Source organism: Octopus bimaculoides, chromosome 28 (genome assembly GCF_046866305.1).
Source record: "Octopus bimaculoides isolate indiv1 chromosome 28, ASM4686630v1, whole genome shotgun sequence".
Taxonomy (NCBI): Eukaryota; Metazoa; Mollusca; class Cephalopoda; order Octopoda; family Octopodidae; genus Octopus; species Octopus bimaculoides.
In genome coordinates this window covers 13,027,653-13,099,741 of record NC_142955.1, presented here as the reverse complement: position 1 = coordinate 13,099,741, position 72,089 = coordinate 13,027,653, and the positions used below count along the sequence as shown (strand labels likewise).

General features: G+C 38.8%; 3 protein-coding genes across 5 annotated transcripts in view; 1 reads left to right on the top strand and 2 right to left on the bottom strand.

The window, feature by feature from the left end:
- The window catches only part of LOC128251050 (uncharacterized), a 21,473-nt gene extending 6,185 nt beyond the window's left edge, over nt 1-15,288 (bottom strand). The window contains exons 1-2 of one of the 2 annotated variants that reach the window (XM_089343838.1): nt 14,083-15,097; nt 2,413-2,457 (exon numbers count right to left, since the gene is read on the bottom strand). The gene's annotated coding sequence lies outside the window, so the exon portion shown is untranslated. Of the gene's footprint in view, nt 1-2,412; nt 2,458-14,082 lie in introns of both variants that reach the window. The other variant, XM_089343839.1, reaches the window with a different exon arrangement.
- A 10,820-nt stretch (nt 15,289-26,108) lies between these two features.
- Nucleotides 26,109-53,419, top strand: LOC149130591 (uncharacterized). The gene is made up of 6 exons (XM_089343887.1): nt 26,109-26,636; nt 32,880-33,224; nt 34,284-34,462; nt 38,511-38,671; nt 47,217-47,377; nt 52,324-53,419. The coding sequence occupies exons 2-6, from the start codon at nt 32,897-32,899 to the stop codon at nt 52,371-52,373; spliced, it is 879 nt and encodes a 292-aa protein (XP_089200013.1). The 5' UTR covers nt 26,109-26,636; nt 32,880-32,896; the 3' UTR covers nt 52,374-53,419.
- Nucleotides 53,420-59,773: 6,354 nt separating this feature from the next.
- Nucleotides 59,774-72,089, bottom strand: part of LOC106881038 (uncharacterized) — a 150,510-nt gene continuing 138,194 nt past the window's right edge. For both annotated transcript variants that reach the window (XM_089344667.1, XM_089344666.1), the window contains exons 2-6: nt 72,038-72,089; nt 69,328-69,506; nt 65,769-65,929; nt 64,279-64,439; nt 59,774-62,065 (exon numbers count right to left, since the gene is read on the bottom strand). The exon at nt 72,038-72,089 is cut by the window's right edge and continues 287 nt beyond it. In XM_089344667.1, coding sequence (XP_089200793.1) covers nt 62,016-62,065; nt 64,279-64,439; nt 65,769-65,929; nt 69,328-69,506; nt 72,038-72,089 — 603 coding nt within the window. In that variant the 3' untranslated portion in view covers nt 59,774-62,015. The remainder of the gene's footprint in view (nt 62,066-64,278; nt 64,440-65,768; nt 65,930-69,327; nt 69,507-72,037) is intronic.

The following is a 72,089-nucleotide window of genomic DNA, read 5'->3' as shown; positions in this document are numbered from 1 at the left end:
TGATAAACTCGGAAAGCTTATCAAAAGATTGGGTTTAATGTAATCCCACTGTCACACAGCACATTGAGAAGACCGTTATTATTTGTTCCTGCTTGAGATAATAAAGATTGGTACCAATGAGAAATATGTTTATGTGAAACATATTTACGGTGGGTGAAGTGTGTTTTATTTTGTGTTAGGCAAGGAGATATAGCTGAGGTAGTGAGAGATCTGGGGTAATAAATATAATGAAAGGAGCTGAGTGCTGGGGAGAGACAAGCTGGTCTGCTGCTCCTGTCACTCGAAGGTGGTAGTGGTTCACTCCCTTGCTTGCAATATATCGAATGCAGGTTGCATTGCTAACCAGCTAGAGGAGATGTCCCCTTGGGGTTAAAAATCACAGTAATGTCTGTTCCTACAGAACAACCACGTTGAAGTGGCAACAAACATTACTTATGTGTGTGTGTGTGTGTGTGTGCATGCATTTATGCACATAGGTATATGCATAAAATAGACATACAAACACATATTCACTCACCCATATATATGCATATACATACATATTTTTATATGTTGTTGGCACTCCGTCGCTTACGACGCCGAGTGTTCCAGTTGATCCGATCAACGGAACAGCCTGCTCGTGAAATTAACGTGCAAGTGGCTGAGCACTCCACAGACGCGTGTACCCTTCACGTAGTCCTCGGGGATATTCAGCGTGACACAGTGTGACAAGGCTGACCCTTTGAATTAAAGGCACAACAGAAACAGGAAGTAACAGTGAGAGAAAGTTGTGGTGGAAGAGTACAGCAGGGTTCGCCACCATCCCCTGCCGGAGCCTCATGGAGCTTTAGGTGTTTTCGCTCAACAAACACTCACAACACCCGGTCTGGGAATTGAAACTGCGATCCTATGACCGCGAGTCCGCTGCCCTAACTACTGGGCCATTGTGCCTCCACACATATTTTTATATATGCATTTATAAATGGCGACTTGTATACGTACTCACTTGGTCTTGATATATATTTATAAATTGATTAATTTAACCTTAAATGGTTGATTGCATGCTAACTTAATTTTTAAAATATATATGCATATAGACATAAACACAGTTATACACACATGAATATACACACACACACATATACCATAGGCTTAATCAGTTCCATTTATGAAATCCACTCACAAGGCTTGAGTCAACCAGAAATATTAGAGGAATTTACCTCTTTAAGGTGCTGTAAAGTCAGGACCCTTCTCTCATTGACAAAGCTTTTAAAAAATGCAGTTTATAAAAAACAACCAGTTAATTTAACAGCCATAAAATTGATTTAGAAATTCTAAATTTCACTTGAGAATTAGAAATCCACTGTAAACTATCTAAAATACTGTATCATTAGAAGAATATTTCCATTCCTATAATTTCCATCAAATAATCTTTACATATTGTAAAATATATTTGCCAACTAAATGTGTTGGTTCGATAGAGGATGATGTTACTGCTGTTTTTAGCCCCAGGAAGACATCTCCAGTTGGCTAACAGCACACTGCCTGTGTCTGATTAGTATTTGTGAGGGGAGGTCATTGCTCCCATCTCTAACTTTACGTTATGTTGGCACTCCGTCGCTTACGAGGTCGAGGGTTCTAGTTGATCCGATCAACGGAACAGCCTGCTCGTGAAATTAACGTGCAAGTGGCTGAGCACTCCACAGACACGTGTACCCTTAACGTAGTTCTCGGGGATATTCAGCGTGACGCAGAGTGTGACAAGGCTGACCCTTTGAATTACAGGCACAACAGAAACAGGCAGAAAGAGTGAGAGAAAGTTGTGGTGAAAGAGTACAGCAGGGTTCGTCACCATCCCCTGGCGGAGCCTCGGGGAGCTTTAGGTGTTTTCGCTCAATAAACACTCAACGAAACCGCGATCCTATGACCGTGAGTCTGCTGCTCTAACCACTGGGCCATTGCGCCTCCACAACCTTACGTTATACACAGAACAGATTTTGTATGTATCACATAAGGCGAGAGATGGGAGAAATGACCTGCCCACACAAATACTAATCAGACACAGACAGCGTTTTGTTAGCCAACTGGAGATGTCTTCCTGGGGCTAAAAACAGCAGTAACATCATCCTCTATGGGACCACCACATTGAGTTGGCAAATATATTCTATGATTCTGTACTGTTAATGTTTACCTCTTGCTCAAAGATTTAATATAGATTTTGCATAATTATAACCAAACTATACTTTATACTATATTCTGGAAATGAAATGTTTTACTTGTAATGTAACACTGTAAAATGATATAACAGTATCTAGTTTATAAAATACTGCCGGAAAATTAAACAATTTTCAATATAACAGTATGTCTATGTCTGAAATAATTATAATGTGTTACTATATTGCTAATTAAAATAATTACCAGAATAATACTTACTAGAGTCAATAATTGTGTTTGAATTTCAGCCTGAAGTCTTTCTCTCTGTGAATTGATTTTAAAAAATGACAAAATGTGATAATTGCAAGTCTTTTTATAAGTAACAGGAAGAAGTGGGCGTTAATATCTTGTATGTGTGTGTGTGTGTGTGTGTGTGTGTGTGTGTGAAATTCGCTCACAATCTATCATGTATTTTATCTCGTAGATAAATAATAAACTCTAGGCGTTATACATGTATGTCTGTATGTTATGTATGCATATATATATAGATGTGTGTGTGTGTATATATATATATATATATCTGTATATATATACACACACACATATATATATATATATATATATATATATATATATATATATATATATATATATATATACCCATATACATGTATATGTGTCCCATATGAATATTTGTATTTGTCAGTGTGCTGGGTTCCCACGGCAGGTAAAAAGAGAAAAATACTTGGAAATCCGCATACACATTCTCATATTTAAATCATCATCATCATCCAGTGTTCTAAATCCGGGTTTCGTCCCCGTTAACGGGGGTGGCTGGATCTACCTCAATGCCATAGCAACCGAGATAGGCAGGTGCAGCCCACCCCAACCTTTGGGCTGGTTGGGGCCCATTCTCCCTTGCTATCTTGAGGCTTTTTTGGAGCTGGATTTTCTACGGGGAGCATGCCCTTACTTACCCCTAACCTCAGTTTCTAGACATGAGTGGTGCCGAGACCAAGGTTTCTATCACGATTTTTAAGAAATGTGGTGGAAAACTAGCACAAGAAGGCAGGGACACCACTCCCTGAGACCCCTTTCAGAGCCCCTCCTCCTACCTAAATGTACATGCATATGTTCATGTGTGTAGATGCATATGTATATCAATACACATATAACATTTACACATATCTATAATATATTCAATGTGAGTGTGTGTCTGTGTGTATTGTATCTGCCTCCAGTCTAATTAAGCAACTGCTATAATTAACAGTAATTAACATCCACATTCCAAGCTGGCATAGGTTGGATGGTTTGATTGAGGGTGCACCAGGCTCCAATCCGATCTGGCAGAGTTTCTACAGCTGAATGCCCTTCCTAACGCAAATTATATATATATATATATATATATATATATATAAAACAATGACCACTAAGTGGACATTTAATGTGCTAGAAGAAGATCACAAGTTGTCTCTACTAAGACCTAATAATTCTCTGAGATCTCAGATATTTTTTCTGAATCCGTCTGATTCTTTCAATGTGCTAGCTTCCTGGTAATAAATCGATATTAATTAATATCTGATTTTTTACCCTATGTTTTAATTTGATTATATATATATATATATATTTGGAGTGGTGTTTTTCAAGTTGTGTGTGTGTAATATGGTGAAATATCTAATACATATATGAACGAAAACTGTATGTGTATGTATGTATATCTATGTGGGTCTGTTTCTATGTATTTATGTATGTTTGTATGCATGCGAATGCATATATATATATATATATATATATATATATATATATATATATATATGGGTATGTCTATGTACAAATGTGTGTACTCATATTTACACTCAAGTATGTCCCAGCCAGTGGAATGTATATGATAAATTTGAATCTACTAAATGAATTTAGTCCTTTCAACAGTAAATATTTGTAGATGTCTATAATTTAATGACACACCAACATTAGCTATTTTTGTATCATACTCTCTCTCTCTCTCTTTCTCTCTATACAAGTATACCTCACCCTATGGCAGTAATTGTTTCCAGGAGACAGGAATTAAGTTGAATTAACTTGTCTCTAGGCTAGGCTAGGCCGAATTTATTTGTTTTTAGGTTAAACTAATAACTACTCCCAGTTCTGTACTTTATGAATGCATTTTCAATAATACAAGTTTAATAAAACCAAGCAAATAGTTCTTATTTTTTTAATACAGTACAGTAAAAAAAAAGTAATCTAAATATATGAATACAATTTAGCAATATTTACCTTACATCGTGGACGCTTTATTTATGAATGTGGTTTGCAATAAGACATGGTAAAATAAAAACCATTTTTTAAGCTTGAAAAACAAATTCAGTAATCACTATTATTTTGCAATTGTAAAGAAAACTAAATTATTTTAAATTTACCAATACGTACATACAAAGCAAAATCGTGAAGGCACCTGTGCCCAGCATTGCCTTTCTGGCACTTGTGCCCGCGGCATGTGTAAGGACTTTCGAGCGAGATCGTTGCCAGTGCCCTTAGACTGGCTCTTGTGCAGGTGGCACGTAAAATACACCATTTTTAGCATGGCCATTGCCAGTACCGCTTGACTGGCCTTCGTGCCGGTGGCACGTAAAAGCACCCACTACACTCTCGGAGTGGTTGGCGTTAGGAAGGGCATCCAGCTGTAGAAACTCTGCCAAATTTAGATTGGAGCCTGGTGTTGCCATCCGGTTTCACCAGTCCTCAGTCAAATCGTCCAACCCATGCTAGCATGGAAAGCGGACATTAAACGATGATGATGATGATGAATTTGGTGGTTTACATCACAGATGTAAATGACTGTGGATCTTGAACATCAATAACTGACTATGGCTGTTCTTGTTGTTCAGTGCACTTAAAAAACTGGTTGAGAGTTCCTTGAGCTGTCTTCTTTTCCTCAAGGATTACATTATAAGAAACAAAAGCTACGTGACAAGCGCCCATAATCTTGGGAAAGCATTGAGCATTTGGATCTGTATCCTCGAACATAGAAAGACCTTTGTTGATATATGCAAATGCTTGCTGCATTTTCTTAATAGTAAAGTGACGTGGCTCAGGTTCAACTTCCCCTTCTTTATGTTACTGCTTGTGAAGCTCTATCAAATCCTCATTCATGAGGAGTTGCTTGTCTTTTTCAAATAAATCTATAAAATCCTCCTCCTCCAAATCCATTTCCAGTTCTTTGCTTGTAGTCACCAACGTTTTGTTGATGGTAACATTATGAAACCTCTTAAAATCTTTCACAAATTGTGGGCATACCTTCTTCCATACACCATTCATAGCCATGTTCTCTACATCATTCCATGCCTGCTCCTATGTTCTGTACAGCCTTGTAGATATCGTATCTCTTCCATAAGTCACAAAGTGTGATGGACACATCAAGATCAGTTGCAGTTATTGCTTGTCACAGCGTACGCTTCATATAGTAGCGCTTGAAGGTAGCAATTATTCCCTTATCCATTGGCTGCAGAAGAGACGTGGAGTTCAGAGGGAGGTATACGAAAGTAATGTTAGGGTCACTACACTACTTTATGGTGTGTATCTTAACATTTGCTGTACATATTTTAATATGATTTTATATGCTTTTATTCTTATTGTACAGTAACATATGTTTTTAATGGTTTTCTAGTGATTTTACGACTCAAATATTTGTGGCGGACAGACATAAAGTCAAGTAAAATGACTTAACTCAATTTTTATTTTTCCATATATCATTTTTGAAAACTGACATATAATCAAGATCGACTTATATATATTTGGGTGTGTCTCCAGTAGGGGCGACATCATATCACACCACATCTTTAAATAGAGCATTGGGCTCATTTCAGATGACTGTGAAACTGCTGGAGACTGTGGTCAAACGATGGCTCAAGAGGGATACTGCTGGAAGGCCATATGTATGGCAGCAGGATTCAACTCTTTGCCATAGTTCCTGAAAGAGTCAGCACCAATGTCTGACCTCTTAATTCCCCCAGTTGTAATTCCATGGTTTAGAAAGATACCAACTGCTCTGTCTGCCACACCAAGGCCGAGATGGTGGCAACTGTTAAGGACATGTTTGAAGATCTTCCCAGGCAGACAAATGAGGAATGCATGCATCGAGTTCCAGTGCCATCTTTATGCCGTGGTGGAAGCTAAATAAACTATTGTCTCCCAGCCTTAAGCTAGGTGATATTTTGGATCAAAAAACATATTTTTATTTTTGGATGGAATATTGCCTTGTTTCTTATTTTCCTTTTATTGTCCCTCACAAGGTCACTTTTTCTCACCCACCTCCATCTCACCGATTTTCTCCACATTTGCTGGCTTGAGGTTCAATATCTTTGTTTTCTAGACTGGCTTGTCTCTAAGTCTGAAGTCAGTAACCCCTAACCTTTGTTGCATATTCTTCACAAAGGAAACACTATGCATTCTCAAGGATCTATCTATCCCATTTTCAAATGAGAATGTCGTCAGCCTAGCTTGTGAGTCCACCAGAATTATAGGTGACCAGTTGGCTGGTTAATTGGTTTCTTGAAATTAGCTTTGCAGATAATTGTTTTGCATCATAAAACTCAAGCAGCCAGCTTCCATTTCCATTTCTCTACCTAAAGCCATAATCTTCATGTACATCCTAGTATCCATCTGAGAGCTGCCTAACATAAGCCTTTAAACCACCAACACATCCAATGGCTTTGAGCCTTTCATGTTGTGTGAAATAAGAGATGCCTTACTTAAAAAACGTGTGAAAGGACATCCAGCTGTAAAAGAATGTCATAATAATATGTTCAATTTACTCGTGAGAGCATATAAGAACAGCAACACGAAAACAAGCATTCAGACACATACAAACACAGAAACGTTATTTATATATCTGCTAAAAGACATGGACACACGCACATTACTTTCAAATTTTATATGATGCTACATGGGTTAGACCAGGGATTTTGAAACTTTTTGACTTGCGGACCCCTTTATATTTCAGGCTTTACCTTAGGGACCCCCTTATAAACGCTTATGAAATTTATACATAAATATTTGCTTAAAATAACATATTTTTACAATTATTTATTTAACAGTATTTAACAAATAGGTTTATTGTCAATTAAAAGATTTCGATTAAAAAACATATATAAAATCAAATTACCCATAAAAAGCATTTGTTGTCCACGGACCCCCTGTGGTCCGTGGACCACAGTTTGAAAACCCCTGGGTTAGACAATAATACAATGAGGCATGGGCTTCTATTTCAGAGTAAGAGAAAGTTGTGGTGGAAGAGTACAGCAGGGTTCGCCACCATCCCCTGCCAGAGCCTCGTGGAGCTTTAGGTGTTTTCGCTCAATAAACACTCGGACTGGGAATTGAAACCGCGAGTCCGCTGCCCTAACCACTGTGCTGTGTTTGTATGTTTCTGAATGCTTGTTTTTGTGTTGCTGTTCTTCTATGCCCTCGACGTTGTAAGCAACAGAGTGCCAACAACAAAACAAAAGACATGGACACATGCACATTACATTCAAATTTTACATGATGCTACATGGGTTAGACAATAATACAATGAGGCATGGGTTTCTATTTCAGGGGCCCTTCCTGGTGCTGCCACCTCATCAAAGAGAGGTAATAAAACTGCCAGCATCCCTGTACACGACTTGAATGGCCCTCACTAGCCATTCTTTGACTCCTAGCTTCTGTAGCAACCACCTGTTGAGTGAGGTACCCTGTCAAAGTTCATGGATGCTACAGACAGTGGTTTATTTGTTGTTAAATACTTCTGCAATTACTGAACTATTAAGAAAACATCATTTTTGCTTCTTCCAGGTATGAAACCAAACTGCATCTCCTCTAGATTAATTATCTTTCAACAATTTTCATAACCTGCTCCAATAATTTGATACCTATGTAATTGTTTCTCCCTAAGGCTTCTTTCACTTCAGTATGATGCTGCTACACCAGCCTTTGGTGAGGATACCCTCCCCTGCTTGATTTAACTATATGGTGACTAGACCGTATTCTACTCTGTTAGGTATTCTAGGCATTTCAGAGATAATTCCTAATAGAAGAGAGATTTCCCCAGTCTTCAGATTGTTAATTTATCTATAATACTTTTGTCAACTAGAATGGTTGGACCCTCTGTTAGGTTCACATTAGGACGACTCAAAAATTCATGCCTCACAGTAGCCTTTCATAGTGCCATTATCCTGCTGTACACACATCTCAATATTCTATGGTACACTGCTTTGCAGCCCAGGACACCTCGTGCCTTTGGTTCTCATATCATTAAAACATTGACCAGCTTCTTATTTGTCTCCTAGCCATCTGGCGATGTTTTCTGCTGCCCCCAATTCTTCTAAGCCTGTCTCTCTTCACTGTTCACTACTACAGATTCACCCTGTAGCCCTCAGCACACTGTCACATAAGAATTTTAAATTGCCTTCTGTTTTACATCTCTATCTCCTCTTCCTAATCTTCATTAAACACTTTAATTAATATGTTTCTAAATTGGAAAATAAGGAATCAGTTTGGTGAGGGACACTAGACTATATTTCAGCCTTGCGTTCTTCCTTTGTGGTCCTTTCTGGTTTGTACTGGAGGTCATTGTTGATGTACATATTTGACAACTTTACCCCATATTCCTATGCAAGGAAAAGCCTCAACTTATGATATTGTTAATACATTTAATGAGTGAAGCATTTAAAAGTTGACAAATATACAGAAAAATGGGGAAATGATACTCAACAATGAACCATGTTTAGGGTCTCCTGGAGGAGGAGCATCAGTATAGAGGTCCCTAATTCATGGAAATGGGTGGGTTGGTCGAAACACCAAATAAAAACAAAATGGAATTTTTGGAAATAAATCATTTTAAATTATAATTTCCATTACATAAAACAGGAATATTAAAAAGTTGAAAACATACAAAACTGCACTCTTACATTTATATGAATCCATTTGTGTCCAGTTAAAGCATCACTTGCAGTGAATGATTTACCATATGTACCAAAGTGATGTAGCTTCTATTCTGAATGAATATAATTATGTCTAGTTATGTCAGAACGTTGAGAGAATGATTTACTACAGATATCACAGTGATATGGCTTCTCTCCTGTATGTGTACGTTTGTGTCTAGTTTGGTCATTAGTTTGAGGAGAACAATTTACCACAGATATCACAGTGATATGACTTTTCACCTGTATGAATACATCTGTGTCTAGTTAAGTTACTTTTTAGAGAGAATGATTTGCCACAGATATCACAGCGATATGGCTTAGGAGACATATGTGTAAGTTTGTGTCTCTTTAAGTCAGAATTTTGAGAGAATGATTTACCACAGATATCAGTTATATGGCTTCTCTCCTGTATGAATACTTCTGTGTGTAATTAAGTGACTACGTTGACTGAAAGATTTACCACAGATATCACAGTGATATGGCTTCTCTCCCGTATGAATACGTTTGTGTTTAGTTACATCACTATTGTTGGAGAAAGATTTACCACAGATATCACAGCTATATGGCTTCTCTCCCGTATGAATACGTTTGTGTTTAGTTAAGTTACTATTATAAGAGAAAGATTTACCACAGATATCACAGCGATATGGCTTCTCTCCTGTATGAGTACGTTTGTGAACAGTTAATGCACAACTTTCAGTGAATGATTTACCACAGATATCACAACGATATGGCCTCTCTCCTTTGTGAATACATTTGTGTTTAGTTAAGTCACCATTGTGAGTGAAAGATTTACCACAGATAATACAGCGATACAGTTTCTTTCCTGCATGAATACGTTTATGAATAACTAGGTCATATTTTTGAGAGAAAGATTTTGTACAGACATCACAGTCATATGACAATTTTTGCACCTCTTTTATCAGGTCGTCATGTAAAATCAATTCTTTAAGTTTGTCAATCTTTTCCATTATTCTTTTCTTCAAATCACAATGTATATTTCTTCTTGGTTTTTCTTCTTACAGTTTACTCTTATAAATGCTTCCACGTACGTAAATTTATTCAAGTTTAATCAATGCACAAACTCATCTTCTTGACATTCCAGTCACTGATGTACAGAAATTTTGCTACTAATCTCAGGTGACAGCAGATGTTTCATAGGAATTCAACCACAGATTTAGAGAAACAGTGTTGTATATCTGTTCTGTATAACAGTTTCCCTTAGTCATTGAGAATATCTTCTGTCAAGCCAATGAAAAACTAACAGTGTAAGACATAGAAGTCATATTAAAAAAAAAAAAAAAGATACAACAATGGAAAATTTATAACATTTCTACAGAGATAAACTGTGGAAATAAACATTTACCTGAACAACTGAACTCTTTAATTCATTGAAGTTTACATCACAGAATCTTGTATGAAGCTTATATACTTGTTAACTGCAACTACTCCTTCACATCGTATTTGTCACTTACGATGTCGAGGAGTCGATCCGATCAACGGAACAGCCTGTCCGGGAAATTAACGTGCAAGTGGCTGAGCACTCCACAGACACGCGTACCCTTAACGTAGTTCTCGTGACACAGTGTGACAAGGCTGACCCTTTGAATTACAGGCACAACAGAAACAGGAAGAAAGAGAGAGAGAAAGCTGTGGTGGAAGAGTACAGCAGGGTTCGCCACCATCACCTGACGGAGCCTCCTGGAGCTTTAGGTTAGGTGTTTTCGCTTAATAAACACTCACAACGCCCAATCTGGGAATCGAAACCGTGATCCTATGACCACGAGTCCGCTACGCTAACCACTGGGCCATTGCGCCTCCACGTTCACATTGTATAACAATATTTGAATTAACCTACAGAATAGCGGACAATAATAATATTTTCCCTGCTGAAATATATTTTGACATTGTTGTGTCATCCAAAGGCAGCTCTAGTTTATAAGCAGAAATATGATTGAAAACATTCCATCCAAGAATATCCTGTATTTCTAGCATTGTACATCTAGGACTGCAACATGCAATAGTATTCAATATTCATGATTGAAACTGAAGGGAAATGTGCTGTTATTTCTAGTAGGCTGTGTGACCACAGAGAAAACTATGATGAAAATCAAGTTGTTTTTACAGGACCTCAATTTGTATGACAAATGAAACGAAAATATACATGAAGAAAAGACAACAAACAAATATTAAGAAAAAATATAACAGGTGTGGAAGAGGTTAAAAAGTTTGATTGCTAACCAAGTGATTTCTGGTTCAGTCCCACCTTCAGCAAGTGTATTTTGGCAAAAATACACATAACCCTAACCCTAGAACCCGTACAAACGCACGAACGATGTCATAAATAACAGCACCGCCCATAGTTGTTGTTGACAAACAACGGCAGTAATTTTATTCACGGGAAAAGATTCCATTACACCGCACAACGTTTTGCTGACAATCCATAGTAGTAATTGTTTTCACCTCAATAGACGTCAGTGATTGGTTGAAATTACCGAAATACAAACACCCCTCCCCTCCTAAAATACCAGACGTAAAAAATATCTAAACAGAAAACTCGACATGCTAGAAACAACAACTAAACGACGAATGACGTTTTCAAAATTCTTATTTCCCCACCCCCTATTTTGTCCTTAGCCAGTGGGGTGGAGCAGGGGAAAATGAAAATTTTGAAAACGTGTTTTTAGGATTTTCAAAATCAATTTTTATGTACGCTCCAACTAGAAACAACAGCCAAACCGAAGATCCACTTTATAAATACGAATTACCGAAAAAGAAAAAATCTTTTTTAAATGTTATTTTGTTGTCGTGTGTGTGTATGTGTGTGCAAAAAATCGGCAGTCATGGTATTAGCTGTCAGAAGTGAAAGTAGAAAAATCTGACAAGGGTCGTCACTGCTGGTGAGCTATCTGTCTGTCTGTCTGCCTGCTGGTTTCAGCTGATTCTTTGGCTACTGACTCGCCGGAGCTATCTCTCTCTCTGTCTCTATCTATCTATCACTCGTCCACCTTCTTAGAAAACGCAAATTTAATATAAAAATATATTTTCTGAAATTGCAAATTATTTAAAATATAAATTTCAACAGAGAGTATTTATCAAAATAGAAAACAAATGAAGTTTGAAGTTAAGTTTAAAAATAAATAAATATAGGCGCATAAGTGGCTGTGTGGTAAGTAGCTTGCTTACCAACCACATGGTTGCGGCTTCAGTCCCACTGCGTGGCACCTTGGGAAAGTGTCTTCTACTATAGCCTCGGGCCGACCAAAGCCTTGTGAGTGGATTTGGAAGACGGAAACTGAAAGAAGCCCGTCGTATATATGTATATACATATATGTGTGTGTGTGTGTGTGTTTGTCCCGCCACCATCGCTTGACAACCGATGCTGGTGTGTTCACGTCCCCGTAACTAAGCGGTTCGGCAAAAAGTGGTCGAGAGAATAAGTACTAGGCTTCCAAAGAATAAGTCCTGGGGTCGATTTTCTCGACTAAAGGTGGTGCTCCAGCATGGCCGCTGTCAAAATGACTGAAACAAGTAAAGAGTGATACTTATGCTCTGTAATGTTTCAAACGCATGGATATAGGTGTCGAATTTGTTCCAATAACTTCTCCATTCTAATTTTTACATACCTCTCTTATTTCCAAAAGACCCCCAACCATAGATTTCTACACACACACACACGTAATTAAAAAGTTCAAACAGCAAATTATTTCATTCAATATCATATTTGTTATAGAGATTATGTGACAAATTATACTTTACACTTCTACATTTAACTGTGCGTGTATATTCCTTATTTTGGCTTCTGATGTCATCTGCCTTTATCTTAGAACCGTTTACCTGGGAATTTACTTAAAGTGGAAAAACAAAAAAGAATCGGGCATAACTACAGGGTTTTACCCCCCCCCCCGATTTTGGGAGGTCATAACTTTCAGAAAAATGAATATTTTTTAATGAAATTTTCTATGCATATAGTATTTACTATGTAAATATAGGTCGGTTTTGTTTTTTTCACTTTAAAGGTGGTTATGTTATTTTGTTGGGATTAATCCACATTTAAAGTGAAAAAAACAAAACCGACGTATACGACAGGTATGTAAAATATATTTGTGTACTTTTTCTGTTTATTCTTAATCTTCGTGTTTTTGCAAGATTGAAAAAAAAGTTTCGGAAAGCTAACATTTAAAAATTCTTCGGGAAGCGACACTGTGATAGTTTCTATATTTAACCGTGCGTGTATATTCCTATTTTTGCTCCTGTTCTCTTCTACTTCTCTACTAGAAACATTTACTTTGGAATTTACTTCTATTGAGAAAAAAAAAATCGTGTGCATGTGATTTTGAACGAAAGTTTTCTTATGACGGTTTCTCTTTATTGTCTAGAAATCTACGGATGCACATACGCACATAATAGAGAAAAATTAAACAAATATGGACGACTTGCTCCGAAACACCACCGAGTGGGGAACGCTTCTCAAAAATAACCTGCAGTTGTTTCCTTCAAAATTCCTACATGCTCGAAATGTACATACATCAAGGTATATTTGTAGAAAATTTCTTGAAAAAATATTAATTTTCCTGGAAGTTAAGAAGAATTTAAGTGGACTCTGTTGGAGTTTCCGAAAATGGTCCCCACCCCCATTCAGATTCTACATAGTAAATACTATATGCATAGAAAATTTCATTAAAAAATATTCATTTTTCTGAAAGTTATGACCTCCCAAAGTCTGGGTGCTAAAACCCTGTAGTTATGCCAAAAATCGTATGTAACAGATACCTTCGCGACAGTTGGTGAAATGGGGGAAGAAAACTAATGGATTGTGTGTACGAGCTTGTTCTTGTCCGATCTGTTTTTATGTATTTATGGGTTGTGGATTACAGATATAAGGAAATTATGCCAGCAATGTCTCATTTTAAACTTGAAGAAAAAAAGCCTTGCATATTTGTTCTTACCCGCTGTGGTGTATGCGTGCGAATAGATGTAATCGCCTTACCTCGGTTTCCCTTTCGTCGACTGCGAGTCTGTCTTGCGGTATCCGATCCTCGAAGCTTACCCCGAAATGCTTAGCGGTACTTCGTCTGCCGTTACGTTCTGAGTTCAATTTCCGCCGAGGTCGACTTTTCCTTTCATCCTTTAGGGGTCGATAAATTAAGTACCAGTTATGCACTGGGGTCAATGTAATTGACTTAATCCGTTCATCTGTCCTTGTTTGTTCCCTCTATGTTTAGCCCCTTGTGGGCAATAAAGAAATAAGAACTTGGATATCTATATTCCACAACACATAAATACACACAGACAAGACCAAGCACGCACACACAACCCATTAACTTTCTTCTCCTCCTCCCGAGACGAGGCTTTAACTGCCTCTAAAGGTGTAAACTCGTACGCCGCCTTCGGTAGGCTTCATAAGGGGTTAATCCGCATACCTAACTCCATTAGTTTTAAGGTTACAACAGAGACCAATCTTACCGTTTTTAACTCTTAAAATGTTGCATTCCATTTGGGTACAAGTTCATACATGGCCTACTGGAAACCAAATCAGAAGCCGTCCTATATTAATGCAGCCTCGTTCTATCTTCCTATTGTGTTTAAATACCTTGTGAAGGGTGTCACTAAGAGGACATCGAACCCGTTCTTGAATCAAGTCACACTTGACACAGCAGTCAACTTTTCCAATGTTGCTTTAGCAGCCAGTGTGTTTAAGGAGTGTATCTCCTTTACGCTAAACCCTTCTCACTCAATGCCAAAACATGCAACATCATTGGCATGGACTTACGGGTCTTATTCAAGTGTGCACTTGATGTAAGATAGATTTTCGTGTACACTCCTAAACCCTGCACAGTGCCAGGATGCTGATTTGGTTGGTGAACAGTGAGTTCCTGTACGAGGCAGAGATGGTATCCAGGAGTAGCGGGGACTTCAACAGCAGCAGCAACGTAAGGACACATACACGGAAATCTGTTGGGTTAACGGAAAACCCTTGTAAGGTGTGAATAAATAATCGCAGAACCCCTTTCAGGATACTAGATAAGTGCGGAGTGACATCTTTGGCGTTTAAAAGAGGGTAAGCTATACAGAGTAAACGGAAGCTCCTGTTCTCTAATTCAGCGGAAGCAGACTATGCAAACTTAGAGATGCTATGGAATAACAGACATAAGTTCAGCAGAAGCTACCAATGGCATTTAGCTGAAAGGTAGTGAAATAACGAGAGTTACCTCCCCTATATATTTTATCTAATCGATACGCATGCGCACTTCCGTATTCATTTAGTTGTGCATTTGTTAGCACTCCGTCGCTTACGACGTGGAGGGTTCCAGTCGATCCGATCAACGGAACAGTCTGCTCGTGAAATTAACGTGCAAGTGGCTGAGCACTCCACAGACACGTGTACCCTTAACGTAATTCTCGGGGATATTCAGCGTGACACAGTGTGACAAGGCTGACCTTTTGAAATTACAGGCACAACAGAAACAGGAAGAAAGAGTGAGAGAAAGTTGTGGTGAAAGAGTACAGCAGGGTTCGCCACCATCCCCTGCCGGAGCCTCGTGGTGCTTTTAGGTGTTTTCCCTCAATAAACACTCACAACACCCGGTCTGGGAATCAAAACCGCGATCGTATGACCGCGAGTCCGCTGCCCTAACCACTGGGCCATTGCGCCTCCACATTCATTTATATTCTTAAAGAATTCCGTCTCTTGCCAGAATTTGTGTTAATTAACTTTTGCAAACACTTCCGATACATTTCTCAACTTCACTACACACACTTTTAGTATGTTTAATGCATATAACACACACACACTTTATAGCAACTCTCTCAGTACGTTTAATACATATAACACACAATTTATAACAACTCTTTCCGTTATGAAACATTTCTGGTTTAACGTTTACTTAAACACTTGGCCGCCAAAAAGGAAAAAAAAAGAAAGAAACCAGTGTAATTGGTGTAAAAAATGTGTATAAAACGAATATGAAAACAAAAATTTGCGTCTACGAACCGGGGTGGGGTGGGGAAAGAACTTGCGGAAAATTCACAAGACCCGATTTTCCACCTAATAACTTTTAGGAAAATGGCTATTTTTTCATGAAGTTTTATATAAACGGCATAAATTTCGAAAAAAAAAAAAAAAAGAAAAAAAAAAGGAAAGAAAAATGAACACTTAAACTTCACGTGAATTACTTTGTCATATTTATCATATTACTGCGGGAAATTCCTCTGAAAGAAATCTTTGCAGAAAGGTGAGTAGATTGATTACATATTTCTTTCATTATGTTATCACAGTTTTCCTTTTTTTTTTGGCTGCTATTTCTAGCATGTGGATAGCCCGCTTGAAGGCCAAAGCCGTAGAATTGGGAGTTTTATTATTTTTTTTGTTGAAAAATTGAAATTTTACAAACAATTTTTTTTCAGAATCGGATTCTTCATAGCCGAAAACGTAGGATTCCGTAAAAAAAAAAAAAAGAAAAAAACAACTATATATTCATTTTCCTGAAAGTTACGAGGGAAAATTCGGATGTGAATTTTTCGAAAGTCCTCTCCTCGCTTCACCCCACCCCAGGTTCGTTTGCGTATATTTTGCGCAATTTTTTTTTCCTATACGGTTGTTAACACCCAGCAGGCTGGTCCAGATGGACTATATGTAATCTGGACCTTTCTAAAAAATTTCTAAAAAAAAAAAAGAAAAAATTTCCGGAAAATATTTTTAAATGAGGAAATGGGGGGAGGGGGAATCGAAATTTTGAATTTGAGATTTTTGAAAATTTTTTTTCAGAATCGGAATCTCCATGAAATGGTACTATTCAAGAAGAGTGGTCCCGGTGCGTTTTAAAAGAAACCTCATACGCGCTAGATAGTCGTTGTAGGATCGACTAGTCACGACTAGCTAGTGCGGATGCGTGAGTGCGCGCACCGGGACCACACTTCATGAATAGTACAGTACCATCAACGTTTTCGGTGGACATTGGAATTAGACACTGAGGGGAAATGGCTGTAACTTTTTTATTTTTTAATTTTGACGATTTTCGTTTTCGATAATGTGTTCTATATGTCACGGTCATGCGATTCTCCCTAAAAAAAAATTTGGACCAAACGGGGTAGGGGGCGATTTTCTTAATTTTTTTTTTGGCGATTTACATTTTTGACCTTGTGTTCTACATGTCCAGGTCGTACGAATAGCCTTCTCGCAACTTTGATATGAAAATAAACAGCTGACATTTATATTGAAACAGAAAAAGGATCATTGTTTTATCAGAAGGATGTCCTTGGAAACACTCGAAGACACTTTTTGTGGAGTGGTTGTGATAGTCCTTGAATCTAGCGTGAAAATATCCTTGAAAATCCTTGAATTTTCTTTTTAAAAACCTGCAGGAACCCCGTTAATTGTTTTTGATATTTGACAAAAGGGCTATTATTCTACATTTTGCTTTACATTTCAGCATATATCTTATCCTTTGCTTATAGTCTATTGAAAATGACTGCATTTTAAAATTCTGATTTGCAGTCATTGGACTGAAAATGGCCCTGGGCTGGGCACATGATGATATTAATATTCACTTTGAGTACTGTTTTAGCCAGACTGTGGGGTGGGGGCAATGGTTGTACTAGCTTTGGTAGGTTCTGTTATAAAACAGTAGTAAACATTTATTCACGTGAAGCTTTCAGTTTGTATCTGTTTTCAATTGTAGAGTTAGTCAAATCCATGTAATTTATGCTAGTAGATTTTTTACCTTTGTGAATAGTACATAAGTAAATGGATGTGAGAGCATTTGTTATTTTCACATTACGAACTGCTTTTAAGTAACATAATTAATTAATTTCAGGAGCTGCTCACAAGACTGTGAAAAAATACAACAGAAGCAGAGGCTGAGTTGGTGACTGGAGAATGGCTTCAGATCGCCAGTGACAGAAAAATGGTGGACGAAGGAGAAGAGAAAAAAAGTTTGGACAAGTCTGCTCATAACACTGAATCTGCCAAAAGATAATTGTGTTTGCACAAATTGAAAATTAAGGTCACCCATTTAAGGGTTACCTCAATTTTGTACGGTAATCCCTTTTAGTGATGCACTGGTAACAAACAGCTGAATAGCTTTCCATACATGGTTTTGTCTTCCATTCATATTACTCATTCACCAGGTTAGCAAATAATATTCCTATCTGTGGTTTCCAAAACAATTGGATGTATCTCTTGCATTTAATGTATTTTTCCTATTTCTGCAAATCTCCCAAATTTCAAGTCATAAAATCAAACCTTAAAATGAATACTGTTACTCCTTATTTACTGGTCTTTATGTGCAGATATGAATGATTGTTAAACTTTGTCACAATTAGCCAAAGCTGTATAAGTGACCTTAACACCAATTAAATAAATATCTTAGTTCTACAGCGTATATTGACCAGTATATTTTGTCTTCATTTTTGTTAACTTTTATATGTTGTGATTTGATTTCGCTGTGTTGTAAATAGCCATTTTACAAAGTTATGGTATATAAAATAAATGAAGTTTGCAAAGAAAACTGAGTTGTTCGTTTTTTAATTTTTTTCTAGTGGTTTCTACATGATTTTTTCAGATATTCCCATACACGTGCCATGTAAACTGATGCTCATACACTTACATCTTCAAAACAAATTTAATATTGTTTCTGTTCAGCAGTGGGTGGTCCTCATTGGCTGTAAATTGAAAGATTATTACATTTTTATTTTCAAACGCTGGGTGGGTGAGCCTGGAATCAGAGCAATTCATGCCAGGGATCAGGTGTAATGCTATGGAGAACATAAAGTGTGGCTGATGTCAAACCAGAATACATGTTTAATCAGAAATTAATTAGCCCATCCTTGAATGTATTTCGGAGCCAAATCAGTGATTTGGCAAAATCGGCCCAGGCCGATATTCTTTTCTACTCTAGGCCTGAAATTTTGGGGGAGGGGGGGGGGGGCCGGTTGATTAGATTGACCCCAGTACACAACTGGTACTTAATTTATTGACCCCAAAAGGATGAAAGGCAAAGTCAGCCTCGGCGAAATTGAACTCAGAACATAAACGCCAGACGAAATACCAGTAAACATTTCGCCCAGCATGCTAACGTTTCTTATTTCTTTATTGCCCACAAGGGGCTAAACATAGAGGGGACAAACAAGGACATACAAAGGTATTAAGTCGATTACATCGACCCCAGTGCGTAACTGGTACTTAATTTATCGACCCCCAATGGATGAAAGGTAAAGTCGACCTTGGTGTAATTTGAACTCAGAACGTAACGGCAGATGAAATACGACAAAGCATTTCACCCAGTTACGACTTCTGTTTACCTTGGTCTTTTTTCTCCTTCCTAGTCGACAGATTTTTGTTGTCTCAGTGATGAAACCTGGTGTGGTTGCTGCAGAGCATCTTTTTCTTGTGGTTTTGGCTCATCAGTCAGTGTCGCTGCAGTGAAACCATCATCAGAGAAGATGCTGTCATCGAATGGCCAAAGCCCACAAACCCTGAAACCATTCACCAATTATTGAAGTCCCTCTACGGGCGTAAACCGTTTTATAGGCACAGGAGTGGCTGTGTGGTAAGAAGCTCGCTCCCAACCACATGGTTTTGGGTTCAGTCCCACTCTGTGGCATCTTGGGTAAGTGTCGTCTACTATAGCCTCGGGTCAACCAAAGCCTTGTGAGTGGATTTGGTAGACGGAAACTGAAAGAAGAATGTCGTATATATATATGTATGCATGTGTTTATTGTTTGTGTCTGTGTTTGTCCTCCCCACCACCATCGCTTGACAACAGATGCTGGTGTGTTACCGTTCCCGTCACCTAGCGGTTCAGCAAAAAGAGACTGATAGAATAAGTACTAGACTTACAAACCTAAGGGGCAATTAAGGCAAATCATTTTTAACGAGTTTGCCAATTCACTTTCCTCCCAGCCTCCATCTGGTGTGGACTGGTGAAGATTCCCCTAAATCTGTGATCAATTTCAGCTTCTAATTCAGCTCAGTCCACACTGTTTCCCTTTCGTCTCTCATACATCTCCATGTGCATTCCTAACTGTCCTTGCTGCGAAGGGCCTGCTACACTGTTTCAGCAAATTTAGTCTGTACCCTTTTTTCCGGCATGCAAGTCGAATATATGTAATCAAAATTTATACCTCAAAATTGGAACACGAAAGATTCCATGTGAAATGTTGTGAGATTTAGAAAGATAGTGACAATATTTGAATGTTTATACTACGTGTTTATATTGTTCATTGCGTTGGATTCTATGCTGAGAAATACGGTGCCGCTTCTCTTTTCTTCTTTCTCTTTGTCTTAAATGTTCATTTGAGGGTGTCTGTAACAGACATCGCAGATTACAATTTTTCAAAGTATATCCGCCTTTTCGCTTCAAACGTATGATACCCCTCACTCACACAAATATTGAGAAAAGAGGTCAACAAACGATCCCGTTTGTTAACACACACAGTCCTGGCATAAACCAACATCTTTCACGCCATAAAATCGAACTTACCGATACTCCTACAAAGCCCCAACATGAAAAATCTGATTGAAAAACCCCTTTACGGAATAGTAGACGGCAGTGGCGTGTGGTGACTTTTGAGGTTAAATACTTATTGGTTGATCCGAATCATTCTGAAACTATTTAGCCAAGAGAACACATTTAGTTACGTAATACGGCCATGATTTTAGACCGTTATTGGTGTCAAAGACAAATCAGCTGCTTTATCTCACCAATTTCGGGAAAATAATTGACACTATCTCGAAAAGCCTGTTCTGATACTTACTGAACCCCGTATGTTAAAAGATTAAGTCACGCGCACATTCAACATACACGTCTATACATAAACACGCACAATAAAAGACAGTGAAAATTCAACCTTGTAAAAACCCTTTAGATGGTGTTGGTCGTTATTGAGCCACCTAATAGGACTTTCAGAAGGCTGTAATCTCGCTGGAAGTAAACCCGGGTGAAGAACACAAACAAGCAAGGTTGTAACTTAAACACGTTTATTGTGGCCACGCGTATATATACAATGGAATGGTAAATAGAATGGTTGGTGTGTATAGGCCATGGTCTTCTTTGCTCTACTCCTATCCGTTAGCTGGCGTGTGTTGAGAGAGAGAGTCTAGATCACATCTTCACAGTTCGAGGTCCCAGTGCAGAAGGAGGAAGAGATGAGGTCACGTGTCTGAACCTTAATGTTGTGTAACTCCCTCTATCTCTGTATAGCCAGCTTGTTTACCCGCTGTCAAGGGCGTAATGCGCCTACAATACTAAACAAAAACCTAGCGTCTCTTTTCATTTGCTGGGAGTGGCCAAGATGTGAAATATCGCAACAGCAAGGAGAAAACGAAGAAATGTAAATTACACTTACTTAATGATGAAAGAAAATTTGAAAGAATTAAAGAGAAATTATTTTTACAAAATGATTTATACATAACCACACACACACACACACACATCCTTCAATGTGTGCGTGCGCGCGCGTCATTGTCTTTCAATGTTCTGAGTTCAGTAAGTATCAGAACAGGCCGCTCGAGAGAGAAGTCGGAGAAGAAAGAACCTGCGTCTAGATGGCTCACTAATTTTTCGTCATATTTACTGATTAAATATAAGTGTGGAGGCGCAATGGCCCAGTGGTTAGGGCAGCGGACTTGCGGTCATAGGATCGCGGTTTCGATTCCCAGACCGGGCGTTGTGAGTGTTTATTGAGCGAAAACACCTAAAGCTACACGAGGCTCCGGCAGGGGATGGTGGCGAACCCTGCTGTACTCTTTCACCACAACTTTCTCTCACTCTTTCTTCCTGTTTCTGTTGTGCCTGTAATTCAAAGGGATAGACTTGTCACACTGTGTCACGCTGAATATCCCCGAGAACTACGTTAAGGGTACACGTGTCTGTGGAGTGCTCAGCCACTTGCACGTTAATTTCACGAGCAGGCTGTTCCGTTGATCGGCTCAACTGGAACCCTCTACGTCGTAAGCGACGGAGTGCCTACACAGAAATATAAGAGTTCTTTATAATTTCCACGATTACTAGATCCTTCAGATTCAAAATGACCCCGAAATGATAATTCCTGACAACCTAAAAAAATAACTTCATCGATCAATCGTTGCAGACTGGAGCTGTTTCGTCTATCTATGTCTGTTTGTCTTGTCTATCTGCCTGTGTATCTATCAATTTATCTATCTAGTGAGAATTTACAAAACAAAAGAAAAAACAAACAAATAAACAAAAGACGAAGATGGGTGTATAAACAGCAAACAGATGTATTAGTTTAACGCTCGGTTAAGTGGGGAAGTCTTTTACATTTCGAACCTACGCTCTTCTTCGACAGAAAGGAACACAGAAATAAACAGAGATCTAGTGGCTAGATCAGGAGAAAACTTACAAAGGCTTCACATTTCTGGTTATCACATTGTTCATCTGATGAAAAGAGGTTGCCGTTGGATTTTCTTAATGGGTTGCACATTAACGATGTGAAGCAGCACCCTTTAAAACATTCGTAGAGATAGGCATGAGTGGACTCTGTTTTGGTTACCTTACACTTTATTTTTTAAATTTCTACTCTAGTATTTGTATCATCATCATCGCCGTCGTCGTTTAACGTCCGCTTTCCAAGCTAGCATGGGTTGGACGATTTGACTGAGGACTGGTGAAACCGGATGGCTACACCAGGCTCCAATCTGATTTGGCAGAGTTTCTACAGCTGGATGCCCTTCCTAACGCCAACCACTCCGAGAGTGTAGTGGGTGCTTTTACGTGCCACCGGCACGAGGGCCAGTCAGGCGGTACTGGCAACGGCCACGTTTGAAATGGTTTATATTATTTTAGCTCCATTGCCTTACATTTTTAGTCGCCTTTATTCCATATATTATTCTTCATTCGACTTCACTCGTATTACGCTTTTAGGTCTTATCACCTTTTATTCGTGTGTGTGTGTGTATATTCTATGCTGTTGGGTTTTACCATTGGGTGCCCTATTGTTTTAAAATATATCTATATTCGATTTTTGATCATTTGGGAATGATATAAAGTTGTTTTGACCGATTGGAACGTTTATTCATTGCACCTTTCAATTTATTGCACCTTTCAATTTATTTCTCCTCTCGCCTCGGTGTCACCTGAGCACTTCCAGCTGCTCTCCTATTTTTATTTCTATGTTTGCTCTTCGGTTTAACGAAGTTATAAAACGTCTCTCTTACACACACACACACACACACATGCACTCATGTTTATTACTCCTTGCATTCCCCTTCTCTTCTCATTTATGGTCCAGTCTGTTTCACATGTTCATCTTCTCACTCCTCACTCACCCTCTCCAGTCCACTGCTCCACCCTATTTATATTCACCTTCCGTACCCTGAGTGTGTTCCGAGCACATCATCACCATCTTCTCTCTCTCTCTCTCTCTCCCTCTCTCTGGCAGATTTTCTGATGCTTCTTTCCCCATCCAAACACAAAAAGTCAAAAACCTGTAAAGTTAAGATAAATGAAGCAAGTATTATTGATAATCTTTCTGTAATCAATATCGATTATAGAGTTATCATTTTCATATTCTCCGAACAACAATCGTATTGTTTAAAAATGAAACCTGCCCTTTCCAGTTCAATAACACAAAACTTGTTGTGGTATAAAGAAAAGAAACCAGAAACGCTGAAACTTGTATTGTTGTAACAAAATCAATTGTTTCTTTTGTGAGTTTGTTGTTTGAAGCTCTGGGATGTTGTTTGCATAATACAAATAGTTTACCTTTTGAATTTTATGTTATAGAATTCATTTTTCTTTCATCTAGTTCTGTCGTCTTGTCTACACTTGCTATGTTTCTGTTTATTTTACAATGTTGCATCCCACACACTTTTTCTTACAGTTAAAATCAAATTATTTAGCCCTAGGTTGTAATATCCTAAGCGATTTATTCCACTCTTATTTCATTTTATTCTACATATTTCAGTTAAAATTCATACTGTACCTGTCACCTTAAACATGGAGGCCTCTGTCCATTGTAATTTTGGTAAACGCTGTCTTTCTCCGTCAGATTTTGGGTGATGTCTTTTATTGGCAATCAGTATCTTTCTTCCTTTCCTCTCTAGTCAAGTTAATATACTTAGAGTAGATTTTGAGATTATAATAAACCATAACTCATTACCACTGGGTGATTATTGAGACTTACTATTGTAATTTAATTAATTCAACTCTGTTTAGTATTAATTCACTACATCTATAATATTCCATCTCATTCTTTTCTTTAATTCTTTTTGAGAGATCATTTGTCTGGTCAATTAAAGATACTGTACATGAGGGAAACCCTATCACTATTTATCTGCTCCATTAGGGATCATGTCATCTACTGACCTAATAACTATTGGTATCACATATATCTTCTTTTAGAGATCAAACTTTTCAAACCCTCACTACAGACCCTGGGCATTTTACTGTTCTTTCATTCTAAACTTAAATATACCCAGGTATTGCAACATACACCCAGGTATCCCCAACACATTTGCACACCTTTCAATAAATCTGAGGGTAGTTCTTTCCTCTCAACCCCTATCCTTCTTTTTAAATAAAATTTTAAAACGCCAATGAAAGCTTGGCTGAAGAGGGAAGCGTTTGTCTACAGTCCCGCTCACCACCAAACCACCTTCAAAATAGCTGGCGCCAGACTGATCTTCCCAATGGAGCCAGATCCCTCTTACATGCAACAGAAGCCATTCGATATAACTCCAGAAGTGAGCAATGCTCGGGTGAGGTACGGTCGTCACAATGTGCTCAGCTCGGCCAGTCCCGGCTAAGAGCACTAACATGTCTGTAGAGTCTATTTCAAACTAGCAATGCCATCCAATGGCATTGCTAGATCAGGGATTCTTAGAAATCATCCAGAGGTCCTAGATCGAAAGTCCTCCGTGAGAGATCAATCTATTCTTTCTCAGATTCGTGGACGTTGTTGTTGCTCTCATCCGCCACTAATTCTACTAGGAGACCATGGTGATACTCCCTCCGACCCATTATTCGAATGGCAGAGGACTGTGGGCACTTGACAACACTTTAGGGATCATTTAAGTTTTGACGCTGAATTCGAATTTGTTATTCATTTATTCCAGAAAAATTTTGCTAAAATGTTACAGGTATTCAACGTTTGATAATTTTCAGAATTTCCAACCACGTTCGCTGCCTCTTCCCTCATCAGGGGTGGGCATCGGCGTATCAATACATTAAGCTAGCTACACGAGCAAATTTAATATTTAAAAGCTACGAACAAACAAACCAACAAGAGTTGCAAGAAATAACAGTCAGAACATTGTTTAAAACAGACATTTATTAGTTAAAATATTCAAGAAAGAAAGTTTGCAATACACTCTAGGATGTTATAATCTCGTTCTATACCTGATTCAGGATTGTTGCTTTATCAGGGGACGAGCTGTAGAAAAGTGAATTTGATAAACGGTGGCCAATATGTACCAGGGGGCTAACTCTCATTAGACAGCTGATATTGATACCTTTAACACCTTGTTCCCAAATAAAAAGGGAAAGAGAAAGAAGTCCTCATTGAAGCGAGACAACATAGGCTGTCGTTCTACAAGTGCCTCACAATTCGATAACACCCCGACCTCGCTGAATTCCCTTGCTCTTGATATATATTCGATGTCCTGCCATATATCATGAAGGCAAACTCTAACAAAACTCTTGTAGTGATATATGTGTTTCTAGCAGTTGCGGCTGGAATTTTAAGAGTTGGGGGGCACAAGATCTGCCCTTCTCCGCTCGATTTTGCTACATGAAGTAGCTACGCTACCATCGCCGTCGACCACAACCTATAGAGCTAAAACATGGCACAACTACAACCTCAACATTGATATTATCATTAATATTTTTCACCGCCACCATCACTACCGTAACAACGATCGCAACAATGACTGCAACATTGACACAACTACCACTACCACTATAACCAGCACTACTTCTACCGTCCTACAACATCGCACCACCACAACACTACCACCACAGTAATATAAACAATTGCATATACCCACAACCACTACCAGTATCATCTTAGCAAACCTAACATCATAAATATCAACACGGCTGTAATGATATCCTTAAAACATCACCACGATCATCACCACCAACATGATACCACATCACTATCAACGCCCCATTAAAAGCTGCCCTGGAAAGCAACAATCACTTCTACTAATACAACTGTGTCATCACCAACAACAACAATAACAACAACACCTACGCCTTCTAAAGATACTGATGACAAAAGGAGTGTGTTTGAAGTCTGTTCAGAGAAGTCTTTCTGTAAACACTGGCTTCTTATAAATCGAATGTAGCTTCACTTCGATTGAGAATTGTGCGCATTAGACTCGATGCAAGAGGGCAGCACTGACTGTAGTGGACGGTTGGGGCATCTGTGAAGATTAAGTAATAGCTGAAGTCATTATTGAGCAATTCAAACATTTGGGGACATTCCTTGGTAGTTCAGTGGCATCAGGTGATAGTATCGACAACAGTGGACAGTGGTTAACGTTTTCAAACATAGTTGTTCGTCTCATCTGTAACGAAGGTAAGTTTTGTTTCGTTATATGTATTGTTTCGCTATGTGTTGGAACCTCAATGTTGCTCTTCTGCTCTTAGCTATGACTGTTTAGATCCCAGTAATGTGATTGTGGCTAGATCAGTTGATTGATATTGCTTCTGTGTGATTATGTTTATTCATGTATCCGTACTGCGTGGATCGGATAAAGTGATAGAGATATTATAGTATACAGTATATATGGGAGAATATACAAAAAATAACAACAGACGAGGACAGGTGGTGTAAATAACAAAAGTATATATTAGTATGACGCTCGGGAATACGGAAAGTCTTTGACGTTTCGAGCTACGCTCTTCAACAGAAAGAATACGGAGACAAGGAAAAAACACGGAGAAAAAAAAAAAATTGAATAGTGTTCAGTCAACGGTCAATCATAATAATGGAGTATATATATGTTTTGGAAGTCAAGTCGAGACCGAGTAAGATCACCTCTTGAACTCAGTATGTCTGTGAAAACATTCCGAAAAAGAAAGAAGTCCCTGTGCATTGATTTGTTTTGGTGGGGGTTAAAGTATAGCACAGCTATAACACCAATAGCACAAGAAGGGTTGAGACAACCAGAAACAGAGGGATTTTATCATTTACTCTTTTTTTACGACTTTACAATAACCTAGAAGGAAGTTGCTACTGGAATTAGGGAACCCTTGGCACCCCCTGTGGTTAAGATGCTAATTAGTCCTTAGAGGGTACAATAACAGTGACTACTATTAAGCGTCACAACAGATATGGGATCACTAGTGGTTTCTTCAAAACCCTGAAATATTTGTATCGTGGGTCCCACTACCGGATAAAGTTTCAAGTCATATCCACACCCAATACACACACTAGAGAATAGAGAGAGTGTGTATATATATATATGTATATACATACACATATAATTATATATTTGCATACTAGCAAACGCACCTGTCCTTTGGACGGTTTAAGTTGCTTTGGTGGTATTTTCTCACTTTGTTCCAGTTGTCACCTGAGCTCAGCGAGCCGTTTGCTCAGTAGTATCTACCATAAAGTAAGTTTGAAGGAATCAGTGTTCAGCGTTGTTGACAGGAAGAATAGAGTCTATCAAATGATAGGTTTGGCTCTGAATTTTGAACGTTGGTTTATAGGAGTTTTCATGAATGGGTTTCTGACCGAAACTTGACATCTGGAAGGCAGAGTTAGAAACGCGAATTTTCTGTATAGATTGCTGCCAATCAGAGTGTTGACTAATGAGTAAAGAGAGCTTACTTACGCTGTTTACAGCAGTACCCGGAAGGAAGGTATGTAAATTAGTTACGGTTCAGTTCAATTCATTATCACTGAGGATTTTGGTATGAGATGCATGTCTGCCAAGTTTGTGCCAAAACTGCTTTCAGCTGACCAAAAAGACACTCGGGTCTCAGTTGCACAAGATCTTCTTGACTGTGACGAGAACGATGAAAACTTTTTGTAAACTTTGCGTAGGTCTCTGAGCAGGCATCTCCAAGCTTTTGGCAAACTTTCATGCAGTTTCCCTGTTCAACTCCTTTTGCTATGATTAATGCGACGATCACACGCTACACACCATCCTTCCAAGCACTGCTGTAAATAGCAGAAGTAAACTAGAACGTTAAAACGTAGTGCGCTGCAAAGCAGAGATCAGGAGGTCATTATGTGCTAAGCGGCTTTACACTGCATGCTTTAGCATTGTTACTATGGCAACAGTGCGGATACTTATTGATCAGACATCGTGTGCATATTTTCTTTTACTCTTTTACTTGTTTCAGTCGTTTGACTGTGGCCATGCTGGAGCACCGCCTTTAGTCGAGCAAATCGACCCCAGGACTTATTCCTTAGAAGCCTAGTACTTATTCTATCGATCTCTTTTGCCGAACCGCTAAGTTACGGGGACGTAAACACATTAACATCGGTGTGAAGCGATGGTGGGGGGACAAACACAGATACACAAACACACACACATATATATACGACAGGCTTCTTTCAGTTTCCGACTAACAAATCCACTCACAAGGCTTTGATCGTACCGGGGCTATAGTAGAAGATACTTACCCAAGGTGCCACGCAGTGGGACTGAACCCAGACCATGCAGTTGGGAAGCAAGCTTCTTTATTTCATAAAAAATTCGCCATACGGCGTTACATAGAGGGGACAAACAAAGACAGACAAACAAAAAAGCTATGGGCTGGACGCGGACATTAATGAATGAAGATGAATACACAAGAAAGAATGAAAATGGGAGAGACACCAGCGCCCGTCGACTGATAACCTCTCTAAAACTTTGTCCAATACAAGTCGGTCAAATTTATAAAACCAATTGTTAACACCAATGTTCTTCCTCTTTATATGAAGCAACAAGCCTCTTATAAATGTTCATATAATTCACTGGGGCTTTTAGTCTCCCCATATCTGCAACCTCTTTTCACTAACGCCCACGCCCTCTCTAGGCACTCCTCGAGTGACGTGTCGGCATTGCCCGGCGTCGTGAAGAATATTTCTTTGAGGTCAAAAAATTCCTGCGCCACGTCCCACGTTGTGACCTCCACAGCTATCTGCGGAGGCCATTCGGGATCCTGTATGCAGGCCACTGGCCTCTCCCCTAACACTCTTTTCTAATGTTTTTCTACGCCCCTCTAAAGAAGAAAACTAACGTCTCTTCTTCCTCCACAGGAGGGAAAGACATTTCCGCAGTCGACGGCACAATTCCCACCGGCTGTGGCTCAACATTCGTTTGCACCTTTTTCTTTTTTCCGGTGTGAGGGGATGAGTCTTCCGGTTTACCCGGGGGATTCAATCCCTCTTCCACCTCTACATCTATTTGAGGTTTTGGCGGGCTACTATCAATGCCCGCCTTTCTCTTCTTTCCTCTTTCTGTTGAGGCTACTGCCTCCTCATTTTTTTTCCTGCAGAGCAGGACTACATTTTTTAATGGGTGTCTGCTTCTGGGCCACTTTCGTGTCTCGGCGACAATCCTTCTTCAAATGACTAGGCTCCAGGCATTCGTGACACTTGGGAGGTTGTTCCTCAAGGATCACAAGATACCTAGAACTTGCCATGGTCAAATAATCTGGAAAAACCAGACTGTCATCGTCTAACTGGGTCCACAACGTTAATATGGCCTTAGTCCCGACCCAGTCAGCGGATGGCAACAATTTTACATTTAACAATTTAGTGTCTCTGGTGCCACCAAGTCCCCTTTGGATGGTTTTGGCCAACCAAGTCTCTTTTAAACCCGGTGGCAACCCGCAGACAAACGCCCGCTTACATTTTCTCCCACAATGAGAGGAGAGGAAGAAGATTTCCCCCCTCCAGGGGCTGACTGGCGAACTTACACGCCATCTCCGGAGTTCCAAACAACAACCATATAGTTGCATATTTGGAACCCCTGGCGTTATGCTTTATCGTCGGTATATACTCCACCAGTTCCTTTTCTATTTCTAGCCTAGGAAAGGGGTCAATGGTATACAAGGACTTTGAATAAGTCCTTAGAACCATCGTCCTCCTTTCCAAATCTGTTGCACATTCTTTGGGTGGGTTAATTTCTCACACCAAAGCAGTGTTATTTTTTCTATTGTTCATATTTTAACTGCAAAAAAAAGTTCACAGTTAAATGTCTGTCCTCTGGCGTATTTGAATTCCTGACCAATCCTGTACACTCCAATATAGGTAATCCAATAATTGGTTCACAAATACTGGCGCTCGTAGTATAATCCAATTGTCATAAATTTTCAATTTTTTTCCTTTTTTCATAAATTGAATTTGCGACACAGCTAAATTCGCCGTGTTGTTTAAATTAAATGTATTTTGACCTATTCGAACTCCTGGTATTCCTAGGTAATCTAATATAGGTACTCCATAATTACTTTAGGCATAAAAACAGATGTTCCCCGCGAGCTTTGCAGCAAGCAACAAATGACCGTTTACAAAAAGTCTTCCAAATACAGAAAGTCTTCAGAAAAATCAAAAGATAGAAAGAATTCTTGCTGCGAGGTAATGCCCACCGATAATTCTTTACTAAAACAAACGCAACCAAAGGAGAAAAAAAAATGCTTCGAGGCCAATGGAGATACCTTATTTGTAAAAAATAACAATAAAATAACATAGCCCCACTGTACCCCAAAAACAAAATTTCTCCTACCTTTTAAGTTGCCGTACTAATTTCTTTCATGAACTGGAATTTACAACAGAGCCATAATTAGCCGTGTTGTTTCAGTGCGAATTTTCAAATTTTCTTTTTGTTCTTCTTTCTTGGACGGAGTCAAAAGACTCACGTCCACACTGCATGGCTGCAGTAAGACAACTGACGACCGGAAATAGAAGCAAGCTTCTTACCACACAGCCACTCCTGCGCCTATGTATTTATGTATATAGGTATGTGTATCATGAACTCCATTTTCTGAATAGATTCCCAGACGACGACAGACAGACACACAAACATGCACATACACATATAGGATTCCTGGTTTTCACCGAGGAGGACCAGGTTCGATTTCCGGCATTTGAACTCAATTACAGACTCAGGCATGACTGAGTGGTTAAAAAGCTCGCTTTCTTAGAAATCACTTAGTTTCTGGTTCTCTCCCACAATCCATGTTACAGCATCTGGATTCTCCAATCAGACCGTATCGTGAGCTAGAAAAGGGTGAGCAGATGTTCCAAACCACCAATTCTTTCCAATCCTGATTTTTTAGCTAGGGTCAAATTGTAGTCATCCACTGACACTAATGTGTGAGCTGTACACAGAAAGATATCTGGGTGGCTTTCCATACTTCGGGAAGAGAATAGACTAGCTTCAAGGCATCACTTTGACTGCCACTCACGTTTAAAACAACTGATTTGCTGTTCTAATACCAAAAGTCGCCCCCTTACTTCCAGGCGTATGCTTTTATTCAGCAGCGATGCCACTTTAATAAAATATGACAGCTAAAATATGTTAACATCTCATAATCGACCGTTTGAACTAAGGTTGACTGAGTGTGAAAAACTATAGAACTGCAAACATAAGCCTTGCTGTTGTTCCAACGAGAAGACAGTTGCACTCACAAACACCACATAGAAAAATACAACACGTTTTCCGTCTACCAAATTCACTCACGAAGTATTGATCAGCTTGGTGCAATAGTAGAAGATTGAACCCGAAACTACATGGTTGCAATGCAAGTTTCTTAACCCAACAGCTGAGCCTGCACCTCAGTTTCTCACTAATGACCATGGATGAAGGCCGTAACTTCCTGCCCTATTGTAACATCGTTGTCTGTGCCTGAACAATCCTAGGCGCAAATGGCAGCCTTTGGCACGTAAGCTGCATTTGTTGGCTGTTTCTATGTTGTTTGAGTTGTAATGAAATATTCTTCCCCTCCGGGGTGTTGTCCGATTCTTCTCACTAGTACAGTGTGTTAAATATAGCCCAAGCCTGGGCAGTGTGGCATGGAGGGCCGGTTGTTGCCCATGTAGTGTGTCGCTGCTGTCGGCGTTATTGATGGGCCCAAAGGAACAGCAAGGAACGTTACAATTTCGTATCAGCGTCATCGCAGGGTTTGCACGAGTAAAGTTGTAGACAACATTGAACTGCCTCAGGGTCTCCGATTCCCGATTTTTCCTCACTATTTGCACCCGAACACTTTCCCATGGTTGAGTATTGCTACAAGATATCGGAGGTTTGGAATCAGAGTTTTCCATCTCCAAAATGGGTTGCCCTACTACCACCACCATTACCAGGCTGATGAGCTCCATCTGATCGATTGAATTACTAATTAACCCATAGTGGGGACCTTGACAAGTACTTCTACTCCGGACCAGGTTAGACCTGGGACCAATACTGGCTAAGAGGTGATTCCATCCTCTTCAAAACGCTGAAAATCTCCAGCCAGGACCCCATACCGAATGCGATATAAATTCATTCCCAGAACCTGCGTCTTTACTAATAACCGTATTTTATTTAATTCTTTTATATTCTAAATTGTAATTTATTCCTTCTCGTTTTCTTTTCCAAACACCCTTCCTCTCACCCGTAAATACTTTCCATCTTCTTACCGTATCTCTCACTTATTTTTCAGGATATCTCTCTGTTACTCTCTGACCCCTTTCACCTTTGTCTGTCTTTCTCTTCTTCATTCTCTCTTTATATATATTAAAATTCATCTTGTTCCATTGCTAAATCTCCTCATATCTCACCCCTACCCCATTTTTTTCTCTCTTTCATGCCATTTCTTTCCCCCTTCTGTCTACTTCTAGCAACCATAAACCCAAGAATGTTCCAGTTTCCTTTTACCCGTCTAGCTACAATGGAAGTGCTGCTGTTAACCCTTACAATATTTCTGGTTGTTACCTCAAATCAGGAACTTGACGGCTACTACAAATCTTTGGGTACTGGTTATACCTATGATTACCTTCAGCCATCTCCAGCAGAACAATTCTTCTCAACACGAAATCGATTCGACTGTACCGCGCTCTCTCAGAGGAGCCAATCGCAATTTTTCACTTACAACAAAGTCAGCCATGTTTGTAAGAATTACTCACCGCAAAATATGATGACAGTCGTCAGCACGAATGACATGAGCGAGATTTCCTTCTACAGAAGTAAGTGAAGTTTCTTTATTATTACTGTTATTTTCTTCTTTTTTTGTTTCCGCGGTAAGATAAAAGTACCAGTTGAATAGTGGCGGTCGATGAAATCGACTTGCTCCTCTACCTCTGAAATTGCTGGCCTTGTGCCACAATCTGAAGCTAATATTATTGTTGCTTTGTTTTGTTGTTACTGCTGCTGCTATCAGCCATTGACATCTACCTGTCTTATCTTGCTATTTTCTGCCTCGTTGATTCTGTATCTGGTTTCTTCGATTTCTGCTTCTGTTAATCAGCATTTCGATTTGTCTTTCTTGGTCACTTAGTCTCTGTCGAGTTTCATCAAACGTTACCTTTCCAAACCACATCTTTCTCATTCTGTCTAGTGTAACAAAATCTGCTAGGTACACTTCGGATGTAACATTCCATCACAACTGCATTCCGTCTTTCCTAATTTCTTTCGTACTACAGTCGCTAGAGCAACGCATGCCATCAAAGTGACACTGGGGTAAAATATACGAAGCTCAGTATACCCATCATGACTACCCGTCTGATAAGGGTACGCCAGGCACATGCATCACAACCATATGTACGCGACATGGTGATCTCATATCAAGATAAACAGCGCATGACCTCGCAGGTGGGGCCCAGTTAGAATTTTCTTCAGGTCGAGTAGCCCATCCTGCTCAAAAGGTCCCTGAATAAGTTTTGTTTAAGGATGTTGATGAGCAAAACAGCCATGTTTCCAAAGGTGAATTATTCAAACCCCAAAGAGTTCCTCTCGACACATGGCTATGATGCTCCCCCACTACTTCTGCTCATGATCAGAGATGCACATATCGTCAGCCACCAAGGGACATGCTCAACTGGTTAATGTCAAACAACTGACAAGCATATCTGTGATATTAAGCAGAATATTTGCTGTAGCTCATCTTACATACCAAGACAAAACAATGTACATGATAACACTTCCAGTCAATTAAGATCAGAAGCCATGAGAGCCACTGTCTGGTACTGCATCCGGGCATTCATTATTATTATTATTATTCTTTTTTTTTTCTTCTTTTTTTTCAGAGAGCCAATGGATTAAAGCCTATGCCTTATCAATGGGAGCTGGTTCGAAAGTCTATGATTCATTTATGAATACAGGAAGTCCTTCAACCTGGAATGTGGACAAATGCAATGATACCTTCTGTCCTAACTTTTTCCGACATCCCGTTCTTGATTTCTGGAGCAATCTTACAATAGATGAGGTAAGTACAGAAAAGATTTTTTATGCACATTCATATGCACAAACATAGTGGAGGCGCAATGGCCCGGTGGTTAGGGCAGCGGACTCGCGGTCATAGGATCGCGGTTTCGATTCCCAGACCGGGCGTTGTGAGTGTTTATTGAGCGAAAACACCTAAAGCTCCACGAGGCTCCGGCAGGGGATGGTGGTGAACCCTGCTGTACTCTTTCTCTCACTCTTACTTCCTGTTTCTGTTGTGCCTGTAATTCAAAGGGTCTGCCTTGTCACACTGTGTCACGCTGAATATCCCCGAGAACTACGTTAAGGGTACACGTGTCTGTGGAGTGCTCAGCCACTTGCACGTTAATTTCACGAGCAGGCTGTTCCGTTGATCGGATCAACTGGAACCCTCAACGTCGTAAGCGACGGAGTGCCAACAACAGCAATATTTATTGTATTTATTTATAGGTTTTCATAGTTATGCTTCATTAATATATACTTTATGTCGTCGATTTCTTTCCATTGTTACAATTGCTTACATGCCTAACATTTAAAATGCTTACGAAAGTCATTGAGAACAGCCAGGAAAATATTATAAATGTTGAGGAGTTTGGATATTGATATAATAATATTTACGTTTATGAATTTGTTTTGCAAGATTCGTGATGTGAAATCGTGTGTTGAAACAGATATTGTTATATTTCTGGATGGTCATATTACTTTTTCGCCAAATAACCACGCACATTATATATTCGTTCTTCACTTCAGCTTTATTCCTATCAGGGCCGGATTAAGGTCCACATAGGCCCTAAGCACGTAAAAGTTTTCGGTGCTCTCAAGTATACGTAAATGGTTCAAAATGTAAACAAAAATGATTCAAAATATAAACAATAATAAACGATAGAATAAATTTTTATCTTTAAAGATACCTCTCCAGCCTCACTTTCCTTTTCAGGTGGAACCTGAAAAGTCAATGAGGCCTTGACTAAAGAGAAAGATACTCATCTTCGACCCTTTCAATCACGTCCACCACACAACCTCTTTTGTCATAGCCACCAGACAGAGGAAAATTGCCCTCCCTTACCGGCCAAAGGAAGGGGGTGGGGCGATCTTCAGAATGGACTCGGTCGAAAGCCGGATCCGTCCTATACGTGACAACAACTGTTCGACAAAGCTCCGCAAGTCAGCAGTGCCTGGGCACTGTACGAGAGCATGCAGAACGATTTCATCGCTCTGCGTGCATCTCAGGCCAGGGATTTCTGGAAACTGTCCATAGTTCCCGGCCCGAAAGTCCTCCGGAAGAGACCTGCCAGTTGATTCTCCTCGATGCCCTGGATCTCTCCGAGTACGTCATCGCTCTTGCCCTCCACTAATCCCGTATAGATCTCCAAAATGGAACTTCCACAAACCGCATTGCCCGACTGGTTGAATTCTGTAAGCGCTTGGAGATGCTTTAGGCGCCAAGCGCCCTGCCTTGGTCTACGCCAGATCCAGAACTGTAGCTCTGTCAAGGAGACAAGCTTCGGAAAAGCGCATTCAACAACCAGCGACCACACCTGCTCACCGTTAATGTATCGCTGGAGATATCGTAACCTCAGCGCATGTCTGCGCATCATCAGACACGGGTATGCCGGTCCTACAGGCAACTAGTGTTGACAGCAAATGGATGGTCTGACAAGTGGTACCTGACCCTTCCTCAGGAAGCGGAAGAGCAAAGGCGCCAGCCCGTTCAACCACGAAGCGGAGCAAGAGACGACAGTCAGACGGTAGTATATGACGGATGCGATGTAGGCATTTACTACCGTCGCCCGACCTTTCAAGGACAGCTTCCGCTCGACCTATTTCTAGGTGAGACGGGCCACCCTGTCTGTCACCTCACCCCAGTTCTGGTCCAATTAGAGATCCGGATCGAACCAGACTCCAAACAACTTAACAGGTCCATCCGTCCAGCGCCTCACAACGCTGTTCGTTGGCATGGGCCTGCCCCTTCAGATGCCGAGCTGCAGGCTCATTGACTTCTCGTGGTTAATCATTGCTCCTGTCACCGATTCGTATTGCCTTAAGGTTTTTTTTATCTTAGTAGAAGTCAAGACTGTTTCCTTGGATATCACTACAGCTGCTGAATAGATCAAATCATTTAGTCAGTTGATAATTAGGGTGTCTTTTGATGTGGGCATTATTTCTTGTAGGGCACTGTTGTATCTATCTATCCTTTCACAAAGCTGTTAATTTTTTATAGTTAGTGGAGATGTTTACACCGAGTCATATTTATCGACTTTGTGATGTTTTCTTCTATTTTTGTTATTTCATCCCCGTCATCGATTGTAACAGGCCTGTTACGGGGTGTATTATTTTGTTTGTTGTTGCTTTGTGCTTCAGTATTTGCTTATCTGTGTGTTGTTGTTTCACTGTGCTGTATTATATATTTCTGGGGTGGTTAGCTCAGTAGTTATTTTTACATTGGTTCAGCTTTTTATTTGCTCTATGCATGTCTACCTCTGTCGTGTTTATTTCTTTTTGTGGAGCCTGTCTTGTATTTGAGTTGAAAGTTATGGTTATGCTCCAGTAGTATTGTGGCCCTACATTTTAAAACGATTTGCTGTGTAAACTCGGATGTCCTTTTTCGAGCCAAAAATGGATACGAGGGGTTTAAATAAAACAAAGACATCTTCCATGCTACATTTTGTGAAATCTTTTAGCTCCAAAGACTAAAGCCAATGTTTTCTTTTCAATTTGACTGCAGTTTGTTTCCACTTTACTCAAGGTACAGGTAGGATGCGCGATTGCCTTTTCAGTACCATCTGGGAATACATGGAATATGGCAGTTTCATACCATAATCCCAAGTATCGGCAGCTAGTATTATTTCAAACTTCGGATTATAATGGATCAGTAATAAATCAAATTGCAGCAATTCCTTCGTCTCTTTAAAGATTTTGGTGTATGCTGGCGTCCAGTTCCACTGTATTTTAACTTAATCATACCGATAAGTTTACTCCAATCTCCACGGACTAAACGAGACAGGAGGAGACGTGTGGGATTGAGAGTCGCTGAAGAGGTCACACGATGTATGACGAAAGACTTCAGAGAAAGGTCACTAAAATAATAATGATATAGTGTGTGTGTTTATTTGGCAAAAAATGACCATCCCGAAATCCAACAATATAATCGAAAACAGGCCGTAACATCAAAGGCAGAATGTTCAACCAACACAATGAACAGTTGAGGTGTTACCTTAGTTCACTGGAAGTGAACAGCTGGTACCGTAGTACATCTCCAGCGTTAAAAGCTGTGCAAATAATAATAATAATAATAATAATAATAATAATAATAATAATAATAATAATATAATAATAATAATAATAATAATAATAATAATAATAATAATAATAATAATAATAATAATAATAATAATAATAATAATAATGTGGAACCTGAAGACTAAAACAATATCCATTGTCATAGGTACCCTGGGAATGACAGCGAAACGGGCTGATTACTACCTAGTTCAGATACCAGGAAACCCCAAAATGGCTGAAGTTCAAAAGATAGTGCTCATGGGAACTGCCCATATCCTATGTAAAATACTGTCTATGTGATCTCAGATTTTAAAACAAACGCATAATTTTCTTATGATTTCTTAAACATTCTCTATAACAACACTATGTACAAATCCAAATATATGGTACCCTAGGCATAGCACCTACATGAACTTCTAACTTGTTGTCTCTTGAGGTCTCTGGGTGAGACTTGGATCCAACTTGTACAAATGCAAAGCAAAAGTCAAACATAAAATAATAATAATAATAATAATGATGATGATGATGATGATGATGATGATGATGATGATGATGATAATAATAATAATAATAATAATAAAAGGTAGAACACCTACAAAAATCAGTATTGCATGGAGTAACAAAATTTCCCCGCAGGATTCTTGAAACACGACCAGTAAACAAATGACACCTTGGTTGTGGGCTGCGGACACTTGCCCTCATACCCACCAAAATAAGCTGTGAGTTTTCATCACAATAATACTAATATTTCCGGATATGTTTTTATTTTCTAGGTGAAATTGGTGATATATAAAAACGAAACTGCTGTGGTTAATATGGTGTTTGATGGACAAAATACAACCCTTCAAAGCTGGTTCTCTCTTGGAACGCTGAAGAGTTCTCCTTGGTCCGACCTACCTGCAGCTGATGTGAACTTCTCAATGGTTGGAGATAAGTATGAAACCTTCATCACTCTATATCTTCTAATGACTTGTTTTTATATTTTGCGTTCGAAACCCTTTATGATCAACATTCCCTTCTACTCTATTGGTATCTATGAATACTCCGGATGGTGCTCGAGAAATAAAGAGTTCACTGGTAATGAATAGCTGGCACCGTAGCACATGTCCAGCGTTAGAAGCTGTGCAAAGACAATAATAATAATAATAATAATAATAATAATAATAATAATAATAATAATAATAATAATAATAATAATAATAATAATAACAACAATAATAGTAACAATAATAATAACAATAACAATTACAATAATAATAATAATAATAACAATAATAATAATAATAATAATAATAATAATAATAATAATAATAACAATAACAATAATAATAATAATAATAATAATAATTTATAATAATAATAATAATAACAATAACAATAATAATAATAATAATAATAATAATAATAATAATAATAATAATAATAATAATAATAATAATAAAACTACTAAGTAACAAGAAGAAAACAAAAATACTGTACAAATACAGCATTACAGAAAAAGACTTACCTGAGGCAAAAGAAAAACTAAAGCAAGACATCCTTGCCAAAGCACAGAGGATCCGCCGGTATGAGAAACGCCAACGTTTCTTTGAACAAAACAAACAGTTCAAATCCAACCCCAAAAAACTCTACCAAGAACTGGGTAAAAATAAAATAGACATTACTTCAGCACCAACAGCAGAAAAACTAGAGAAATTCTGGAAGCAAATATGGTCGGTGAAGCAACAACCCCCAAAAAGGACCATTAAAACAACGAACTTAGCACCTGAGCAACTCTGGGCCCCTATAACAACTGAAGAGGTCACCCAGACACTGCAAAGACTAAGCAACTGGAAGGCACCTGGACACGACAAGATCCCCAATTTCTGGTTAAAACACCTGCCAGCAATGCATAAAAAGCTGGCAGAAAACTTTAACAACATAATAGCAGATCCAGAGACAATGCCTGAATGGCTCACAAAAGGGAAAACCATCTTAATCCCCAAATCCACGGAAACGGAGAAACCACAAAACTATAGACCTATAACCTGTCTCCCTACGATCTACAAAGCCTTTACTGCAATAATATCGCAGAGATTGAGTAAACACCTGGAAAATAACAACCTGTTTCCAGAAGAGCAGAAGAGATGCTGCAAGGGCTCATACGGCTGTAAAGATCAATTATTGATCAATAAAGCCATAACTGAAGACAGCCGCAGAAAGAAGAAAGGCCTCAGTATGGCCTGGGTGGACTACCAAAAGGCTTTCGACAGTGTTCCCCACACGTGGATTCTGGAAACACTAGCCATAAACAAGGTGGCACCAATTATCATAAAATACATAGAGCACTCAATGAACAAATGGCAGACAGTGCTACAGCTCCAAACAAAAGAGGGACTTGTGAAAACGAAAGCCATCCCCATTAGAAGAGGAATATTCCAGGGAGACACGCTCTCTCCACTCCTGTTCTGCCTGGCACTCACACCTTTAACAGAATTGCTAAATAGAACTGGATGCGGTTACAAATGCTATGGAAAAACAGTCAGCCACCTTCTATATATGGATGACCTACAATTATATGCAAAAAACGACAAAGAGCTAGAAACACTACTACAGACAGTACACGGCTTTACCAAGGAAATAGAAATGAAATTCGGATTAGAAAAATGTGCCAAAGCAACCCTGAAAAGAGGAAAATTAGTTAAAAGTAGCAATATAACACTAGATAAAGCCAATGAAATAAGAGAACTAGACGAAAGCCAACCATATAAGTATTTAGGAGTCAATGAACTAGATAGGATACAACATACACAAATGAAAGAAAAAATAAAGAAAGAGTACTATAGACGAGTTAGATCACTACTAAAAACAGAGCTCAATGCTAAAAACAAGATAATAGGTATCAACACTTTAGCTGTCCCAGTTATAAGCTACAGCTACAACATCTTTAACTGGACACTAAACGAACTATGTAAAATAGACAGGAAAACAAGAAAAATAATGACAGGATATAGGATGCACCACCCAAAATCTGACATAGAAAGGCTATATATACAACGCACAGAAGGTGGCAGGGGTCTTATACAGCTAGAAAACTATTATAAAATAACCACTATAGGACTGCAAAAATACCTACTCCAGAAGCAAGGGAAACTAATACAAATAGCTACAAAACACGAGCAAAACAAATAACTGTTTTCAGTATTTAAGGAAGCTGACAAATACAAACAAGAAATCACTCTACCTAACAAATACGAAGAAGAAGAAGAAGAAACAACAAAAGCTATAAAACAAATGAAATCCAAACTAAAATTAGAACAGCAACGGACCATGATAAAACGATGGCAAGAAAAGCCCCTACATGGTAAATACTGGGCTAAACTAAATGCGAAAGAAATAGACAGAGAAAAATCCCAGCAATGGCTGAGAAGCTCAGGACTCAAAGCAGAGACTGAAGGATTTTTAATTGCTGCACAAGACCAAAGCCTCCCCACCAGAAATTACCAAAAACACATAATGAAAAGAAATATAACAAGTAACTGTAGAATATGTGGAGATCGACAAGAAACAATAAATCATATTATCTCTGGCTGCCCAGTCCTGGCTAAGAAGGAATATATCCACAGACACGACAGAGCTGGGACCTATATACACTGGAAGCTATGCCAACATTATGGAATAACAACAGAAAAAAGATGGTATAAACACACGCCAGAAAAGGTCACAGAAAACGAGAAAGCAACCATACTCTGGGATATGCCAATACACACAGATAGAGAAATTAAGGCAAATAGACCAGATATAGTTGTCAAAGATCATGAAGAAAAAAAATGCTTTCTAATTGATGTATCAATACCAGCAGATGACAACGTTTCTCTAAAAGAAATGGAAAAACTTTCAAAATACAAAGACCTGGAAATAGAGATAACTCGAATGTGGAATCTAAAAACAGAAACAATTCCTATCATAGTAGGTGCCTTAGGTATAATAAAAAAATATTCAGACAAATACATAACAAAAATAGCAGGACTTACAAATATATATAACATACAGAAAATTGCACTACTGGGTACTGCACACATCCTACGCAAAACACTTTCAATACAGTAAACATAAGAGCACCACAGCAAACCACAGCACATACCCAAGGCGCACAGAGCTGCGCTCGGTAGTGAAGTGAAAGCACGTTATAAAAATAAAACTACTGAATAATAATAATAATAATAACAATAATAATAATAATAATATTAATAATAACAATAATAATAATAATAATAATAATAATAATAATAATAATACGAAAACTGTTGACAATGCATAGAATGCACCACCCTAAGGCAGATATAGAACGTCTTTATCTGCCAAGAAAAGAAGGAGGCCGAGGCCTTCTACGGCTGGCATTATCAATGAAGGTAGCCACAATTGGCCTAGACACCTATCTGAAAAACTCTGAGGACTGGATGATAAAACTTGTCTTAAAACATGAAAGCAAGAAAGCATCTTACTCAGTAACAAAACAGGCAAAAGAATATCTAAGTGAATTCCAATTGCAACAAATTAAAGAATTAGACGAACTAGAAACACCTGCAGAAAAAGCTAAGCGCTTGAAAACCCGTGCTAAAATTGCTGCCTTAGCTATTATGACTGAAAAATGGCATGGAAAACCTCTCAATGGCAAATACCCAAAGAGAGCGAATAATGCAGATATTAACAAAGCCCTTACCCACCAATGGTTAATGGCCTCTGGCTTGAAATCAGAAACAGAGGGGTTTATCATAGCAGCCCAAGATCAATGCCTACCTACAAAGAACTACCAGGCCAACATATTAAAGAACGGCAGCTCCCCATTATGTCGTATATGCCAACAACAAAATGAGACCATCGATCATGTTGTCTCCATGTGCAGTCTGCTTGCGCCTACAGAGTATCTCAACAGGCATGATAGAGCTGCACAATATATTCACTGGGTAATATGCAAAAACCTGGACTTGCCCCATGATAAAAACTGGTGGGAACACAAACCACCCCCAGTACTTGAAAATGATCACATTGCACTCCTCTGGAACTTCACCATTCAAACTGACAGAAAGATAGACGCAAATAGGCCAGACATCATACTGAAAGACTTCAGACAAAAATCATGCCTCCTCATTGATATGACTGTCCCAATCGATATAAACGTATCTGTCAAGACCTACCAAAAACTGAGCAAATATAAAGATCTTGAAATAGAAATTAGCAAAATGTGGAATCTGAAGACGAAAACAATACCTATTGTCATAGGTGCCCTGGGAATGACAGCGAAACGGGCTGATTACTACCTAGCTCAGATACCAGGAAACCCCAAAATGGCTGAAGTTCAAAAGATAGTGCTCATGGGAACTGCCCATATCCTACGTAAAATACTGTCTATGTGATCTCGAGTTTTAAAGCAAACACATAATTTTTTTATGGTTTCTTAAACTTTCACTTGAACAAAACTGTACAAATCCAAATATATGGTACCCTAGGCATAACACCTACATGAACTTCTAACTTGTTGTCTCTTGAGGTCTCTGGGTGAGACTTGGATCCAACTTGTACAAATGCAAAACAAAAGTCAAACATAAAGTAATAATAATAATAATAATAATAATAATAATAATAATAATAATAATAATAATAATAATAATAATAATAATGCCCGGATGCAGTACCAGGCAGTGGCTCTCATGGCTTCTGATCTTGATTGGAAATGTTATCATGTACATTGTTTTGTCTTGGTATAAAAGATGGGCTACAGCAAATATTCTGCTTAATACCACAGATTTGATTGTCAGTTGTTTGACCTTAACCAGTTGAGCATGACCCTTAGTGGTTGACGATATGTGCATCTCTGATTATGAGCAGAAGTAGCGGGGGAGCATCATTGCCATGTGTTGAGAGGAATTCTTTGGGGTTTGAATAATTCACCTTTGGAAACATTGGTATTTTGCTCAACATCCTTAAACAAACCTTATTCAGGGACCTTTTGAGCGGGATGGGCTACTCGACCTGAAGAAAATTCTAACTGGGCCACACCTGCGAGGTCATGCGCTGTTTACTTTGATATGAGATCTCCAAGTCGCGCACATATGGTTGTGATGCATGTGCCTGGTGTACCCTTATCAGACGGGTAGTCACGATGGGTATAATGGGCTTCGTATATTTTACCCCACTGTCACTTTGATGGTAAGGACTGCTCTCTCACTCAATAATAATAATAATGATAATAATAATAATAATAATAATAATAATAATAATAGTAATGATGATGATGATGATGATGATAACAATAATAAAAGAAAAAACACCTACAGAGTCTATATCAGCGTTTCTCAACCGGAGTTCCCAGAACCCTGAGGTTCCGCAAAAGGTTCCTGGGCGTTCTCCGAGAAAGAGTGGGATAAGCTAATGCCAATTTCATGATCGTAATATTACTGTACATGCACAACATTTTATTGGTTATTGTAATATTGTAATACAGACATCATCTAACCCATTATGTTATCAAAAATTATAACAACCATATAGGAGTGGCTGTGTAGTTAGTAGCTTGCTTACTAACCACATGGTTCCGGGTTCAGTCCCCCTGCGTGGCACCTTGGGCAAATGTCTTCTACTATAGCCTCGGGCCGACCAAAGCCTTGTGAGTGGGATTTGGTAGACGGAAACTGAAAGAAGCCCGTCGTATATATGTATATGTATATATATGAGCGTGTGTGTTTGTGTGTTTGTGTTTGTCCCCACTCGCCCCAACATCGCTTGACAACCGATGCTGGTGTGTTTACGTCCCCGTAACCTAGCGGCTCGGCAAAAGAGACCGATAGTATAAGTACTAGGCTTACAAAAAATAAGTCACAGGGTAGATTTGCTCGACCAAAGGTGCTGTTCCAGCATAGCCGCAGTCAAACGACTGAAACAAGTAAGATAGTAAAAGAGTATATATATATATATATATATATATATATATATATATATATATGATATTTACCACGTGAACTACGATGAAAAAATATGAGAAAGGTATGATATATAATTTTTGGGGTGCAGAGGTTGCTTGAGACATGTAGTTTATTTTAAGGGTAACGCAAGGGTAATATGGTTGAGAAAACACTGGTCTATATAATCAGGTATATACGCGTCTCCTTAATTTCTAACGTTATAAATCAATAGTATCAGCTTAATCTAGAAATTAACAGCATCAAGTAACAACAAGGCAGTGATCAAGCTGAATCATTAGCATGCCCAGCAACGGCGGTGCACCAGCATGGCCGCAGCTCTGAGCTGAAACTATAGAAAAAAAAAGTACCCAGTTAAATGCTTTGCGGAATTTTGTCTATCTTCACGTTCTGAGTTCATAAATGCCACTGAGCTCGTCTTTGCATTTCATCCTTTTCGAGGTCGATAATATAGTACCATTTGAGTACTGGGCTCTCTCTTGGGAAGCTGAAAACCTCTCATTGGCTCGACTGACTGCAAAGCGCTGTGAATTACTTCTGAATTGCTGGAGCTGTGTACGTAATTTTTATCACTGTGCGCTTCTTAATTACCGTAAATCCTCGAGTATAGTCCGCCTTTGAGCATAATACGCAGGGTATTTCTAGGGGGCTGTACCTCTGAAAAACCTAAACCTTGTGTATAATACGCACCCCTTCTCTAACTTGAGTCAAGGAGGTCTATATAAGATCCTTGGTTTGTAAACATATATACAGTAACGTCCTTTATTATTATTGTATATATAACATAATGCAAACGTGTAGCTTTTTGTGCACTTTGCAGAAAATAAAGAAATAACAGTAATAACGTGAGTGAAAAATAAATATTAAGTAAATTGCCTTTACATATTTATCACTTAGAAAATTTTGCTTAGAAAATATTTTTCATTTTTAACCTCGTATATAGCACGCACTAGAAATTTTGACCTTTAAGTTTTGGGAAAAATGTGCGGATTATACTCGAGGATTTACGGTATTTACATTCTGAATTTAATGTTTAAAATCTTTTCAGATCAGTATTTACTTCTGTCCTACTGGTGTATATATGGTGTATATATGGTGTATATTCACTTCCCCCTAAATTTCTAGCACTGTGTTGAATATTATCATATTAATCTAGAAATTAATATCAATTAATATTCACCTGTAAAAACTAGCGATTAAATTCGTTGCATTATTTTATATTATCTCATCGCATGCACAAATACGCAAACACACACACACACACACACACGTATAAATACATGGATGTCCCTCTGAAAACACTCGGTTCAGTGATTATAAGTTCGTGGTTCAATTGCTCAACCAGGATTACTCGCTACTAATTCATTGAGCAGGGATTTCACGTCATAAAACGACTGAATATTCATAGTCATCTTCGAGATAGACCGAGATCCATTTACTAACGATTAAATTTGACAAAATGTGTAGAATTTTCTTTCCTGTTCTGTTCCTGATTATTCAATACATTAATGAAAAGAGGCAGAGAGCTGGCAGAAACGTTAGCACGCCGGGCGAAATGCTCAGCGGTATTTCGTCTGACTTTACGTTCTGAGTTCAAATTCCACCGAGGTCGACTTCGCCTTTCATCCTTTCGGGGTCGATAAATTAAGCACCAGTTGTGTACCGGTGTCGATCTATTCGACTGGCCCCCTGCTCCAGGAATTTCGAGCCTTGTGCCTGGAGTAGAAAAGAATACATTAATGAAAAATACATTGTTAATGATATTTAATGACATATTGAGATATTGTGACTGATGATGGTTAATTTGACAATCAATCGAGAAGTGCAGAAAGATATGTTGGGTAATTCGTCGTGTATCTAGAATTGAAAAAATGGTTAATAACCCCTGTGAATGTAATAGTTTCATCTGCTAGAAATAACAGTCATTAAATATCGCTAAAATCACTACCTACAGTCTTAAAAATAAATGTAGAGATGTTGCCTCAAGAAGAGGTTGCGATGATTAGGATCGCTGTGACTATAGGTCATTCTGGATCGGGGATGACCCCTTTGAAATACCCCTTAGACGGAGGAGTAAGGATAGAACATTTGATTTTGTTCGGGCCCTTTGCGAATGCTGGGTGGTAAGAAGGGATGAAGTTATTCTCAGGCAAAAAACCTGGTTCAAATATTTGCAACAGAACTGTCCCCATTAAAGACCCCCTCACCCAGTGACGAAGCTGTAGTGTTAACCTGATTAACAAATAAAGTCTGCTACATGTGTATTGGGACCGTCCGGCTTAGTATTGCCCTACACACAGATTACATCTACGAAACTTTGTCTCACAAAGATTTTCGTTCACTGTAAAGCAGAAGATAGTATTTTACCAATGCATCACCGAGCAGTGTCGGTTCGAACTTGGGAACCTCACAATTACGTAGTTGCCAGGCAAGCTTTGAAACTACAACAATTGATAACGACAATAACAGAAAAATTAAAACTGCAACAGTACCTTCTTTTTTTTTTTGCCTCCTTTGCAGTAGCAGCAGTCGATTCTCTGCGTCATCTTACCATTCAAATTGTAATGACGACGCCGGTTGGTTCGTTGTTCTTGAAGATAGTCTCTGTGAATGGGGTACTTTTCCTTATTATCCTACAATAATCTACTCAAATGGAAATTCGAGTGTCACATGGAATAACGGTAAGTATTTTGTCATTTCTTATAAATTGTTTCTCTGTCACATTAATACAGTGAGTAGTAAAAGTCTAATTATGATGGCATGGAAAATACAGGAAACAATTCAGGAAATATTTCGGTATTATTATAGCATGGGTCTCACAGTACTTAACAAAGAGAATCGCTATGTGGTGCAATATTACACGTGTGGATGTGGAAAATTTAGTACGGCGGGGTGGCTGCTGGAGAGTTCCAGGCATTAGTGATAACGCCAAAGGCCTGGTTGGATGTCCAACCTTCCGTGTTCTTTCACAGGGCTTAGAGAAACTGAAGGACCGCAACAATAGCTGTGTGAATCTGAGAGGGGAATATGTGGCATAAAATCATAATTAACTGATCCTCCTTTATTTTCTTTTACCCAAAGTCAGGAACTTTTCAGTACCTTCCCTTCTTATACAACCCAAGTGGTGACATTTATTTCACTTAAATTTAATTAACATTTCCTTTCTTATTTCAGAAATTTAATACTCTTAACATTTAAGATAATATTGAAGCTAATTTATACTTGAAATTTAATTTACTTGAGGCTAGTATGAGCGGAATAAGTAAAGCAGTTGAAGGGCTATTCAAGAAAGGGAAAATTTCTAGCGAGATTTTCAAGATTTTGAAACCCACTGTCAGCAAATCAAGCGTCTATAAAGTAATCAAACGAATAAAAAAGACAGAGACCGGTTTTTGCTTACAAAGAGTGAAAACTACTCCACTTCGACCGGTGAGAACTCAAAGACTCATCAAAAACACCAAAGAAAAGATCAGGCGTAGCCCAAAAAGAAAGATCAGAAAATTCACTTCAGAAGCTGGTACAAGCAATGGAACTGGCCATAATTTGTTGAAAAATAAACTTCACTTATTCCCATACCAGATATCAAAAGCACATCTTTTGTGTGAAGCCACAAAGAAAATAAGACTGCAACAAGTGAAGTTTCTTTTGCAAAACGCTGAGGGATGGCACGCAGCCACCAACACCGTGCACAGATGAAAAGTTATTCAGTGTGCAAGCGTGCCACAATCCACGAAACGATCTTATATATGCAGTGAATGAAGAGGACATTCCTGTCAAGCAAGGATTATCCTTTCGGCGGCAGAAGCTTGCATTCATATTGGTGTGGGCAGGTGTGACATCAAATGACATGAAAACCGTTTAAACTTCATTGAAGAGGGTGTAAACATCAACTGAAATGTTTATTTGGACATATTAAAGGATAAAGTACAACTTTGGATTATTGTAACAATGGGGGACAATGGTGTAACTCTCCAACAAGATGGCCCAACATCTCATACGGCTAAAAAACTCCAAGAAGGGTGTCGAGAGAATTTCAAGCCGTTCTGGACGAAAGAGTTCAAGCCGTTCTGGACAGCCTCTTCAGCCAATCTGAATGAGATGGACTTTGGCATATGGTCTGACCTTCAGAGAAAAGCCTGTGACAATTCTCACACGAGTGTCAGAGCACTTAAGCACTATTTCCGAAAATACTAAGACGACATCTCCAAACAAACTGTTCATGCCACTTGCTCCCAAGTTGCTCCTACACTCCGGCAGGTTGTCTTCGGCAAGGGTGGATATACTGGAAATTAAATATATCATCTTAATCTACATTTTCTGGGCTTTATTTGAGCATATCTAAATAAGATGAATGATTTTGTATTAAGATGTTATTTGAATAAATATATGACTACATATCGTCTAATCACCCCGTATAAGAAGAGACAAAAAATAGCAGACGTAGGAATAAGACATCCGATGAACATATGACGGAGCTAATCGAAGGAAAGTGTAAATATTTTTCTTCTTTTACTTGTTTCAGTCATTTGACTGCGGCCATGCTGGGGCACCGAATTGAATTTAAGGGTTGTCGTCGAAGAACTCGACTGAGTTTTTAAAGTCTAGTATCTATTTTATCGGTTACCTATGCCGAACCGCTATGTTATAGGAACGTAAACACATCAACACCGGTTTTCAAGCGGTTGTGGGGGACAGACACTGATACACGCACACTCATACATACATATATATACACACACATCTACGACGGGCTTCTTTCAGTTTCCGTCTACCAAATCCCCTTACAAGGCTTTGATCGGCCCCGAGGCTTTAGCAGAACACACTTGCCCAAGGTGTCTGCAGTGAGATTGAACCCAGAACTATGTGGTTGGAAAGCACGCTTCTTACCTTACAACCACGGACTAAAGTGAATTTCGGCCTAAAGTTGTAATCTTGTCTGATGGCACTCCGTCGGTTACGACGCCGAGTGTTCTAGTCGACCCGATCAACGGAACAGCTTGCTTGTGAAATTAACGTGAAGTGGCTGAGTACTCCACTGACTCGCGTTCGCTTAACATAGTTCTGGAGGAGATTCATCGTGATACAAAATGTGATGAAGGTTGGTTGTTTGAATTACAAGGGGTTACTCATTTCTGGCAGCTGGGTGAACAGGAGCAAGCTGAAATAAAATGCCTTGCTCAAGGACACAACGTGACGCTGGAGATCGAAGTCGCGACCTTAAGATCGGGAGCTAAATATCCCTAACCACTTAACCATGCGCCTCCCCGTCTGATAGAACGCGTATATCCAGGAATTATAGTCATGGTGATGTTTGAAGATGGAACTGGTTGAGATGTAGCGTAGATATAAATATTCTTAAAACTAACAGAGATACTCGGCCTTGCTCGGGATTAAAATGGCATAGTTTTTTTTTTATTGTTTTACGTGTTTCAGTCATGTGACTGCAGCCATGCTGGAGCACTGCCTGCTAATTATTCTATCAGTGTCTTTTGCCGAACCGCTAGGTTATAGGTATATTGACACACCAACATCGGTTGTAAAGCAATGGTGGGGTACACACATGCACACACGCACGTTCGCACACTAATATACACATGTATACGACAGTGCTCTTTCAGTTTCCGTGTACGAAATCCACTCACAAAAAGTGGTGGGGTTTGACGTGCAGGTGTACTTGTAAACATTAACCGATTTGGCTGGTATTTCTAGTACGTCCTGCTACCACTGAACAGGTATTTGCGAATAGCTGTTACGTGGCTGCAGCGCGTGCTACACTAACCCTTACCAGAGTGCACAGTAAAAAATCTGATTAAAAACAATCAAGAATTTGCAAACGTTATTGTCGGGCCCCTCGTATCATTACTAATATCTGATACAAGTTACCGCCCCTTGTATTTATTGTCCGACATGTTTGTTTATATTCGCAAGTGCCCATTTTCCATGTTTTATTTTTTGATATAAAATATTTAAAAATAGATGAATCTTCATAATTTTTTGCATGCTTCATTTATTTTGAATATATTTCCCATTTCCATAATTTATTTTAGAAATTAGGCGTCATTTTCTTGGAGAGGTGCGCTTCTAAAGAAGCGCCGAAAATTGTACGCGTACTGTTGCATAGACATGGTGGGTTAAAATCCTAGGCGAATTGAGAGTAGTCTATTTATGTTAGGGGCACAGAATTTCGAGGAAAAAATCATAAGAAAATGTGTCCTAAGTCAAAGAGAATTTGGTGAAATTCGGTTGAAAATTGTAGGAATAAAAGTGGTTCACACAACACACAGACAGACAACTTGCCTTTTAATATATAAGATTTATTTATTATGCGCCCTTTCCTCCGACCACGAGTCCGCTGCCCTAACCACTGGGCCATTGCACCTCCATATAAGATACACTATTTGTAATCTAAGTTTTAGATACAAAATAGTAAATTGGGATCTACAGTAGTATATTAAGGGTCTATTAAAATATTTTGTTTTAAGTGTACTTAAACAACGGCTTGGTTTCCTTCTCGAACATTTTACATAGTTCAACCTACACAAGGTAATGAGTGGAAAACAAAATAGGGATTTTGAAAAAAAGTATTTATAACACTAGTTTTTAACAAAAGCAATGAAATGGGTCCATAGATGAAAAATCGAGTCACAACTGAAATAGTATGAAGTAGGAAAGAAAGTCCTGTCGCATTTTTCCTTCGATCATTTTGCGAGGATTGAAGGTGAAACAGCATTAACTTTTATCTCTAATATTTTTCTTTAAATGTAGATGACGTCACGCAATGGTGGTTAAATCCATATCGCTTATACCCTTTTATATGAGTTTAGATCAGACATATATAAGGTACTGCATGCTGTATAAATTGAAATAGGAAGCTCTGATGAGTGAATCGCTCATCATTTCATTGCTTCTCAGCTTAACCAAAGAGTTTTCTTCTGTTCGTCATTGATGAGCAGGCTTGCTACTGGTTCTGGGTAGAATCATCACAAGCGATAAAAAGTAGATTTCCTATAAATAATATGCAGAGATAATGATTAGCACCCAAATGAAAAAGGGTAATCCATCTCTTATCCAGTATTGCACTCGAAAACTGTTATTCTCCTTGTTTGATGCGATATGAAGAGTGGGTTCAATCATCGAATCTTCAATGCGAAAAAGAATTGCTGTCAGTTAGAAGCACAGCACGAACAATTGCAGGGGAGGTAACCATCGTTGATGAAACGTAAAGAGGGTTGTTGCTCTTACAGGATAACACAAGGCACACATTACTAATGTCACTAAGGGAAATTTTGGCACAAGCTCAATAATTTCATGGGGAAGGAGTAATTCGACAATACCGACCCCAGCACGTAACTGGTACTCATTTCACCGAGTCCGAAAGGCGTAAAGGCAAAGTCTGGCCCTTCAGAATTTGAAGTCAAAATGTGAAGACAGACAAAATGCTGCTAAGCATCCTACCCCGTGTGCCAAAAATTCTGTCATTTCACTGCCTTAATGAGGAGAATTATTATTTTGATTAAATATATAAATTAAATCTAAAAACGCATTTGCTATTACTGGTATTGGTCTTGTTATTTTTGCTGTTAGTGTTGTTGTTATTGACGTTGTTACTTTTATTATTTTTTTCCAGGTTTGGAAACAGCTGACTCCATGGCCATCTTCATCCGTTTGGTATCGTAACTAACCAATCAAAAGATCTATTTTATATGACGTGGCCACACGGCTTCTGTCAACCAAATTCACTCACAAATATTTCGTTGTATAGTAAAGCCCGGGATTATAACTAGAAGACACTTGTCCAAGGTGCTGCACAGTAGGACTGAACCCGAAAACACGCAGCTGCAAAGCAAGCTTCTTAACCACACAGCCACACCTGCATTTCTGTGTGTTTATGTGCATGTATGCATATTATATGTGTGTACGTATGCAAGTGCATACGTACAGGGTGTCCCAGAATTAACTATTTCAGTGAAATCGGACAATTTCTTTGGAAACTCACTTTTATTTATGTTTATCAATTTTAATGTTAAAAATGTATAAATTTGTAATTCTGTCTATAATTTTATAATTATTATTATCAATTTACTTTTATTCCTGTTAGATGCAACTTATCTGTCCACGAAAGCATTTTTTTTTCCTATTTCGCTCCAGTTATTTTCTCTAGGATGGGGAAATAGTTTGGCTGAAATTAAATAATGCATTCAGTTACCATTGCAGGAGATAATTCCTAAAATGCTTCAAAAGGTTTTGACGTAATATTTATAAAGCGATTTGTTATGGTATTATAATTAACTAGCAATTTATAATTTTGTCATTAAAAAAAAAAATTCGCCTGATTTCAATGAGATAGAAAGTTAATTGTGGAACACCCTGTATGTGATAATCCTGCTTATGTGTGTGTCTATATTAACTTTCTCTTTACATCATTTATTTCACTTTATTAATTAATTACTTATTTATCAAACTGCTCCACAAGGCAGACAAATTGAAAAAAAATTAATATCAATAACTTACGGCACTATGAAAGTTTTTTTTTCCAATTTCTTCTAGAACAATCCGTTAATAATGAAATTCCTCATTTCAGTCGTTGGTCTCTATGTAAATGTAAGCACCTCACCCACCCACACAATTTGAAACCGGTTTGGTAAGTTTGATAAGTGTTAATGCACGAAACTCTGAGTCACATTGTAACTTCTGGTGATTAAATAATAAAATATCTAAAGACACATTTGTTTTCAGTTCTGTTTCCTTGTTCTTGTGTGGATGAAGGAAGAGTGACGGAGTAGAGACGGAGTGATGTCAGGAAGGGATCGGAAGAGAGGATGTTGTCACGTGAGGATGCAGCAGGTTCAAGACGCCTCTTTCTTTCGCGGTCTTCGGCGAGATCAAGTCTACTGCTGGGAGAGGTTGCAGAGTAGTAACCCTTTCTGGCCAGCGGTCATAAAAGTTTTGATACCACCTCGTAGCGGAGTTTTCCCAAAATAAGAATTAGCCAATAATTGCTATGGATGTTGGATACACTATAGGTATTAAAATATCTATGCGATCGCTGATATTTTTTGACACGTTAAACTTAGTTAGTCTACCTTGATGTTTGTTTAAAAAACGAAAGTTTATGATTGTGATGAATCAATGAAAGCAATATTTACTAAGCAAATGAGTTTAATACAAGAAAATAATTGGATTTAAAATATAAACTTTATTAGAATTGGGAATCAAATGTGAAATGTTATCGAGTGGCTATCAGAAAACCGCCCGGATGGTGGTCTTTCTGTTAATATATATATATATATATATATATATATATATATATATATATATATATATATACATATATATATATAAGCACGTAGAGAGTGAGAGAGAAAGAGAAGGAGAGAGAGAAAGAGGGAGAGAGAGAGCTTGACTCTAGAATGTATTAACTACAATTGACATGAACCCTTTCTCTCACCTCAATCTCTCGGACATTACTTCTGCTGAGTTCTTCGATTCTGACTCATAGGACAAGCTACTTGGTTTCCCTGGCGTATAAGACACCAAAATTACATTTTGATTCCGAGCGACACTCCAGTCCATTAAATGGTTACAAGTTTATAACGGAATAAAAGAGCCACGTGGAATGATGTGTGTCGCTCACCAACACAACACGACGCCCGGTTCGGGAATCGAAAGCACACTCTTGTGATTATGAGTGCAATCCCTCTAACCACTTGACCACTTTCTCAACACTTTTTCTTGTCACACACATAAAAAAAATAAGCGCGCGCGCACACACACGCACTCGCACACACACACACACACACAGACAGACAATAACAAAGGAGGAGAGAGGGGGAAAGAAAAGAAGAGAGAGGAGAAATAGAGGAAGAGAGTAAAAAGAGACAGGGGAGTGGAGGAGAGAACGGGAAAAGCATCAAAACACCTGATATTAAATGAGTCAGCGTCAAATTAGCCAAAACGGCTGTCCTAAAACGTCTGATACTTCACGCACACGCAGCTACACACACACACACACACACACACACACACACACACACACACACACACACACACACACATACACACACACATACACACACACACACACACACACACACACACACACACACACACACACACACACATGTATGTATATATATAAAGCATGTTGAAAGCATCAAAACAAAACTTACTTTTGTTCAGGTAGAATGATGACAGCTCCTATCTATTAATTCCAGGCTGTTTCCAAATGCTTGCAATCTCCAGAGATACCACTGCTGTAGACAGAGGGCAGCACCTATCTATTACGTACTTAACTCAGAAGGAAGGTAACTGATGCCTAGACTGTTCACTGTTAACAATTATATCCACAGCTGTCCGTACACCTAATAATTGCCAGGATATTTCACAAACTTTTATTCTATTTAGAGACACTGCAACTGTTGTGGACAGAGAGCAGCACCTATCTTTTAAGTGGTTAACTGTGAATGGGGATAACTTATTCTCGTCTGGCCAACGTTAACAGTAATATCCACGGCTGCTAGGACTGCTGGCAAATGGCAAAGCCTTTCTCAAATGCCTGTAATATCCAGAGATACAATCGCTTGTGTGGATAGAGAACAGTACCTCTCTATTTGGCACCTAAGTCTGAAGGAAGAAATCGTATATCTGGACTGCCTACTATCAACAGAAATATCCACAGCTGTTAGCACGGCTTATAAATGTTCGGACTGCTTATAAGTGCTTGTAATATCAAGAGATGTCAATGCTTTTGTTATTGTCCACTGCTACAGGTAATGTCCAGGGCTATCAGAAGTGTCCATAAAAAACACCAGCAATGTCCATAAACGCCAGTAATGTCCACCACAGATAGTTTTCAGTAGTGTTTATTGAGATCAAATTTTATTGATTAATGCCAATATTTCTATACTTGAGGCTTAATTAATGGAAGCAATTACACGCCACTTGATAGGAAGAAAAGACTTTATTGAATAGTGGTGAAACACAATCAATACAAAGGAAATAGGATTAGTGAATAGAATGAGTGGTGGTGGTGGTGGTGGTGGTGGTGGTGGTGGTGGTGGTCGTTGTGGTTGTGGTCGTGGTGGTGATGTTGATGGTGTTGCTGCTATTGTTGATGATGATGGTGATGGAGGTGATATTGGTGACGGTGGTGGTGGTGCTGGTGGTGGTAGCGGAAGCGACAGCAGTGGTGATTTTTGTTGCTGTTGTTGTTTTGGTGGTGGTGGTGATGGTGGTGGTAGTGGTGGTGGTGGTGGTGGTGATCGCCCTGATGTCGCTTCCATAGCTGGCGTTGTTGATATCGGTGGTTGTGGTGACGGTGGGGGTTGGTGGGGGTCTCGGGATTAAGAAGGTGGTGGCGCTGGTGATGGTGGTCGTGGTCGTGGTTTGGATAGTGATGGTTGTGGTGCTGACGATGGTAGCGATGGTGCAAGAATTAGCATTTAGGTGCACCTGCATATGTCTGTTTGCTTGTCGCCTATCTGTCTGTCTGTCTGTCTGTCAATGTTTCTGTCTGCCTATCTCTCTGTCTACGAATCTACCTACCTACCCACCTACCTATCTATCATCTCTCTCTCTCTCTCTCTCTCTCTCTCTCTCTCTCTCTTTCTCTCTCTCTCCCTAACTATCTATCTATCGATCTGTCCGTCCATCCATCCATCCATCCATCCATCCATCTATCAATCCACCCATCCATCTCTCTCTCTCTCTCTCTCTCTCTCTCTCTTTCTCTCTCTCTCCCTAACTATCTATCTATCTATCTGTCCGTCCATCCATCCATCCATCCATCCATCCATCTATCAATCCACCCATCCATCTCTCTCTCTCTCTCTCTCTCTCTCTCTCTCTCTCTCTCTGTCTCTCTCTCTCCCTAACTATCTATCTATCTATCTGTCCGTCCATCCATCCACCCATCCATCCATCTCTCTCTCTCTCTCTCTCTCTCTCTCTCTCTCTCTCTCTCTCTCTCTCCCTATCTCTATCTCTCTCTCTATCCCTCTCTCTCTCTCCCTCTCCCTCTCTCTCTCTCCCTCTCTATCTATCTATCTATCTATCTATCTATCTATCTATCTATCTATCTATCTATCTATCTATCTATGTATGTGTGTGTGCACGGGTGCGTGTGCATAAGATATCCATTTATCTACCTGTCTATATAAACATTAATATGCACACACATATGTAGTATATGCCTACACATGCACACACACTTACGTACGCACACACACACACACACACACATATATGTGTGTGTGTGTGTGTGTATTTATGCATAGGAATGCATGCGTCGTACCTGTTCTTACATGTAGCTCTTAACGTATTGATATTCCGTAATTACAAACCTAACACGCAAAGCGATGTAAAATATAAAAAAAAACCTCTGATGTAAAGACCGTACGCATATTGGTGATTATGGATATGTGTGGCGGTGGGAATGTGTGTGTGTGTGTGTATGTGTGAGGCGGAGAGGGAGAGGAAGAAAGAGAGAAAGAGAGAGGAGAGAGAGAGAGTAAGAGACATTGTGGGATAGATAGAGTGGTTGAAAGTGAGAGAGAGAGAGAGAGAGAGAGAGAGAGAGCAAATTAGTGTGTGCGAGCTAGTGTGTGTCCATGATTGATTCAGTATATGTAAATGTGAAAGAAATATGTGCATGTTATACACACACACACACACACACATTTACATTCCGAAGATGGCTCAGCTGGCCGAAGTCACTATCAATATTATATCGAGGACAGGGAGTCTAGAATTAAGCTGCCTAGTGGGGTAATCTATTGTTACTTTGATACTTTGGTGGATGGAGTTAGCTACGTGCTGGATGCACTCCATTTTGCACCTTTTAGTTTCTACATTACACTTACTAGAATTTGTCCTAAGTGAATCTCTCGGATTCTTTCAATGTGCTAGCTTCCTGGTAATAAATCGATATTAATTAATATCTGATTTTTACCCTGTTTTAATTTTATATATATATATATATATATATATATATATATATATTACAGTCTGTCAGATAACGGCCATGATAAAATACCACAAGGTATTGAAAATACGTATTTGCCTTTATATATTTAATCCTTTATATTGAACACTCAATATTTCATATATTCAATAAGACATATTCCATATATTCAATAAGACATTCAATACTTCATTTCATTGTACCATCCATTTTTATATTATATATTATATATTCCATATTCTATATCCCACATTAATTATACAAGAATATAAATAAAACATAAAAAACAGACAGAGTTGGAACTCTTTTAAATAAAATTATATATATATATATATATATATATATATATATATATATATATATATATATATATATATATATTTATATATATATTCGTTTATATTTATATAATGGGCATTACTACACAAAAAATAATAATGCCACACGTTGGACTTCTCAAAATAACCACATTTAGTACCGAATGCGAGGAAAAACAACCAAACAGAAGACGACCAACTTTCTTTTAAATAACTTAACTATATATCGTCCGATTTCGCGATTACTAGAATGCTCGTCAGCATAGTATTGTTCCCAAAATATATATAAATAAACGGAATTCTCACTTCACCAAAAACGAACACCTTACGTATCCGATAGAGTAAAGGGAATGAAGTTTATCTGTATATATCTTCATCATAGAAGCGGGAATACTTCCGAGTTGCTTTTGGGTACACGTGGAGACAGGAATAAAAATTCAGCATTGAATATATTCCGTGTATATATTTTATATATATATATATATATATATATATATATATATATATATATACATACATACATACATATACAGTGTCAAGTGAAAAAAAGAGGAGAAATGATAGTGGCGATATTTGACAGCACAGAGTAAAGATACACAAAAGGAAAGACGAAAAGCATCTCCTTCGGTCATGAATAACCATGGGATTGCACCTAGAATGTTCCCTTCCCAGGGACAAGTCTGGGTAAGGTTGTTTATAGAAAGCCAGTAGTCACCCATGCATACCAGCTTCCCCTCTCAACGCCACTGATGTTATTTAAGGGAAAGGCAAAGGCTGATACAGCTTGGCACCAGTGACGTCACACCTCATTTCTACAGTCGAGTGAACTGGAGCAACGTGAAATAAAGTGTCTTGCTCAAGAACACAACACGCAGCCCAGTCAAGGAATCGGACTTACAATCCGACGCTCTAACCACTGAGCCACGGCAACCTTCTTTCAGTTTTTATCTATCAAATCTATTCACAAAGCTTTGGTCGGCCCAAGGCTACAATAGCAGACATAAGCCCAAAGTGCCACACATTGGGACACTATCTGGAACCATGTGATCTGGAACCATGTGATCTGGAAGCAAGCCTCTTACCCCACAGCCACGCCTGCGCCTACATTCATATTAATACTTTGTTTTATATCCAAATTTCTCATCAATGGTGGAAGATCTGGTTTCTAACCGCGATCCAAGTCCCCTTCATTGGAATTTCAACATCAACGGGGCTGTCGTGCATCTGTGCATTTAGGTGCAAGGATCTGGGGTTAGTGCAGTTGCAGTTCTGTATGTTGTGTATTATGTATGTATAGTCATACACATAGTTGCATGTCTAGACATATGCAAGTGCACCTAAATGCTAATTCTTGCACCATCGCTACCACCGTCAGCACCACAATCATCACTATCCTCACCACGACCACCACCACTATCACCAGCGTCACCACAACCACCACTATCCTCACCACGACCACGGCCACCAGCTTCTTAATAAGCATCCTGAGACCACCGTCAGCACCACCACCACAGCAACAAAAATCACCACTGCTATCGCTTCCGATACCACCACCACCACCACCGTCACCAACGTCACCACCATCACCATCATCACCAACAATAGCAGCAACACCATCAACATCACCACCACGACCACAACCACAACGACAACAATCAACATCGTCACCACCAAAAACTACAATAATAACCACCACCACCACCACCACCACCACCACCACCACTCATTCTATTCACTAATCCTATTTCCTTTGTATTGATTGTGTTTCACCACTATTCAATAAAGTCTTTTCTTCCTATCAAGTGACGTGTAATTGCTTCCATTAATTAAGCTTCAAGCATAGAAATATTGGCATTAATCAATAAAATTTGATCTTAATAAACACTACTGAAAATTATCTGTGGTGGACATTACTGGCGTTTATGGACATTGCTGGTGTTTTTTATGGACACTTCTGATAGCCCTGGACATTACCTGTAGCAGTGGACAATAACAAAAGCATTGACATCTCTTGATATTACAAGCATTTATAAGCAGTCCGAACATGTATAAGCCGTGCTAACAGCTGTGGATATTTCTGTTGATAGTAGGCAGTCCAGATATACGATTTCTTCCTTCAGACTTAGGTGCCAAATAGAGAGATACCGTTCTCTATCCACACAAGCGATTATATCTCTGGATATTACTGGCATTTGAGAAAGGCTTTGCCATGTGTCAGCAATCCTAGCTCCCGTGGATATTACTGTTAACGTTGGCCAGACGAGAATAAGTTATCCCCATTCACAGTTAACCACTTAAAAGATAGGTGCTGCTCTCTGTCCACAACAGTGGCGGTGTCTCTAAATAGAATAAAAGTTTGTGAAATATCCTGGCAATTATTAGGTGTAAGGACAGCTGTGGATATAATTGTTAACAGTGAACAGTCTAGGCATCAGTTACCTTCCTTCTGAGTTAAGTACGTAATAGATAGGTGCTGCCCTCTGTCTACAGCAGTGGTATCTCTGGAGATTGCAAGCATTTGGAAACAGCCTGGAATTAATAGATAGGAGCTGTCATCATTCTACCTGAACAAAAGTAAGTTTTGTTTTGAAGCTTTCAACATGCTTTATATATATACATACATGTGTGTGTGTGTGTGTGTGTGTGTGTGTGTGTGTGTGTGTGTGTAGCTGCGTGTGCACGAAATATCAGACGTTTTAGGACAGCCGTCTCGGCGCTACCTATGTGGCGTCGCTGATTCGACACTGACTCTTTTAATATCAGATGTTTTAATGCTTTTCCCGTTCTCTCCTCCACTCCACCCGTCCCTTTTTTCTCTTGTCCTCTATTTCTCCTCTCTCTTCCTTTCGTACCCCCTCTCTCTTCCTTTGTTTCTGTGTCTGTGCGTGTGATTATTTTTCTCTAAGTGTGTGATGAGAAAGTGTGTCGAGAAAGTGGTCAAGTGGATAGAGGGATTGCACCAGTCTAACGTACGTTAACGTAAATTGTAACCACCCAAAAATTATTACACATAAATTAGTTGAAAATATTTCAAAAAGAATTTCAAATCTCTCGGCGAATGAGTAAATCTTTAAGCAGAATGTGGATTATTATAAGATCGCACTAGGTAAAGTCGGTTATAAGCAGAAATTAGAATCATATGGGCCAGACTTAAATTATGATAATAGTAACAATATTAACATGGAAATAAACAAATATAGGGAGAAAATAATTACTGATAGAAAAGGGTATAAGTCCTACAAGAATAAGGGCAGAAACAGTTAGGAGAGAGTAAAAATCGAAGATAGTAAGATAGTAAGCCGATGACAAAACACTATTTTTAACTCTATGAATATAAATCAAAACAAGATAATAAACAACAAAATGGTGGGATTTGTGAAGCTAAACGATAATGCTCCTAACTGAATCCTCATAAGTTTCAAATCTACCCTTAGCATTGCGAAACACATTCTGAAGCATTTTAGGAATTATCTCCTGCACTGCTGACTGAATGCATTCTTTAACAATTCTTTAACCTTTGCTCCATCCTGGGAGTGGAGGTAGAGATGATGATTGCAGCGAAATTGAAAGAAAAGCTGTCGTTGATAGATAAGTGGGATCCAACAGAAATGAAAGTAAAATTATAAAAATACGTCATAAAAATTATAAATTTAAAGACAAAATTAAAAATTTACACGTTTTTTTGACAGATATTAAACGAGATAAAAATAAATAAAAGTAAGTTTCTAAAAAGATATCCGAGTTAACTGAAATAGTCAATTCTGGGACATTCTGTATGTACGCGCATACACATAGGAACACATATAATAGGATTACATACACATGCACATACACACACGTACAGACGCAGATGGTTTTGTAGTTAAGAAGCCTGCTTTGCAATCATGTGTTTTGGAGTTCAATCCTACTGTACAGCACTTTGGACAAGTGTCTTCTACTTATAGTCCCGGTTTCTACTATACAACTAACGACTTGTGAATGAATTCCATTGACAGAAGCCGTGTGGTCACGTTGTATGAAACAGGTCTTTTGATTGGTTCGTTAAGGTTTTAGGCGGATGAATATGGCCATGGAATCAGCTGTTTCCAAACCTGAAAAATAATAAAACTAACAATGACAACAACAACAACAACAACATAAACAGCAGAATTAACAAGAAAACAATCAGTAATAACAAATGCATTTTTGGATTTAATTTCTATATTGAAGCACAAAAATATTTCCCTACATTAAGGTAGCGAGCTGGCAGAAGCGTTAGTACACATTGAGAGCAGGGATCGAAGTAATCGACTTACTCACTCGCCTGAAATTACTGGCCTTGTGCCAAAATTTGAAATCAATATTTCCCTTCGTTATTGATGACATAATCAAATCTATTTAGAAAATAATTGATTCTTGGGATGTAAAGATCTTCAGCTTTCGAACGATACTGTTTGTGACCTCATCACAATTGACAAAATGTCTCCTCTCTAAACAACGTTGGAATGGTTTGAAAAGATGGTAGTCAGATGGAGCAAAACCAGGGGAATGAGGGGGATGAGACAAAACCACTATATTTTGTGCTGTAATATTTCCCTTTGTGTTAAGGCGACGAGCTGGCAGAATCGTTACCGCGCAGAATGCTTAGCGGCATTTCATAAGTCTTTAGGTTCTGAGTCCGAATTCCGCCGAGGTCTACTTTGCCTTTCGTACTTTCGGGGTCGATAAAGTAAGTACAAGTTGAGTGCTGGGGACGATGTTATCAATTTACCCTTTCCCCCGAAATTACTGGCCTTGTGCCAAAATTTCCCTTCGTGATTTGAGCAATATGTGCTTTGCTCCAGTTCATTCAGTTGTAGAAATGAGTTGCAAGGTCATTGGTGCCGAGCTGTATCGGCCCCTTTGCCTTTCCTTTGAGTAACATCGGTGGCGTGGAGACGGGAGGCTGTCAGGCATGGGCGACTGCTGGTCAGCCGTAAACAACCTTGCAAGGACTTCTCTCGCAGAGGGGAACATCCTAGGTGCAATGCCGAGGCTATTCATGACCGAAGGGGTCGTCTTTTAATGCTACTCTGGATCCCAATTTACTGCTTTGCATGTGTGGACCCCCTCCTCATAAGGACCACAAGAGGTCGAATGGGATCCGGTTGATAAGCACCGGACTAAAATATACATGCCCCGGTGGCGCGTTGTGACTTGAGCAAGATACTTTATTTCAACTTGCTCTAGTCCACTCAGCTGGCTGAAATGAGTAGCCCCTTGTATTTCAAGGGGTCAGCCTTATCCAAATTCTCTATCTTGCTGAATTTCTCTCAGAACTACGTTAAGAGTACGGGTATCTGTGGAGTACTCAGCCAATTCACGTTTAATTTCTCGAGCAAGCTGTTCCGTTGATCGGATCAACTGGAACACTCGTCGTCGTAACTGACGGAGTATCATCAGACAGGATTACAAAAAAGAAACTTTAGACCTAAATTCACGTTAGTACGTGGTCGTAAAGTAAGAAACGTGCTTTCCGACCACATAGATCGGTGTTCAGTCCCACTGCATGGAACGTTGGGTGGGTGTCTTCTGCTATAGCCTCGGGCCGATAAACGCCTTATGTTAGGATTTAGTAGACAGAAGCAGAGAGAAGCTCGTTGTGTGTGTGTGTGTGTGTGTGTGTGTGTGTGTGTGTGTGTGTGTGTGTGTGTGTGTGTGTTTGTTTGTTTGTGCCTGCCCCCCCCCCTCCCCACACCGCTTGACAACCAGTGCTGGTGTGTTTGCTCCCATTAACTTAGTGATACCCCAGCATGGCCGCAGTCAAATGGCTGAAATAAATAAAAGATAAGAGATATCTACACTGACTTTCGATCAGACTCCTTCTCTGTTCATCTGTTGTCTTATTTATTATAAACGTTTTTCCTTTTCTCTTCCCATATACGCGTTGAAAATCTCCTGGCGTTGGGCAGAAGGAAAAATAGGAGGATCCCTTAATTATGATTGTATTCTCGACTCAGGTTTACACTGTTATTGCAGGGGTCCTGTAAAAGGATTCGGAAGTTTGAGCCTCCAACCAGACCTTTTGCGATACCCTTAAAGCCAAGAACTTTTCAGTACCCACTCGTGATAAATTCTCCAGACGTATGGATGTGTGATATTGTATCAAAGGATGATGCTCTTTATTAAGTACTGTGGGACCTATGCTTTACTGAGAAGGTATAATAACACCGAAATATGTCCTGAGTTGTTTCCCATGTTTGCCATGCGATCATAATTAGGCTTTTAGTACATACTGCGTTAACCCGACCTCGAGACAAGTTAAAACTTATGACTAAATACACACCGTTATTCCAAATGATTTTCGATTCTTCACCTGAGTAGACTATTGCAGGCAAATGAGGAAGCTTCTCCCATTGACATTGACTCATTTGAACAACAACGAACCAACCAGCGTCTCGATGACAACCACCTTCGTTAGATGACACATAGAAACGACGTCGCGATCTGTAAAAGGGAGAAAAAGAAGAAGGTACTGTTGTAGCTTTCGGTTTGCTATTATTGTATTTATCAGGTGTTGTAATTTAAAAGTTTTCCTGGCAACAACGTAATTGCGAGGTTTCCAATTTCGAACCGACACTGCTCGATGGCACGTTGGATAAATACTATCTTCTACTTTACAGTAAACGAAATCTTTGTAAGTGAAAGTTTCGTAGAAGCCACCTGTGTGTAGGGCAATATTAAGAAGGAAGCTCCCTATACATATGTAGTAGATTTTATTTGTTAGCCAGTTTAGCACTTCAGCCTCACCCTTCGGTGGCGGGACTTAAATCGATACAAATCTGAAGCAAATATTTAGGACAGGTTTTTTGCCTCACAATAATTTATCCCTTCCTCTTACCCAGTCTTCGCAAAGGGCAAGAACAAAATCCAGTGTTTTGTCCTTACTCTTACAGCTAAGGAATATTTTAAATATGTTATTCCTAGTCGAGAATGATCAAATGGTCAAATGTATTCCAATCATTGCTGTCCCCTCTTTGGATTACATTTCCAAGCAATATTTAGTGCCTGTTCTTATTAGAGGATGAAGCTAGTATATAGACAAAGTTTCCTAACCGCTTTTATAATTCCAGATCCACAAAGGATTACCCCAAATATCCCTATGCACTAATCAGGTGTCTGTCAAATTAATCATCGTCGTTAACTCATTTCTTGTAATTACGGTACAGGTAAGCAGAAACAGAAGAGGAAAGAGAATCATACAAATTTTGTCATATATGTATGTTCATAAGTAAATGGATCTCGGTCTCTTTCGAAGATGATCCTGAATATTCATTTGTTTGATGAAGTGAAATTCCTGCTCAACGAATTAGTAGCGTGCAATTGAAACCACAAACTTATAATCACAAACTGGACGTCCTGACCACTAACCAAGTGCCTCCATTGTTAGACTCATGTATGTATACATTTATATGCATGCGGGTGCGCACGTGTGTGTGTGTGTGTGTGTGTGATTTTGTGTGTGTGTGTGTGTGCTTTGTTGTTGGTAGTTTATTCTCAAACGAAATTTGATGCATTCGATGACATACTATAATATAATGCAACGAAGTTAATACTCAGTCTTTGCATTTAATTTCGCGATTAAATTGGTAATATTTATTGCAATGATAGAAATATAGGGGAAATGTATATAATTGATTATATAGACACTGTACTTCATTGGTACTTTTTTTATAGTCACCAGTAGGATAGAAGAGAATGTTAATCACAAAAGGTTTTGAACACAGAATGTAATTACAAACAACTAATAAATATAGAATGATAAAAATTACTTACCTCAATCCAATTGTGAAATAATTCACAGGGCTTTGAGGTAAGTCGGACCAAGGAGAACTTTTCAACTTTCCAAGAGAGAACCAGCTTTCAAGGGTTGTATTTCGTCCATCGAACACCATATTAACCACGGCTGTTTGGTTTTTATAAGCAACTAGTTTCACCTAAAAACAAAAAAAAGATTGTGGGTTACTATTGAGAGAGCAGTGCATGCAACCATGTATCCAGAGGTGAATTATTCCAACCCCAAAGAATTCCTCTCAACAAATGGTTATTATGATGGCCCCACCCACCATCACCACTTCTGCTCGTGATGAGAGACGTACATATCACCAGCGATTAAGGGATATGCTCAACTGGACAAGGTTAAACAAATGACAAGCAAATCTCTGGTATTGAGCTGAATATTTGCTGTAGACCATCTTTTATACCGGGAGAAAACATATACATGATAACACTTCCAATCAGTTAAGACCAAAAGTCATGAGACTCACTAGCTGGTATTACATCAGGGCATTGATACTGATTCAGGGAATCATTATTATTATTATTACTATCATCATCATCATCATCATCATCATCATCATCATCATCATCATCATCATCATCATCATATTTTTGGTTTTTGCTTTGTATTTGTACAAGTTGACTCCAAATCTCACTGAGAGATATGACTAGGGTGACACATCTTTGGTTTTGCACTGAGTATTATTCTAGAGAATGTCTGGCGAAACATAAGAAAACTAAAGTTTGCTTTAAAAATTTGAGGATAAGATGATAGTGTGACCTGAAGATGAGAGTAAATGGTGTTTGCTATTAACGTAGATTTAAAAGTACTTTTGATAATGTTTACAGACTAAGATGTTTTGGGGATCTCATAGACTATATTTTTCGTAGGATAGGAGTAGTTCCCATGAGCACTATTTTTTGAATTTCTTCCACTTTTCGATTTCCCAGTATCTGGGATAGGGAACAACCAGTGCCTTCTGCAATCATTCCTAGGGCACCTATGACAGGAGGTATTCTTCTAGTCTTGAGGTTCCACATTTTGCCAATTTTATTTCAAGATCTTTGTATTTTCTCAGATTTTACTAGGTCTTGACAGATCCGTTATGTCCACTGGCACAGTAATATCAATGAGGAGGTATGATTTCTGGCGAAATCCTTCAATATAATGTCTGGCATATTTGCATCTATCTTTCTGTAAATTCGAACACTAAAGTTGCAAAGAAGGGAGACATGATCGTTTTCAAGCAGTGGAGATTGTTTCTATTCCCACCAGTTTTTATCATGGAGTAGGCCTAGGTCTTTGCGTATTATCCTATGAATATATGGTGCCGCTCTATTATGCCTTTTGAGATACTCTACAACCGCAAGAAATCTATACATAGAGACAATATGATCAAAAGTTTCTGCTTGTTGATTTGTTGTTGTTGACACTCCGTCACTTACGACGTCGAGGGTTCCAGTTGATCCGATCAACGGAACAGCCTGCTCGTGTAATTAACGTGCAAGTGGCTTAGCACTCCACAGACACGTGTACCCTTAACGTAGTTCTCGGGGATGTTCAGCGTGACACAGTGTGACAAGGCTGACCCTTTGAATTACAGGCACAACAGAAACAGGAAGTAAGAGTGAGAGAAAGTTGTGGTGGAAGAGTACAGCAGGGTTCGCCACCATCCCCTGCCGGAGCCACGTGGAGCTTTAGGTGTTTTCGCTCAATAAACACTTACAACGCCCAGTCTGGGAATCGAAACCGCGATCCTTTGACCGCGAGTCCGCTGCTCTAACCACTGGGCCATTGCGCCTCCACGCTTGTTGATTACATAAACGACATATCATGCAACTGCGGTTCTTTGAGATGTTGGCGTGGTAGCTTCTTGTAGGTTGGCATTGATCCTGACCTGGAATGATAAACCTTTCTGCTCCCGATTCTAAGCCAGGAGACACTGGCCATTGATAGGTGAGGATTTTGTCAACGTCGACATTATTAGTTCTCGTTGGATCTTAGCCATTGGTGAGGTTCCTTTTGCCATTTATATGTGAGAATATCTAAGGCAGCAGTTTTGGCAAGGATTTACGTACGGATAGGCTTTTCTTTGTTTCCAGTACATCGAATTCTGGGACTTGTATGTGGAATTCACTTAAATATGTCCTTGACGGTTTTATTACTTGGTATGCGGTCTTCTTGCTTTTGTGCTTTAAGACTAGTTTTAACGTCCAGTCATAAGAATTCTCCTGTTTTTCTTCTTCGTCTTAGTAATATCATTATCATTATCATTGTTGTTGTTATTGTTATTGTTATTGTGTTATCAGTATGTCTGTATCTTAGCCAAATTTCATCTATACCGATATAAAAGACATCAGTGACTGATGAGTGTTTGGTGCCGTGAGTAGCTGGATGACTGGGAGGAAATTAGGCATTAGTGGCAGAAGAAGTATTAGTCCTGAATTGACATCGTTATATCATAGTTAACGTGATTATAGTTTAAGAACGGAATAATAAACCTGCAGTCTTCGTTCTGAGAAAGTATCTCGTATAGACATATAGTGATAAAAAGCTCAGAATACTACTATAGGTGTATGCTAATGAGGCGCAAACACAATGAAGCCACCTAATCTAACAGGTCCACTGCCGGTGATGGACATTTTTGTCGGCTGCTGATATTTCGTGCTTTTTAGCATTATACGTCTATACGGCCAAATTGCGTCATCAGTGTTTCGTTAATCAATGATTTTCCGTATCAGTAGAACTTTACCAATGACTTTTCTTTTGTGTCTGTTACCGTTCCACTTCAAAGGAAGTCAGTGTCATACGGAATGTAGACGGGATTTCTTTATCTTTTAACTTTTATTTCCATTGATATATTTTTGGCATCTTTTCTCATTTCTATATTCCTGCACTTCCGTGTCCTTCTTTCTCAATGGAATGTTAAAAATAACTTTATGGTATAGTCGTAAAACAAAAGAAAAACTGAAGATTATCCAGCAGTGCTCGGAGTCTACTCACCTGAAAACGGGCAACTATACAGTTATTTTTAAATCATGTTAATGCAATAATGTGTATGATGTATGTAACTTCCAGCAATCACCAGCTGATAACGATGCACTGAAACAATTGTAGTGATTAGTAATAAAAGTTGTTTATTCCATCTTCTCATATTGAAACTTATTAAACACACTCATACATATCTGTGTGTGTGTGTGTGTGTGTGTGTGTGTGTGTGTGTGTGTGTGTGTGTGTGTGTCTGTGTGTGTGTGTGTGCCTGTGTCTGTGTGTGCGTGTGAGCGCACAGATAGCGCAAATATATTATGAATGTCTTCGGACGGCAGAGTCCATAGACTTGTGGATATAATATTTTTAAGTACATAAGTATTTATTCATGTCTTTACGTTCTGAGTTTAAATACATTCAAGGTAAACTTTGATTTTTAAAATCAGTAAAATAAGTAATCTCAAGAACATCGATTATTTCTTCCCACAAAATGGATGACTTGATGCCAACTTAAGTTTGTGTATGTTTGTGTATATGAATGCGCATAAGGATCATTTGTGCACGTACCTCATCAACTGAAAGATGGTCCCAGAAATCGAGAATAGTATGTCGGAAGAAGTTAGGACAGAAGCTACCTCTGCATTCGTCCACATTCCAGGACGAAGGACTTCCTATGTTATTAAAGGATTCATAGACTTTCGAACCAGCACCCATTGATAAGGCATATGCTTTGATCCATTGACTATCTGAAATAATAATAATAATAATAATAATAATAATAATAATAATAATAATAATAATAATAATAATCACAACATCATTTTGTAAACAGCAAAGAAGACCTGCTACAGTATGCTGCTAGTGAAGAAGGATTTAACACAAATGGACTTGAGAAGAGTGCTCATGAATTCAGATCAAGAACAGCCAACGAGAGTGAAGAAACCCTACTCCGTATGGAATTACATGGTCAGTTCCACCGTAAAACCAACAAATTAAAAGACCAAGAAGCATCATGGAGGTGGCCCAACAAGGATGACCTAAAAAAGAATACTGAAAGCCTAATCATCGCAGCCCAAGACCAGGCATTGAATACCAACTCAGTGAAAAGGAATATATACCACACATGTGCATCGGACCTCTTCAGAGACACGACAAAGTAGCCCAAAACCTCCACTGGCTACTATGCCGTAAGTATGGTATGAGGTTACGGGTGATTGGTACCAAAATACACTGGAAAATGTGATGGACGAAAGGGGAAAGCAAAAATTCTCTGGGACTTTGATTTTCAGACAAAGAAGAAGAAGAAGAAGAAGAAACAACAAAAGCTATAAAACAAATGAAATCCAAACTAAAACTAGAACAGCAACGGACCATGATAAAACGATGGCAAGAAAAGCCCCTACATGGTAAATATTGGGCTAAACTAAATGCAAAAAAATAGACAGAGAAAAATCCCAGCAATGGTTGAGAAGCTCAGGACTCAAAGCAGAGACTGAAGGATTTTTAATTGCTGCACAAGACCAAAGCCTCCCCACCAGAAATTACCAAAAACATATATTGAAAAGAAACATAACAAGTAACTGCAGAATATATGGAGATGGACAAGAAACAATAAATCATATTATCTCTGGCTGCCTAGTCCTGCTAAGAAGGAATAGATTCACAGACACGACAGAGCTGGGACCTATATACACTGGAAGCTATGCCAATACTATAGAATAACAACAGAAAAGATATGGTATAAACACAAGCCAGAAAAGGTTACAGAAAACGAGAAAGCAACCATACTCTGGGATATGCCAATACACACAGATAGAGAAAGTAAGGCCAATAGACCAGATATAGTTGTCAAAGATCATGAAGGAAAAAAATGCTTTCTAATTGATGTATCAATAGCAGCAGATGACAACGTTTCCCTAAAAGAAATGGAGAAACTTTCAAAATACAAAGACCTGGAAATTGAGGTAACTCGAATGTGGAATCTAAAAACAGAAACAATTCCTATCATAGTAGGTGCCTTAGGTATAATAAAAAAATATTCAGACAAATACATAACAAAAACACCAGGACGTACAAATATATATAACATACAGAAAATTGCACTACTGGACACTGCACACATCCTACGCAAAACACTTTCAATACAGTAACCGTAAGAGCACCACAGCAAACCACAGCACATACCCAAGGCGCACAGAGCTGCGCTCGGTAGTGAAGTGAAAGCACGTTATAAAAATAAAACTACTGAATAATAATAATAATAATAATAATAATAATAATAATAATAATAATAATAATAATAATAATAATAATAATAATAATAATGATATGTATAAAGTTAAACTGCACCCGGTTGTGCACTTTCGACGCGGGAATAATGAGGCACCCTTAACCATAATTACCTTCAGGTTATCCTTGGGAAAGTTGTAGTACCAGTAAGTGAATCCGGAGCTCATGAAATGCCAGGTTGGCGTCTGGCGGAATTTAGGTCTTTCTCACAGGGTGGTGGAATTGCGAGTGAAAACGTCAAATATAAATGTTGCGGACATCAGTGTGAATGAGATTGGAACTGATAATATTAAATATCTCTCACCTGGCAGGGTAAGCTTTGTCGTCATCTAGTGGCTGCAGTATGAAAGAAAGGAGGAAAGACGGAATGCAGCTGTGACGGAATGTTGCACCCGAAGTGTAACTAGAAGATTTTGCGACATTGGACAGAATGAGTGAGATATGGTTTGAAAATATGATGGACAAGAAACAATAAATCATATTATCTCTGGCTGCTAAGAAGGAATATATTCACAGACACGACAGAACTGGGACCTATATACACTGGAAGTTATGCCAACACTATGGAATAAAAACAGAAAAAAGATGGTATAAACACATGCCAGAAAAGGTCACAGAAAACGAGAAAGCAACCATACTCTGGGATATGCCAATACACACAGATAAAGAAATTAAGGCCAATAGACCAGATATAGTTATCAAAGATCATGAAGTATATGTTTGATGTAACTCTGCAGAGACTAAGTGACCAAGAAAGACCAATAAAATTGAAATGTTGGTTATCAGAAGTAGAAGTCGAAGATATCAAATACAGAATCTACCAGACAGAAAATAGAAAGATAAGACTGGTAGATGGCAATGGCCCTGAAAGCAGAGATGTGAAGGCTCAACATCAACAACAACAACAAAAGCAACAACAACAATAATATTGATTTCAAATTATGGCACAAGGCCATCAATTTCGAAGAGTAAAAGAAGCTTCACTTACTTCTGTAGAAAGAAATATCGTTGCTGTCATTCGCGCTGACGACTGTCATTAT

Bases quoted from the DNA above. Each gene is read 5' to 3' on its own strand.
- LOC149130591 (XM_089343887.1), top strand. From the start codon at position 32,897: ATGTTCCAGTTTCCTTTTACCCGTCTAGCTACAATGGAAGTGCTGCTG. The intron at 33,225-34,283 runs GTAAGTGAAGTT...CTTTTTTTTCAG, and splicing joins CGAGATTTCCTTCTACAGAA to AGAGCCAATGGATTAAAGCC. The intron at 38,672-47,216 runs GTATGAAACCTT...CCTCCTTTGCAG, and splicing joins TTCTCAATGGTTGGAGATAA to TAGCAGCAGTCGATTCTCTG.